At 34.9% G+C, this 72,089-nt stretch overlaps 2 protein-coding genes across 4 annotated transcripts; one reads left to right on the forward strand and one right to left on the reverse strand.

Annotated features, from left to right (window-relative positions):
* Window positions 1–22,787: 22,787 nt before the first annotated feature.
* Window positions 22,788–32,290, reverse strand: LOC139872285 (uncharacterized protein At4g18490-like). Of its 3 annotated transcripts, XR_011767000.1 has the most exons (16): window positions 32,165–32,280; window positions 31,845–31,971; window positions 31,493–31,681; window positions 30,453–31,400; window positions 29,902–30,198; window positions 29,711–29,812; window positions 29,484–29,618; window positions 29,075–29,269; window positions 28,824–28,998; window positions 28,330–28,388; window positions 28,203–28,245; window positions 27,994–28,131; window positions 27,766–27,878; window positions 27,367–27,456; window positions 27,210–27,263; window positions 22,788–22,984 (listed from the first exon to the last, which is right to left on the reverse strand). XR_011767000.1 is itself a non-coding variant. In XM_071860127.1 (15 exons), the coding sequence occupies exons 1-14, from the start codon at window positions 32,223–32,225 to the stop codon at window positions 27,414–27,416; spliced, it is 2,622 nt and encodes an 873-aa protein (XP_071716228.1). In that variant the 5' UTR covers window positions 32,226–32,290; the 3' UTR covers window positions 27,071–27,263; window positions 27,367–27,413. The 3 variants fall into 3 exon arrangements, 2 of the variants coding, with proteins under 2 accessions (XP_071716228.1, XP_071716227.1); XM_071860127.1 differs by lacking the exon at window positions 22,788–22,984 and having other exon boundaries at window positions 27,071–27,263; window positions 31,845–31,968; window positions 32,165–32,290; XM_071860126.1 differs by lacking the exon at window positions 22,788–22,984 and having other exon boundaries at window positions 27,071–27,263.
* LOC139870300 (protein NETWORKED 2A-like) lies at window positions 23,194–26,483 on the forward strand. The gene is made up of 2 exons (XM_071858131.1): window positions 23,194–23,287; window positions 23,392–26,483. The coding sequence occupies exons 1-2, from the start codon at window positions 23,194–23,196 to the stop codon at window positions 26,481–26,483; spliced, it is 3,186 nt and encodes a 1,061-aa protein (XP_071714232.1).
* Window positions 32,291–72,089: the final 39,799 nt, after the last annotated feature.

The following is a 72,089-nucleotide window of genomic DNA, read 5'->3' on the forward strand; positions in this document are numbered from 1 at the left end:
ATAGATAACGATCGAAAAAAAATATTAAAAAGGCCTGCTGCTCACAGATCACGAACGACGACCCATCTCACAATTTGATTTCAATTTCAAGGCTGTTTCATAATATAATTACAACATAAAAAGTGTTGTAAATCATTATTAAAAACCTTTTGAATCGTTGATTTTAACAGAAACACTACAAAATTTACGAATTTGTTGATGAACACAACCTTTGACTTTTATATCCCAAACTTTGACTTTCAAAATTAGAACTAGAAAATATGAATTGGAATTTGGGGTTTTGCAGATAGTTTTAGTAACAATTTCCTAACAGAACTACATTTCTAGATTTTTAAAATCGTTACGAAATAAAGTTTTGAAGAATTTGTGTCAAGAACAGGGACTTTCGACTTAGTTTTATATTTTCTGTTATTCAATTCTGAGAATTGTAGTAGTGTTATATATAATATGTTTGAGGAAGTGATATGGTAACATAATTGATCTAATTTGTTCGTATTTGCCCATTGAAACAGACCTGTTACCGATTGCAGACAGGATTTTAATTAGAAAATATAAAAAAATAAAAAGGTAGCTTAATGTCAACTGATTGGTACGATTTGCAAGTGATAATTAACAAATTGGAGATAACAAACAAAATTAAACACTGTTGGATTAAGATGTAAAGTTTAATTTGATTCCAATAACCGTACCTATGATTTTTTTTTTATATTAATAAATAATTATAATTATATTAGTAATAAATAAAATTCTAATAATAGAATTAATAATGATAATGTTAATATTATCAAATAATACTAAAAATGATATTGATAAATTTATTAATGATAATAATATTGAATTGTATTATTTTCTAATAACTATAATAATAATAATAATTTATAATAATAATTCTTAATGATACTGGTAATATCTAATAATAATAATAATAATAATAATAATAATAATAATAATAATAATAATTTTAATCTTAATAACTAAAATTATAATTTCACTATTAGTTATAATAATAATGTTATTAACAATGTTAACAATAATATTAATAATAATGGTACTATAACAAATCAGTGTATCAAATTTCATATAATATTATTAATAACACCGATATTAATGTATTAATATTTATGATGATTATGAGAGTAATAATATTAATATAACATCTATTCTTAATCTCGGACTTGAATGTAATATTATTTTATATAATGGTATTTACTGAATTATATATATATGTATATATTATTCATAGATTCATAATAACATATTTATATATATATTTACATATTTATAACTGTTCGTGAATCGTCAGGCATGGTCAAAAGGGTAACGGATTTCATGAATATAGATTTCAAGGTTCTCGAGACTCAATATTACAGATTTTTTTCTTATCGTTTCGGAAACATATAGAGATTAGGGTTTAAATTTGGTCGGAAACTTCCGGGTCGTTACAGTACCCACCCGTTAAAGAAATTTCGTCCCCGAAATTTGGTAGAGGTTGTCATAAATAACAATAGGAATGTTTTCATGACGAATATGAGGTAATAATAGAGTTTTATCATTATTGGAAGATATGGATAAAACGATTCGATCATGTGAAGCGCACGAGTGAAGCTATCACAAAAGAGTGAAATGAGTGAATATGGAATTGTTTTAACCGATAATGTGATTAGGATTGATTTCCAGAATTTAAGGGATTTAAAGAGAATCTTATGTAATAAGATTTGGTTCTTTAACGATTTAGGAAACAGGATCTCCTTTGATTTAATGCGGTAATCTGTTTCGATTTCTTTGTCGGATATTTCACTATAAATCCACCTCCTTCCTTTTCTTACTTCCTACATCTTCTATCCCCAATTCATACCTTATAGTATTCTTTAAAATGCTCCATCCCATTCTGATCTTTAATATACTCTTAATTTTCACATCTATCATTCTTCTTTTTCATTTACCTACCAGAAGAATCTATTTACTTCTACTATGCTCTTGTGTTTATAGTGTTTCTAGTTATCCCGTGTCTCTATATTTTTATCTGCATTGATGTACACAGTTTGTAATTTCTGGATGGTTGTTGGGTTTTCGATGTCCCTGCTTCTATCTTCTATAATCATTGTCATCCACAGTTAATGTTCTCTCCTAATTGCTGCAATTTTTACTACAATTTTTATTTCGGAGCTTCATTCTTTTTCTTTTCCTCCTCTTCAACTAAGCACCTTTTGTAATGGTCCGGAATTCGTAGATATGAGATTTGAAATGAACATAGCTAATGCTATTAGAAAGAAATTGTAATGACAAGATTTTGATTTGTCAAATTACCAGAATATCCTGGAAAAGATAGAACTATCAAGATGATATGTTCCTAATATGTTTGGAGGTTGAATAGAATGTAAGAGCCGTGTAACATGACACATGATGATGGTACTGTGAATCATCACATTCCATTAGAAACTCAACATGACTTACTGTAATATAATGACATTGATCAAGTTTCATTATATTATACTAATTCATGATTCAGTTCCCAACACTACTTCAAAACATTCATATTTTAAACTCGAAGGTTTCAGAATTTAGAAACTAACACAGTTTCTTTTATATTGTAGTACAGATAGAGCGGAGAGATAATTAATATCGGACGAGAGTATTTTGAAGATATCTTCAGAAGTATTGAAGATATTTTCAATGAAAGATACGATAATATCTTGAAATTTCTAATATCGGAGGATGATGATGAAGATTTACCCGTAAGGGTTTAGATTCAGAAGCAAGGTGTTCGCTAAAGATTTCATTAGATACAGAATCATATAGATTCTTTGAATATAGGGTTTGATCCTTGTATTTGTTCTTTGTTTCCTTCATGGTGTGCTCAATTCGATTTTCAGTACCAAATTTTCTATCGACCGTTCCTAGCACTTCCTTCTTTATTATCAACTTTTGACCATTAAGACCATCTACAACATGCTACCTCATCAGCATTTTCAAAGTTAACAGATCCGGATCATCGGTTATCAAACCAAGGTGGTTTTAGGAGAATTGTATTTTTAGATGATTAAACGCTGATGGTAGCAAGGTTAAACATAAAAGATTTTCCGGTAACGAAGGCGAAAAGACAACGTATATATTTCAAGGTTATAATAAGGTTAGTTCAACTGAAAAGTCGAAGTTGACTTGCTGGAGCTGTGACAAAATTTGGCTACTTTGAAAAGGAGTCATAAGGTGGTTTTTGCTAATAAATGATAAAGGATTCAACACAGGTACGTGTTAAACTATGAATTTGGGTTCGAGAGTTTTTCAGGTGCATAAATCTTTTCTTTCGTAAATGAAGTGCAGTTGGTTCAACTTCTCGGTTGAGGTGTTTTCAAGAATCATGAAAAATTTGAACATGGATTGAAATCGTCAAGATTCAAATGAGGTTTAAGATGAAATCAAGTGGCAAACTTGAAGAATTGTTTAGTTTCATATGTTATAATCAATATTTTAATTCATTTTAATTGTCCAAAGTTAGCAGTCCAATAATCCAATTGTCCAATAGTCCAATAAATTCATATATAATTATATAATATTCAAATTAATTAATACGTATCGTGACCCGTGTACCGGTCTCAGTATTGATCACAACTCAAACCATATATATATTTTGGAATCAACCTCAACCCTGTATAGCCAACTCCAACATTCACATATAGAGTGTCTATGGTTGTTCCGAAATATATATTTAGATGGGTCGATATGATAGGTCGAAACCTTGTATACGTGTCCCGTTATTTAAAGTGCGTAAAATAAATAACAGAAATTAAATGACGATAAATAAAATTGCGAGAATGTAAATTGCGATAAATAAAATGTAACAAGTTAGCTAGGAACAGTTAGCTAGGAACAGTTAGCGTGGAATCTTAACAAAATTCATCATAGTTAATTTGTTTGTTTCTAACACTTTTTATTTTGTCCAATGTTTTCTTCGTTATGCCACTTGTTGGATTCTGATAGGTCAAAATCCAATTATGAAATTTTAAATGGAAATGGTTGTTCTGTGGTGAATGGATACGTATATCGGTGGTTGTAAGTAGGATAGTAAATGACCGTTGAATCAGATTCGAAGAATGTACAGTGTAACTTATTAATGTGAAATCTAAATATTCCTCGGGTACTACCTACCCGTTAAAATATTTTTCATCATTAACAGTTTGTATGAAAGAATTTTTAGTTACAATCTTTATGAAAATATATTTGCATATATATTTTCTTCAGATGTAATTATGGATTTAATGAATCAATCGGATATTAAACTCATTTGATTTATTGCTAATACTAGATTACATAATCTCTAAAACATTAGAGATTACATAATCGTCATGTCGAACTTAGATAAATGAGGTAGAACGATATGTAAAGCGAAGATAATCGATGTAGAACGATACGTAGAACGAAGATCATACTCGAAGTACAGATAGTGATATTGAGGCGTGTGATGTTGATATCCGAGGTACAGATTGTGATATTGAGATTTACGACGTGATTGTGGTTGGGGTGTTAAGAGTATTGTCGGAGTTGATGATGATAATACAGATTATGCTTCTGGTGCTGCTGCTGGTGTTTGTAACCTCCGCGCCAGATTTCTCCAAAGCCATTACTCGAGCACGTAGTTCGTTAACTTCTTATATTATGTCGAGATGTTTGACGATTGAAACGAGCGGGTGAGTAAGATTCAAATATAGGATAATATATATTCGTGACGAGATACTCTAGAAATGGGAGGGTAAATGGTTTCTCGAACAGGTTCGCCGGTAAGTGCTTTCAGGTTCATTGCCAAGAGGAAATCGATGAATGGAATGGATCTTCGATGTGAAATGATTTTCGTAAATAGAATGATATTCTAAATCCATATTTATGGTACTAAAGATTTTGTAGACTATAGAGGAACCTATGGCATATATCAGGCAAGTCTACAGATGCGCTAAGATATGAATTATCAGATACGCTAAGATATAAATTTCATCTATACACTATCAATGCACTAAATGCAGTAGAACGTGTCTAGACTGGAGAATGATAGGCAGGCAATTTCCTAAGGATAATAAGCAGATGGTTTCCGACTAGAAATGATAAGCAAAACTTTTAACATGCAGACACGGTCAAAGTCCAGACTCACTAATGTATCCTAACAACTACCAGTTAGACACACTAATGCAAGGCCTGGTTCGCTAAGACCACCGCTCTGATACCAACTGAAAGGACCCGTCCTTATCCCCCTGGACGAAATCTTCAACATTTGGTTCCAATGCGATGATCGACTCCAAGTAATGTCCTTATCATGAGTAAATGCACAGCGGAAGACTTAACTCGTACCTGAGAATAACATGCTTTAAAACGTCAACATAAAGTTGGTGAGATATATAGGTTTGATGCTAGCAGCGTTATAACAATGGATCACAAGATTTAAAGTTTATACATAATACACTCCTCGTGTATAGAAAAGTCGTTGAGCACTTGGTAACCATACTTAACATTTAAATCACAGCAGCATATTCTTAAATAAACCCTACACCGTACCAAGTGTAGTAACGAAACGAAGTACTGTGCAACCGTTAAAAACTGGTCGTCCAGCCCGGTTGGGGTTGTCAGGCCCGATAGATCTATCAACAGGATTCGCGTTTACGCTCCTCACGTAAATATTAGCTACCAAGTATAAAGAGATATGCCATGGTACAACTCAACGTAGATTTTATTTTTGATCACTTATGTCCATAACGTAAATCATTTATAAAAACAGCGCATGTATTCTCAGCCCAAAAATATTTAAAGTTTAAAAGGGACTATATACTCACCATACTGTATTTTGTAGTAAAAATACATATAACATCATTGAACAATTGTAAGGTTGGCCTCGGATTCACGAACCTATAACAGTTGTATATTTATCAATACACATAATCGCAATCGAGCACGTTTATATATATTATTATTAATAAAATGCAGTTATATTATATGTTATTTGGTTAAATTTAATATATTTAATTTATATGTTTTATATACTAATTTTTATCTTTCTTTATAACAGGTTATGAATAAAATTTATACTAGGTTTTTTTTTTACATGATAAAAATATATTTATATATCAATTGATATCTTTTATAACTTAATTAGTATCTTTTAAAAAAATATTGATATGTATTACTAATATTATGGTAATGAAACTTTATATATGTAATATTTTTGATAATAATTGGTGATAATAATAATAATAATGATAATACTTATAATAATAATTATAATGATAATACTAATAATTATAATGTTAATACTAATATTATTAGTGATACTTTTAATAATAATAATAATAATAATAATACTAATAACAACTTTAGTAATAAATATAATAAAGATAATATTAATAATAATAGTCATAAAAATAAAGATAATAATAATAATAAACTTAATAATAGTAGCTACCTCCAATTGTAATTGCTTTTTAAAAAAATGCCATCTCCGGGACTCGAACCCGAGACCTCCCGGTTACATTCCAACACGCTTTACCCTCTACGCTGTTACATTTTTCTGTTTTTATATCCGAGTTAAAACTATATAATCCTGTAAACCATCTGTTCTTCTTCTTCACCCACTTCAAAACCGAAATCGAATGACCAGAGACCTTCTCTATAATATCTAATTTCTGAATTGGTTTTATTTTTGAAATTTAATTATGGTTAATCTGTTGTGGACACATGTTAATAGATAACGATCGAAAAAAAATATTAAAAAGGCCTGCTGCTCACAGTTCACGAACGACGACCCATCTCACAATTTGATTTCAATTTCAAGGCTGTTTCATAATATAATTACAACATAAAAAGTGTTGTAAATCATTATTAAAAACCTTTTGAATCGTTGATTTTAACAGAAACACTACAAAATTTACGAATTTGTTGATGAACACAACCTTTGACTTTTATATCCCAAACTTTGACTTTCAAAATTAGAACTAGAAAATATGAATTGGAATTTGGGGTTTTGCAGATAGTTTTAGTAACAATTTCCTAACAGAACTACATTTCTAGATTTTTAAAATTGTTACGAAATAAAGTTTTGAAGAATTTGTGTCAAGAACAAGGACTTTCGACTTAGTTTTATATTTTCTGTTATTCAATTCTGAGAATTGTAGTAGTGTTATATATAATATGTTTGAGGAAGTGATATGGTAACATAATTGATCTAATTTGTTCGTATTTGCCCATTGAAACAGACCTGTTACCGATTGCAGACAGGATTTTAATTAGAAAATATAAAAAAATAAAAAGGTAGCTTAATGTCAACTGATTGGTACGATTTGCAAGTGATAATTAACAAATTGGAGATAACAAACAAAATTAAACACTGTTGGATTAAGATGTAAAGTTTAATTTGATTCCAATAACCGTACCTATGATTTTTTTTTATATTAATAAATAATTATAATTATATTAGTAATAAATAAAATTCTAATAATAGAATTAATAATGATAATGTTAATATTATCAAATAATACTAAAAATGATATTGATAAATTTATTAATGATAATAATATTGAATTGTATTATTTTCTAATAACTATAATAATAATAATAATTTATAATAATAATTCTTAATGATACTGGTAATATCTAATAATAATAATAATAATAATAATAATAATAATAATTTTAATCTTAATAACTAAAATTATAATTTCACTATTAGTTATAATAATAATGTTATTAACAATGTTAACAATAATATTAATAATAATGGTACTATAACAAATCAGTGTATCAAATTTCATATAATATTATTAATAACACCGATATTAATGTATTAATATTTATGATGATTATGAGAGTAATAATATTAATATAACATCTATTCTTAATCTCGGACTTGAATGTAATATTATTTTATATAATGGTATTTACTGAATTATATATATATGTATATATTATTCATAGATTCATAATAACATATTTATATATATATTTACATATTTATAACTGTTCGTGAATCGTCAGGCATGGTCAAAAGGGTAACGGATTTCATGAATATAGATTTCAAGGTTCTCGAGACTCAATATTACAGATTTTTTTCTTATCGTTTCGGAAACATATAGAGATTAGGGTTTAAATTTGGTCGGAAACTTCCGGGTCGTTACATGTTCCACAAGACCAAGGATGGGAAGTAGTCCTAGTAAAACCAGAATGCATGACTTGTTTCTGGACGTATGAATTACGTGTCTTTATTGCCTTTGCTGAACGACTTGTGTACTAGCTAGAATTATCTTCACAACTATCTTGTATCAAAGTTATTGTGTGCTATATTTGATGCTTTATGTAAAATAAGCGGTATTGTAAGTTTGTAAAATATTGTATAAAAGTTTGAACGCGAAATATTATCATAATCAGTTTTTCATATAGAATTGTAGTAGTTGAATTGTATATTAGCTACTAAGTATGAACTTAACGGGTAGGTACTACCCGAATTTAAACTTATAAAACGCTAATATGAAGAAAAAGCTTTTATAAATGAGTTCATATTATGCTACGAAATACTATTAACTACTCTTAATATTCTGTATGATTAACTTGTTCCATTTGACTATTTTGAAGGAAATGGCACCGACTACTCGACACACCGTGAATATGAATGAAGAGGAATTCTGTACTTTTCTAGCTTCAAACATAGCCGCAGTACATGATGCACTACATACCAACAATAACCTTGGATCAAGCAGTACAGGAAATCGTGTAGGATGCACCTACAAAGAATTCACTGCCTGCAAACCTTTGGAATTTGATGGAACCGAAGGACCGATCGGATTGAAACGGTGGACCGAGAAGGTCAAATCGGTGTTTGTCATAAGTAAGTGTACTGAAGAGGACAAAGTGAAGTACGCTACGCATACCTTCACAGGTTCTGCGTTAACATGGTGGAATACCTATCTAGAGCAAGTGGGACAAGATGATGCGTACGCACTACCGTGGTCAGCATTCAAGCACTTGATGAACGAGAAGTACCGTCCCAGAACCGAGGTCAATAAGCTCAAGACAGAACTTAGAGGGTTACGAACCCAAGGATTTGATATTACCACGTACGAAAGACGATTCACAGAATTGTTCCTATTGTGTCCGGGAGCGTTCGAAGATGAGGAAAAGAAGATCGACGCGTTTGTGAAAGGATTACCGGAAAGAATCCAAGAAGATATAAGTTCACACGAGCCCGCCTCCATACAACAGGCATGTAGAATGGCTCACAAACTAGTGAACCAGATTGAGGAAAGAATTAAAGAACAGACGGCTGAAGAGGCCAATGTGAAGCAAGTCAAAAGAAAGTGGGAGGAAAACGGTGATAAGAATCACCAATACAACAACAACAACAATTACAATAATAATCGCAACAATTATCCCAACAATCTCAACATCAATCGCAACTACAACAAACGGCCCAACAACAACAACAACAACAACAACAACAGCAACTACAACAATCATCCCAACAACAATAACAACCGCAACAACAACAACAACCAGAAGCAGCTATGCCAAAGGTGTGAAAAGTATCACTCGGGGTTCTGCACCAAATTTTGCAATAAGTGTAAAAGAAATGGTCATAGCGCGGCGAAGTGTGAGGTCTACGGACCAGGGGTTAACAGAACGAAAGGAACAAATGGTGTCGGAACGAGTAATGGCGGAGTAAGTAGTGTCGGAGCAAGTTATGCCAATGTAGTTTGTTATAAATGTGGAAAACCGGGCCACATTATTAGAAATTGCCCGAACCAGGAGAACACGAATGGACAAGGCCGCGGAAGAGTTTTCAATATTAATGCGGCAGAGGCACAGGAAGACTCGGAGCTTGTTACGGGTACGTTTCTTATTGACAATAAATCTGCTTACGTTTTATTTGATTCAGGTGCGGATAGAAGCTATATGAGTAGAGATTTTTGTGCTAAATTAAGTTGTCCATTGACGCCGTTGGATAGTAAATTTTTACTCGAATTAGCAAACGGTAAATTAATTTCAGCAGATAATATATGCCGGAATCGAGAAATTACACTGGGTAGCGAAATATTTAAGACTAATTTGATACCAGTAGAGTTAGGGAGTTTTGATGTAATAGTTGGCATGGATTGGCTGAAGAAGGTGAAAGCAGAGATCGTATGTTATAAAAATGCAATTCGCATTGTACGAGAAGAAGGAGAACCCTTAATGGTGTACGGAGAAAAGGGCAACATGAAGCTACATCTTATTAGTAATTTGAAGGCACAAAAACTAATAAGAAAAGGTTGCTATGCTGTTCTAGCACACGTCGAGAAAGTACAAACTGAAGAAAAGAGCATCAATGATGTTCCCGTCGCAAAAGAATTTCCCGATGTATTTCCGAAAGAATTACCGGGACTACCTCCACATCGATCTGTTGAATTTCAAATAGATCTTGTACCAGGAGCTGCACCAATAGCTCGTGCTCCTTACAGACTCGCACCCAGCGAGATGAAAGAACTGCAAAGCCAACTGCAAGAACTATTAGAACGTGGTTTCATTCGACCAAGCACATCACCATGGGGAGCTCCTGTTTTGTTTGTCAAGAAGAAGGATGGTACATTTAGATTGTGTATTGACTACAGAGAGTTGAACAAACTTACCATCAAAAACCGTTATCCACTGCCGAGAATTGACGACTTATTTGATCAACTACAAGGCTCGTCGGTTTATTCGAAGATTGATTTACGTTCTGGATATCATCAAATGCGAGTAAAGGAGGATGATATTCCAAAAACTACTTTTAGGACGCGTTATGGTCATTACGAGTTTATGGTTATGCCGTTTGGATTGATAAACGCACCAGCTGTGTTCATGGACCTTATGAACCGAGTGTGTGGGCCATATCTTGACAAGTTTGTCATTGTTTTCATCAATGACATACTTATTTACTCAAAGAATGATCAAGAGCACGAAGAACATTTGAGAAAAGTGCTAGAAGTATTGAGGAAAGAAAAACTGTACGCTAAGTTTTCAAAGTGTGCATTTTGGTTGGAAGAAGTTCAATTCCTCGGTCACATAGTGAACAAAGAAGGTATCCAGGTGGACCCGGCAAAGATCGAAACCGTTGAAAAGTGGGAAACCCCAAAAACTCCGAAGCATATACGTCAATTTTTAGGATTGGCTGGTTACTACAGAAGATTCATCCAAGATTTCTCCAAAATAGCAAAACCCTTGACTGCATTAACGCATAAAGGGAAGAAATTTGAATGGAAGGATGAACAAGAAAAGGCGTTTCAATTATTGAAGAAAAAGCTAACTACGGCACCTATATTGTCATTGCCTGAAGGGAATGATGATTTTGTGATTTATTGTGACGCATCAAAGCAAGGTCTCGGTTGTGTATTACTGCAACGGACGAAGGTGATTGCTTATGCGTCTAGACAATTGAAGATTCACGAGCAAAATTATACGACGCATGATTTGGAATTAGGCGCGGTTGTTTTTGCATTAAAGACTTAGAGGCACTACTTATATGGGGTCAAAAGTATTATATATACCGACCACAAAAGTCTTCAACACATATTTAATCAGAAACAACTGAATATGAGGCAGCGTAGGTGGATTGAATTGTTGAATGATTACGACTTTGAGATTCGTTACCACCGGGGAAGGCAAATGTGGTAGCCGACGCCTTGAGCAGAAAGGACAGAGAACCCATTCGAGTAAAATCTATGAATATAATGATTCACACTAACCTTACTACTCAAATAAAGGAGGCGCAACAAGGAGTTTTAAAAGAGGAAAATTTAAAGGATGAAATACCCAAAAGATCGGAGAAGCATCTTAATATTTGGGAAGACGGAACCCGGTATAGGGCTGAAAGAATTTGGGTACCAAAATTTGGAGATATGAGAGAAATGGTACTTAGAGAAGCTCATAAAACCAGATACTCAATACATCCTGGAACGGGGAAGATGTACAAGGATCTCAAGAAACATTTTTGGTGGCCGGGTATGAAAATCGATGTTGCTAAATACGTAGGAGAATGTTTGACGTGTTCTAAGGTCAAAGCTGAGCATCAGAAACCATCAGGTCTACTTCAATAACCCGAAATCCCGGAATGGAAATGGGAAAATATTATCATGGATTTCATCACTAAATTGCCAAGGACTGCAAGTGGTTTTGATACTATTTGGGTAATAGTTGACCGTCTCACCAAATCAGCACACTTCCTGCCAATAAGAGAAGATGACAAGATGGAGAAGTTAGCACGACTGTATTTGAAGGAAGTCGTCTCCAGACATGGAATACCAATCTCTATTATCTCTGATAGGGATGGCAGATTTATTTCAAGATTCTGGCAGACATTACAGCAAGCATTAGGAACTCGTCTGGACATGAGTACTGCCTATCATCCACAAACTGATGGACAAAGCGAAAGGACGATACAAACACTTGAAGACATGCTACGAGCATGTGTTATTGATTTCGGAAACAGTTGGGATCGACATCTACCGTTAGCAGAATTTTCCTACAACAACAGCTACCATTCAAGCATTGAGATGGCGCCGTTTGAAGCACTTTATGGTAGAAAGTGCAGGTCTCCGATTTGTTGGAGTGAAGTAGGGGATAGACAAATTACGGGTCCGGAGATAATACAAGAAACTACCGAGAAAATCATCCAAATTCAACAAAGATTGAAAACCGCCCAGAGTCGACAAAAGAGCTACGCGGACAGTAAAAGAAAAGATATAGAGTTTGAAATTGGAGAAATGGTCATGCTTAAGGTTTCACCTTGGAAAGGCGTTGTTCGATTTGGTAAACGGGGGAAACTAAATCCAAGGTACATTGGACCATTCAAGATTATAGATCGTGTCGGACCAGTAGCTTACCAACTGGAGCTACCTCAACAACTCGCGGCTGTACATAACACTTTCCACGTCTCAAATTTGAAGAAATGTTTTTCTAAAGAAGATCTCACTATTTCATTGGACGAAATCCAAATCAATGAAAAACTTCAATTCATTGAAGAACCCGTCGAAATAATGGATCGTGAGGTTAAGAGACTTAAACAAAACAAGATACCGATTGTTAAGGTTCGATGGAATGCTCGTAGAGGACCTGAGTTCACCTGGGAGCGTGAAGATCAGATGAAGAAGAAATACCCGCATTTATTTCCAGAAGATACGTCAACACCTCCAACTGCTTAAAATTTCGGGACGAAATTTATTTAACGGATAGGTACTGTAGTGACCCGAACTTTTCCATGTTTATATATATATTAAATGAAATTGTTATTTACATGATTAAGTGTTTCCAACATGTTAAGCAATCAAACTTGTTAAGACTTGATTAATTGAAATAGGTTTCATATAGACAATTGACCACCCAAGTTGACCGGTGATTCACGAACGTTAAAACTTGTAAAAAATATACGATGACATATATATGGTTATATATATAGTTAACATGATTTTATTATAAGTATGTATCTCATTAGGTATTTTAACAATGAGTTATATACATAAAAATGAGACTATTAATTTAAGAAACTCGAAAACGATATATATAACGATTATCGTTATAACAACGTCTTACTAGGTACATATGAATCATATTAAGATATTGATACACTTGGTTAATTATGTTAAATGATAAGTTAATATATTATTAAGTGTATTAACAATGAAAAACATATGTAAAAATAAGACTACTAACTTAATGATTTCGAAACGAGACATATATGTAACGATTATCGTTGTAACGGCATTTAACTGTATATATATCATACTAGGATATATTATATATCATAATATCATGATAATATAACAATTTAACATCTCATTTGTTATAATAAACAATGGGTTAACAACATTCAACAAGATCGTTAACCTAAAGGTTTCAAAACAACATTTACATGTAACGACTAACGATGACTTAACGACTCAGTTAAAATGTATATACATGTAGTGTTTTAATATGTATTCATACACTTTTGAAAGACTTCAAGACACTTATCAAAATACTTCTACTTAACAAAAATGCTTACAATTACATCCTCGTTCAGTTTCATCAACAATTCTAATCGTATGCACCCGTATTCGTACTCGTACAATACACAGCTTTTAGATGTATGTACTATTGGTATATACACTCCAATGATCAGCTCTTAGCAGCCCATGTGAGTCACCTAACACATGTGGGAACCATCATTTGGCAACTAGCATGAAATATCTCATAAAATTACAAAAATATGAGTAATCATTCATGACTTATTTACATGAAAACAAAATTACATATCCTTTATATCTAATCCATACACCAACGACCAAAAACACCTACAAACACTTTCATTCTTCAATTTTCTTCATCTAATTGATCTCTCTCAAGTTCTATCTTCAAGTTCTAAGTGTTCTTCATAAATTCCAAAAGTTCTAGTTTCATAAAATCAAGAATACTTCCAAGATTGCAAGTTTACTTCCAAGTTTTCTAAATCCATTCCAAGTAATCATCCAAGATCAAGAAACCTTTGTTACTTACAGTAGGTTATCTTTCTAATACAAGGTAATAATCATATTCAAACTTTAATTCAATTTCTATAACTATAACAATCTTATTTCGAGTGAAAATCTTACTTGAAATTATTTTCGTGTCATGATTCTGCTTCAAGAAATTTCAAGCCATCCAAGGATCCTTTGAAGCTAGATCTATTTTTCTCATTTCCAGTAGGTTTATCCAAGGAACTTGAGGTAGTAATGATGTTCATAACATCATTCGATTCATACATATAAAGCTATCTTATTCGAAGGTTTAAACTTGTAATTACTAGAACATAGTTTAGTTAATTCTAAACTTGTTCGCAAATAAAAGTTAATCCTTCTAACTTGACTTTTAAAATCAACTAAACACATGTTCTATATCTATATGATATGCTAACTTAATGATTTAAAACCTGAAAACACGAAAAACACCGTAAAACCGGATTTACGCCGTCGTAGTAACACCGCGGGCTGTTTTGGGTTAGTTAATTAAAAACTATGATAAACTTTGATTTAAAAGTTGTTATTCTGGGAAAATGATTTTTATTATGAACATGAAACTATATCCAAAAATTATGGTTAAACTCAAAGTGGAAGTATGTTTTCTAAAATGGTCATCTAGACGTCGTTCTTTCGACTGAAATGACTACCTTTACAAAAAAGACTTGTAACTTATTTTTCCGACTATAAACCTATACTTTTTCTGTTTATATTCATAAAATAGAGTTCAATATGAAACCATAGCAATTTGATTCACTCAAAACGGATTTAAAATGAAGAAGTTATGGGTAAAACAAGATTGGATAATTTTTCTCATTTTAGCTACGTGAAAATTGGTAACAAATCTATTCCAACCATAACTTAATCAACTTGTATTGTATATTATGTAATCTTGAGATACCATAGATACGTATACAATGTTTTGACCTATCATGTCGGCACATCTATATATATTTCGGAACAACCATAGACACTCTATATGTGAATGTTGGAGTTAGCTATACAGGGTTGAGGTTGATTCCAAAATATATATAGTTTGAGTTGTGATCAATACTGAGATACGTATACACTGGGTCGTGGATTGATTCAAGATAATATTTATCGATTTATTTCTGTACATCTAACTGTGGACAACTAGTTGTAGGTTACTAACGAGGACAGCTGACTTAATAAACTTAAAACATCAAAATATATTAAAAGTGTTGTAAATATATTTTGAACATACTTTGATATATATGTATATATTGTTATAGGTTCGTGAATCAACCAGTGGCCAAGTCTTACTTCCCGACGAAGTAAAAATCTGTGAAAGTGAGTTATAGTCCCACTTTTAAAATCTAATATTTTTGGGATGAGAATACATGCAGGTTTTATAAATGATTTACAAAATAGACACAAGTATGTGAAACTACATTCTATGGTTGAATTATCGAAATTGAATATGCCCCTTTTTATTAAGTCTGGTAATCTAAGAATTAGGGAACAGACACCCTAATTGACGCGAATCCTAAAGATAGATCTATTGGGCCTAACAAACCCCATCCAAAGTACCGGATGCTTTAGTACTTCGAAATTTATATCATATCCGAAGGGTGTCCCAGAATGATGGGGATATTCTTATATATGCATCTTGTTAATGTTGGTTACCAGGTGTTCACCATATGAATGATTTTTATCTCTATGTATGGGATGTGTATTGAAATATGAAATCTTGTGGTCTATTGTTACGATTTGATATATATAGGTTAAACCTATAACTCACCAACATTTTTGTTGACGTTTAAAGCATGTTTATTCTCAGGTGAATACTAAGAGCTTCCGCTGTTGCATACTAAAAATAAGGACAAGATTTGAAGTCCATGTTTGTGTGATATTGTGTAAAAACTGCATTCAAGAAACTGATTTCGATGTAACATATTTGTATTGTAAATCATTATGTAATGGTCGTGTGTAAACAGGATATTTTAGATTATCATTATTTGATAATCTACGTAAAGCTTTTTAAACCTTTATTTATGAAATAAAGGTTATGGTTTGTTTTAAAAATTAATGCAGTCTTTGAAAAACGTCTCATATAGAGGTCAAAACCTCGCAACGAAATCAATTAATATGGAACGTTTTTAATCAATAAGAACGGGACATTTCACACTAATTCAATAATATCAAATAATAACAATAATAAAATAATACTATAAAATAAATAATGGGCTATGTTGTTACTTTTAATTGACTTTTTCTATTTGGGGCCCACATAAAGACCGTCCTTCAACTTCTTAATATGGACGAATTGATAAAAGTTCAAAAAAGACTAATAATGACGGAGCCATACCTATGTTGTCTTTTGAATTTTAAAAATGACAAAGGAAATGACGGAAGCGTTGGCATTGGTCTAACTGCTAACATCCATGACAAACCCGTCACTTGGTCTCACCTCTATTTTTTTATAATAAACTTTTATTTTATTAACTTATATATAACATTTAAAATCATACAAATAAACATTTTATTAATAAAAAAATATTACAAATTCTTAAAAAAAAAAAACATTACAATTTCATAAAAATAAAAAATAAAAACATTACAAAGTCCTAAAAAAATAAAAAAAAGATTATAAAGTCCTAAATAATAAAAATAAAACATTACAAAATCAAACTACTCCTCGTCTTCATCCTCGTCTTCGTCCCCGTCCGCGTATTCGTCTTCGTCTTCGTCTTCGTCCTCTTCTTTGTCTTCGTCCTCCTCTTCGTCTTGGTTAATTCCCGAAGTTCCTGCTTCGTTATTGTCGTTGACATGCTCGGGCATTGTGGAAGGCCCTGCTTGTGGGTTATATCTAATACGTGCATTAGGTGGTAAACTCCATATGTGTTCGATAAGCATGTCTCGGAGAAAACGATGAATGGTAGAATCTCGTAGTTCCTTGTCCATTCGCAAATGTGTATCGAACCTTTCTCGTATTGATAAAACACGACGAACTGGCTGATAATCCTCCTCTAACCCACAAAAAGCTCGATCATTATCTTCAGTTATCATGTTGTGTAAAATCACACACGTATACATAATGCATTGGATATTCTCGATATAGAATTGCCTCGCAGGACTTTTAATAATTGCAAAACGACCTTGAAGTACACCGAAAGCTCGTTCGATATCCTTTCTTGCTGCCTCTTGGTACCTTTTGAATTTGGATGTTTTTGGTTCAACCGTACTTTTGAACTATTTCACAAGTGTCGCCTAATCCGGATAAATTTCGTCCGTTAAATAATAGCCTTTTGTAAAATGTTTCTCATTCACCGTATAGTTACACGTTGGAGCTCTATCTTCAAGTAACTCTTTAAATAAATCGGATTGGTTTAACACATTCATATCATTATTTGAACCAACTGGTCCAAAGTAAGCGTGCCAAATCCACAAATCATACGAGGCGACCGCTTCTAACATTATCGTTGGGTAACCATGATCGCCTCGTGTGTATTGACTTTTTCAAGCGAATGGACAATTTTTCCAAGCCCAGTGCATACAATCTAGACTTCCGAGCATGCCCGGAAAACCATGTATTTGCTCATGATGTGTAATTAAACGTTGAACATCATGGGCATTCGGTTTTCTTAAATATTCGCTCGAATATAAATGTATCACACTTTTGAAAAATATTCTGAACACATATATGATGTGGTTTCACCAATATGCAAATACTCATCAAATGCATCGGAAGCAACACCGTATGCTAATTGTCGTATAGCATATGTGATTTTTTGATACACAGTAAACCCGAGTAAACCGGTTGCATCCCGTCTTTGATGAAAATATTTAAAGTATGAAGGAAGAGGTTCTTGAGAATAACTGAGTATACATGCGGATATACGGTTAAACGGTCGTCTGCTCATTCGAAATCGCCTTCAAAATTTATTTTCGGGGAACGTTGGTGTGTCGGAAAAGTAATCGTTCCACAATAGTGTAGTCCTTCCAGCCTGATCTCTATAAAAAAATCTTCTTGAATTTCTCGGAATAGGTTCTTGATTTTCTTCATCATCGGCATCTAAGAAATCAAGAAGTTCGAGTTGGTGTTCCGGATTATATGCACTAGCTACTTGTACGACATCTTCGAAATCGTAATCAAAATTATCAATATTATTCATTTAGTGATGTATGTTGTAATATGGAGTGTATTGTATATGGAGATATAAGTGTAGTGTTGATAATGCTCCAAATGAACATATATTTAGGCACAATATCTTTCCAATATGTAAAACTTTTAGTTGCAATTGTTCTATTTTTATGTAATATTCGTTTAAATAAATAAGTGCGAAGAGAAAAGAAGAAAACGACGATTTAAAGACGCAAATGACCAAAAAGCTCAAATGAACAAGATATAATTCAAGTGGTTCCATTTATTGATAAGAAACGTCTAAAAATGACAAGAGTACGAGCCGCGGAACGCAAAGTACACGATATCTACGCGTACGAAAGGACGTTCGAAAATCCGGAACCGAGACATGAACCGAGCATCAACGCGCGAGTCAACGGAGCTAAAATTACAAGTCAACTATGCACAAGAATATAATATAATATATATATAATTAATATAAATTATATTATATATATATATATATATATATATATATTTAAATAAAACGTCGGCAAACTAGAAAACAAAAGCATATGAGCTGGATCAGAGGGCCATGCGATCGCATGGCCAGAAGGTACAAAATCCATGCGATCGCATGGAGGTCAGAACCTGGCCAAGTGCTATAAAAGGCGACGTTTTCAGCGAATTATGTACACCATATTTCATTTCTTTCTTTCATTCTCTGTAAACATAATATATATATTTATATTATAATTTTAATTTAAGTTACTTTTTATAATAAAGTTATGGCTTAGTTGGGTTATTGTAAGAAATGTTTTACGGGTTTTAAAGTCGGAACTCTGTCCGTGTAACGCTACGCGATAAATAATCACTGTAAGCTATGTTCTTCCTTTTTAAATTAATGTCTCGTAACTAAGTTATTATTATGCTTATTTGAGCCGAAGTAATCGTGATGTTGGGCTAAATATTAAGACGGGGTTATTGGATTTTGTACCATAATTAAGGTTTGGACAAAAGACCGACACTTGTGAACATTGGGCTATTGACTATAAATAGGTAGGGGGTATTGTCTAATTGAACGATAACTCATTGGAACCTGTCGAACCTATCTTCAAATTAGTTAAACTAATAATTATTAAATTGATTACGAATGTCCTATTTAGTGACGTTTATACGACATCGTTTACAATCATTTAATTAATTATTCGAGTTGGGTAATTGATTATTCATTCTGATCAAGTGGGTAAATTAATATTCATATCTCATTAAAACAGGGGTGGATTACATACAAGGATAATTGGTGTAATTGTTAACAAAGTAATAAAACCTTGGATTACACGCAGTCGATAACCTGGTGTAATCATTAAACAAAGTATTAAAACCTTGTTACAGTTCGAATTCCTAATTAGTTGGAATATTTGACTTCGGGAATAAGGTTAATTTGACGAGCATTTTATAATTATGACCGATGGACTATTATGGACAAAAACCAAATAAGTATCAAATAATCCAAGACAAAGGACAATTAACCCAGGGTAATAAATTAAAATCAAAACGTCAAACATCATGATTACGGAAGTTTAAATATGCATAATACTTTTATTTCATATTTCATCGTACCTTTATTTACTTTCATTTTAATTACTGCAATTTACTTTATAGCAATTTAAAAAATCTATCATTTATATTATCGTCATTTATCTTTACGCTTTATTTAAAATCGATAAACCGGTCATTAAACGGTAAAAACCCCCTTTTATAATAATATTACTATATATAATTATATATATTTTATATAAATATAGTTGTTAAAAAATATAGCGTTAAACTCAGCTAGCTCCCTGTGAAACGAACCGGACTTACTAAAAACTACACTACTCTACGATTAGGTACACTGCCTATAAGTGTTGTAGCAAGGTTTAGGTATATCCCATCCGTAAATTAATAAAACTTGTGTAATATTTCGTAATAAAAATAATAGTATTTCGTATACACCGCTGCACACATCAAGTGTGTATTTGTTAAATGTTGAGTGTGTATATATAGGATTGAAAATAATAATAATAAAAAATAATCAAACATATCCGTTCGAAAATGTAACGGCTAGAATTCAATATTAAGTGGCCGTTTGGATAGTTTCGTCCGTGATCCATTTTGTCATGCATTGAAAATATGAACCACTGTCACTCAACGACGGACCATGGTTCATATGCTAATATCGGCGCCATCATTCACACTCTCGACGGCGGCCTCAACCACGAGTCGTTGAGAGTGGTCTGATGTGTTAAAATATAATTGAGTTAAGTATGAAAAGAGAGTAAAATAATATTTAAAAAAAAAAACAAGAAACGTGTGTTTCTTTTGATGTTGGAATCAAACGCACATCAAAGAAACCCTCACAGAAACGTCTTGATACAGATAAAAGTTGGGGTTTCTTTTTGCCACATAAGCTAAGTGTGGCTTTTCTTTGGACCGTTACAAATGGTCTAATGCCTAAACTACAAAGTACTCGGGTTTCCACAATAAATTATAAATTATAAATTATATATAATTTAACAAGATTAAATATTATATAATTAATTACTTAATGGTTTTAAAAATGTTACTCCGTATTATTACATTTTAACTTGTTTTCATTCATAAAATAAAGCTAAAAAATAAGTTTATTTTATTTTTCTTATTAATGTATAGAAATTGATAACTAATTTGAAATATTCAAAATAATTCATGAGACAATTAAATAAGGACAAAAGGAGTAACGGATATGAAGTATTTGTTTCACTTTTCTATAGTAAGATATAAATAGAAAAGAATTTTGTTGGTTAAAGAAAATAAGTGCACACAACAATACAATATTCGTCTTATCATAGTGAACTTTGTCAACTAAGGACATCATTTTTATGTTTAAAATTCAAAATGTCTTGGCAAAAGTTCTACATCGTAATTACTTATATCATTGACGATAAGAAAAATAGTTCTTTACTCATTCTAAAACGTTTTTTGAATTTTTTTTCCAGGATATATTGGGTACTCCGCAAAATAGTGTTTATGCAAAATTTCGGTTGCAAGTTCACGATCTCTATTAACGTAAATTCGACACCGTGGAACTCGTTCAGTAGAACTTTCACCCTCTTCAGCATCTCGTAAAAGATCCAACTCGTTTCGTCATCCGATTTTCAAATATCGAAAAGTTTAAACAAAGATTGTATATTGAAATTTGTTTATAAAAAGTATATTAATAATGAGAGAATATTGAAAGAAATGTGTGAAAAATGATATATGAAATGTGGTATTTATAATCTTTCACTTTTTTTTAGTTAGAGCTATATAGCCGTTTGAATGTTAACCATGTGCAACGTGTATCAATCTCATTCGCCAAAATCAACCTCACACCTTCATCTTCCCCGTGATGCTCCCATCGCGCCACCACTTTTTGCCACCCATCACGTCGCGATGTGACGCCATGGTGCGTGATGGTGGTGAAATCGACGCAATCACGCTTATTAACACAACGTGATTGCGTCGATTTCACCATCATCACGTCACCATGGCGCCTCAGCGCGGCGTGATGGGCTGCAAAATTTGTCGGCGCGATGAGTGCATCACGGGAAGGTGTGACGTGAGAGATGGATCAGCGAATCAGTGTTTGACACATCGCTGGATTGTACCTTGAAGAAGATAAGTACATCCTTTATTTTTTCTAATTAGTTTTTTTAATTTGAATATAGAATGATTTTTTAACTGCATGTGATTTTTTCTTCCGAGTTGTTGAAGATAAATGATGATGAAGATAACATTAGTTTGTTAATTTTTAACTTTAACCCCTGAATTATAAATAAGTTTATAAAAAGAATATTCTATTTTACTTACTACTAACCATAAGCATATGATTTATAAATGATAAATAAAAAAATTAGTATAAATGTATTAACTTTATACAACATTAATTTACATAATTAACTAAACAAAATAATAAAACAACTTAAGAAAAAATGAAAATGGTGGAACATATTCTCTATAACACAATCATCACTCCATACCATTACAAACTTCATCACACCATCACACTAACATCATCAGCATTATACCTCACAAAAACACCTCATTACACCCTCATTACACCCTCATTAAGCCATCACCATTAATAACAGTCTAACAAGCAAGATAAATAAAGTAATGTGCTCGTGAAAACACGCAATGCCAAATGGGAAATAAAATTTAAATGATTGTTTCCAATGTTCTTGTTCTTGAATGGTCCAAAATTTGGCATTATTCTCTCCATCTATACAACCTTAGATCAACCATTTCCTATTTCCTATTTCCTATCCTACTATAACGGTTTCTTTTAGCCTTCAAGAAACTTGTTGAATTTCCACATTTTGACCTAAAATTGTCAATTCCAACCGTAAAAAAAAATCAATTTTTTTCTCTTATGGAGTTTCAAATTAAATTTATTTATCAATTTTGAATGGAAGGTTCATAAGATCAAGGAATATATGCAAAGATCAAAACGTGTAACATAAAGATCATACCTTTCTGCCAAAAAGGAGAATTTGGGTACATTTTGTGACTTCAATATAAAAAAAAAGGATCATGTTGTCAAGAGCAACAAGAAATGCATATTCATGGTGGTGGGCTAGCCACATCAGGACTAAGCAATCAAAATGGCTAGACCAAAATCTCCAAGGTACATTTTATGTGATATAATTTTTTAATATGTTATCAATTAGCTCGTCTCGTAATATGTCAGAAAAGTTCACATGCTTTTTATGTTTTATGTTGGCTAAATAGATATGGAGGAAAAGGTGGAGTACATACTCAAAATTATCACTGAAGATGGAGACTCATTTAGGTCCCGGGCTGAACAATACTACAGAAAAAGACCTGAAATTGTAAACTTCGTAGAAGATACTTTTCGGGGATACCGAGCTTTAGCAGAAAGATATGATCATTTGTCCAAGGATCTTCAAAGCGCTAATCGAACCATCGCAATTGTATTCCCCGAAAGAGTACAAATGACATTTGATGAAGAAGACTACGAAGATTTCTCAACGAACTTTGATCAAAATGAGAACAAGCTCCCTACAAATTCGAATGTTCCTATGCCTTTGCCCCTACCACCGAAACCAAACACTCCAAAAATGGAAAATGTAGTTCAAGCCATGTTAAAGAAAAAGTCCAAAATGCCCACAAAAATGATGTCAAAAAACGGACTAATCAAAATAGGTGGTGCCGAAAATGCTCCTAAGGTTTCAGAAAGATCAGGATTGAGTAGAGATGAGGCACTTGAGGAGATTGATAAGCTTCAAAAGGTGATATTAGGGTTTCAAACGGATAAAGAATTCATAAAGATTTCATACGAAAATGCGATGTCCAAGTATTGGGAAATCGAGAACAACATTAATGACATACACACCAAAATAAGCAATTTGCACCAAGAGTTTGATGTTGGTACAATGATTGAGGACAAAGAAGCTCAAACCCTAATGTCATCTTCTGCATTAAAGATGTGCAATGAAACACTTGAAAAGTTAAAAGATAAACAAAAACTCGCCAAAAAAGAGGCGACTATGGAACACAACAAAGTTAATGAAAATAGGAAGAAATTTGAAGCCTTTATAGCTTCAAACAACAAGAATTCAGACATGAACTTTGATGAACCTATTGAACATGTCAAGGATAAAAAGGCAAAGATCGAAGAGAAAGAGTTGAAAGATTTCGAAGAATATACGGACAAGTCAGATGAGAATGCTCAGAGTCAACCTGTGACCAAGGTTGACCAAAAAGATGAAAAAGTTAAATATGGAAATGAAAGCATGAAAGAACAGAGTATTGTAAAAGTTGAACAAATCACAATTTCCGAAGTTGCTGAGAAGATTGAACAGCTTGTTGATAAGGTGATCAATTTGGAAACTGAAGGATTATCTCAAATTGCACTCATAATGCGGTTAAAATTTGAGAATAACGAGCTACATGAGGAACTTCAAACTTTAGAAGAAGAGAAAAATAACCTTATTGATGACTCAAACAATATGAGAATCAAGATCAAAAAGTTAGAAGAGAAACTCGAAAGAGTTCAAGTCCTCGATCACAAAGTTAAGGAACAAAATGAGCACATGGAAACGAGTTTTAATGAGGTGAGTGTTTCAATTGATAATTTGTCTAACGAGATCTTGACTGCAAAACCAGATGAAATCACTCAAGAAGATGATACAATTATAAAATCAGAAATCGAAGAAAGCAAAATTTTGCCCGAGTTAAAAGAACAAAATGGTTCTGAATCCTACGAGAATGATGATCATGAAAAGAAAGGAAACGAAAAAGATAAAGATGATGAACATCGAGACGTAACTGAAAAGGTGATTAACGAAATAGATGTCGAATGTGTAGGTAATGAAGAAGTTAAAGAGAATTTAAAATTAATATCCTCACAAGAAATAGAGGATAGAGAGAAAATGTTACTTGAAGAGTACTCGTCAACATTAAGAAACTACAAAGAAGTAAAAAAGAGGCTTAATGAAGTTGAAAAGATGAATCGTGCACGCTCTTTTAGACTTGCGGTGCAAATGAAAATGTTAAGAAACTCGAATGAAACAAAAGAAGGAGAAATTAGATCGTTAAATGAAAGGTTGAAACTTTTGGAGACGAATATAGGAAGAACCAGGGACTTCGAAACGATGAGACCTTCAGATGATGAAGTAATTGAAACTAGAAACGAATTTGAAGAATCTATTGATGTAATTGATGAAGAAACACCAAGAGAAAACGAATTTGATGCGACAGAAATTGAGATACAGAAAGCTCAAAATGCGATTGATGAAGGGACCCACAGAATAGAAGAACTTGTTGAAAATGCACATTTCGAACTAAAGAAAGCTCGAGGTTTGGTTGATGGAGGAAAAAATAAAAGGGAAGAACCTAATAAGAAAACTGAAATGGAACCAATGAAGTCTCAAGATTTAAATGAGTTTGATGAAATTGTAGAAAATGAAGTTAAAATGGATTTAAATTTGGTTGATGAGGAAACAAAAAGGAAGAATGAAGTTGATAAAATGATAGAGGATGAATTAAAGAAAGCAAAAGAATTGATGAATGAAGAAACGTGTAAAACGAAAGAACGCGCGGATGGTGTTAACGAAGAAAACAAAGAAGTTTTAGATATTGAAGATGAGATACGAACGGAGATTGATGATTTGCGAAAAGAAAACCTAGAGTTATGGTTAAGGTTTAGCACCTCATATCATCAAATCAATAGGTTTCAAGATTCATACAATGATTTACTACAAGAGATAAAATACGCGAAAGAAAATGGCGAAAATGGTAAGCATCGAAACCATCATTCTTCTTCTTCTTCTTCTACGCTTGCTTCAGATATCGGACCATTATATCGACACTTAAGGGACATGCAAACAGAAGTAATTATATGGTTAGAAAGAAGTGGAATACTAGAAGACGATTTACAAAACAGATTAACGTCGCTTTCTGATATGCAAAACGAACTAACGGACATAACTAACGAGGGTCGGACGGATGAAAAGATGCTGAATAACTATCAAGCTGCAACTTTTCAAGGAGAGGTTCTTAACATGAAGCAAGAAAATTTGAAGGTTTTAGATGAGTTACGAGTGGCGACCGAAAGGGTTAAAACACTGAACATTGATATAGACAAGACTTTATCAAAAGTTGATGAGGATTTAGGTAAGAAAAAGAAGTCGAATTCTAGCATAAAGGTTCCTTTTAGATCTTTTCTATTTGGGGCTAAGTTAAGAAGAAAACATAGGGCATCTTCATTGTTTACATGTATGAGTCCTTCATTGCAAAGAAGATATAGTAGTAATAGTAGTAATTCCAAAACATTACCAAAACCTAGTCAAGATAGTTGAGTATAACATTTCTCATGTTTTAGAAATTAAATAATGTATATGTGATCCTTTTTTTTTTTTTTTGTCAATTACGGCATAGATCATATAGTTAACGTGCATCATGGAACATACCTCAAGGTTTCTTCTTTTTCTATGATAAGATGTACATTTCAGAAGTTATGATAACTAGAGCAAGATATACAGGTATAAAAAAAATATAAATTTTAATTAAATTATGCAGAGCTATATAAAAATGAATTTAAACAAAAGGACGTAAGTGGTAGACAATGAAGATGACATTAAACGGTTGATAAAGGAGTTTCGGTCATTCCAGACACCGTTGACTAATTTGGGACCTAGAGAACCAACCAGAACTGAGTTTTCAATTGATGAGTTTTTGTGTTTGGATAAGAAATTTGTGCCGTATTCGGAGATGAAAGATGAAGTGGTTAGAGAGTTTTTTTCATGTGAAATATATTATTAGATGATAAGTTTTGAAATTTCTGATAAAATGGCATTTTATTTTACTAATGTACTTTCAAATACTCGAAGGATATTAAAAATGAAAAATGACTCGTCTCAAAACCATCCATGAAACATCAATCTCAATGCATTTATCAAAAGAAAGTCTAAAATGAAATGGAAAATTCAAAATAGTCTACCACAACATGCTTTTTCAACAGCGATGATACTTATTTAGCTAAATGGTTTACTATATCGTAAGAATAGACACGTAAATGCAAGTACCTGACATCTTCATAGCATTACGGATCTTCTATCAAAAGCAAGCAGACATTACGGCTGCATAATCACAAGTATTTATAAGTAATGAGGATGATACAGCTAAAGCAATCATCCTGAGTCATTAATCAGAATTGCAGAGTGGATGGGTTATAGAAAATACCTATTATGAAATGTTTAGTTCCAGCTAAGGCTTATTCACGTTTAAAGCTACTTGGATATCAGCATTGCAGCAAACTTCTGAATCATGCGGATGTAACAGATATTTAAGGATTTAAACAATCATACTTTGATAATAAGTATAATCTCAATATTCTAGACAATCAAATGGACTTACACACGAATTTGAAAAATGGATAAAAAAGAATCTATCTGTTAGGTATTATATTTACTGTATTAATAATATATAGTCTCTTAGTGAAATTAAATAGATTAGTTATTATTGAAAAATGAAACAAACACTGCTGGTGGGTCAACCCAGCCTATTAACCCATATTGACCCATTACCGGACCTAGTAATATCCGACAGAAAGAATGCATAAAAAGGTACAGCTAAAAGGATATTTTGTCTTGATGGATTGGATGGTTGAGCATCAGAAGACTATTGTTGTTGACAATAGCTCGACCTAGTACATCCTTTGCCTCCTCGTGTTTCTTTTTCAGCATGTTGCATACCTGTATTAAACGATATGTCTGCCATTAATTTATGTTCCAATGCAAGTGTCTAAAGTAGCAATTAACAGGATATAAATTCTTTAAAATGAACTACTTCAACATAATGCAGACTTACATCATCAAGTTCTTTTGAACATGCCTCAACCTTTTCAAAATTGCTGTCATTTTCTATTTCGGAAGAAATGTCCATTTCTGTTAAAGAAACAGCGAGCCTAGGAGACTTCTCAGTTACCACACTTGAGTGCTTACGGAGCTACAACCGAGAAACCAATAAGAGAAACAAATAAACTTCTTGGAAGTAAAAATTTGTTCTAGCAAAAATACCTGTTCCTCAACAGCTTTTTCCGATGACGAGGTGATATTGTGGCTGAGTTTCAATAGACAATACATATTAGACAAGATATGAGTAACATAAGATAAAGTGCCCTAAAAGGTACTAGAATGGTTGGACCTGTAGGGTGATGAAGCTACGCGTTTGAGTGGATTTAATTTTGGTGTTTCAGATGATCCCTGCATCATTAGTGAAGATAACAAAATTGTGATTAAATATTTGAATGTTATTTGAGGTGCTCTTAGTCTATAGCAACAGAAGAGAGACAAGGTTTGGGGGTGGGACTTGAAAAACTGATTGTGTAAGTTTGCAAATAGTAGCTTTGGTGCATCAGAGGTATCCTTTTAGGGGAGTATAGAGATGGCATGATGAACAGGTCAGGTGGGTTGGGTAATAAGTCAAAATTGTTTAGATTTACACTTGAATACGTTCAGTATGTCTAACTGTCTAAGCCATTCAAACCAACCATTTGACCCATTCCCTTTTAAGGGGCTTCTTTTGTTTTACCATTTTGACCCGTTACAGGTAAGCCATAACCCAAATTACAGAATTTAACAGTCTATAGATCGAAGCAACCATAGGAGAAAGGTAGGTATAAAAGAAGAAAAAAGAACCTCAAATGATTTACGCTTCAGAGTAGGAGTGAGTGGTGTTTGCTTATTCATGTCAACAGGAAGATTCTTCTTGGACATGTTTACTTGCAATTCCATAACTTGATCTTTGTTTCTCACGGATGTCAAACCCTTTGGTAACATAGAATTGAGTGGCTTTAAATTTTTCTCTGTAGCTCTACATAAAAAGATGGATTGTAATATTCAAAAACGTGGTTTACAAACAAACAGAAGTTTCAAATCTAACATCTAACCTAGAAACTTTTGGAGTATCAACTTCAGAGATCCTCATATCAGCTTGAGTAGGGGATGTCCTATTCTTTCCCACATCATTTTTACTCATGATATTGGTAGATTTTGTTCTTTTAACTTGTACCCCGGGATTTTGGCTATTATGTAAGAGAGCTTTGTTTGACTGTTCCATCGAACTGGATGGATGGACATCAGACCTGACGAAAATACACCAAAAAAGATAATGCGCAATATTTTTTTACCAGATTTGCCTCAATGATTTATAAGAGTGACATAAGATAATGTCTTATCCAAGAACCAATCTAATTAAGGAGTTTTGACTACTGAAAAAACTTTTACTTAACGCAGAGTACAACAATATGAAGTACAGAACATTTAAAGTAGCATTAAGATCCATAATAGACACAAAACCTGAGTGCAGAAATGCTTTCCGTGTTTTCGTCACCCATCGGCACGTGCTCTTTCTTTTTTGGGTCAATATCCTTTGCCACTGTGGTCGGTGTTGGTTCATTTCTGGTTTCTTGGTTATCAGCATTTAAGCATTCACTATAATCAACAATATCTGAAGCGACTTAATAAATTTGTTTTACTTGAGACCAATGTACTTTGATATTCTGTTAAAAGTACCAAAACCTCACCTCGTATTGGGAAGAGCTTTACAATGACCTGTCTCTGTGAGTTCGGTTTGGACCGGTATGTCTCTGCTCAGCATTTTGGGTAGTGACCTTGATTCTACACATCTGCAAACAATCTCCTCATGAAAGTCTAAAATGGTCTCTTCGTCTTCATAAGATTTATTCAAGTTATTTGCACTAAAAAAATGGCTCGCCTTTTTTCAATGGGAGTGTTTTTCAATAATGTGTCCATTCTTTTATTGCCAATGGAGATGACTTTTGTTGAAGAGATTGATGCCTGCTGAAATCCACGGTCGCTTCCAGTTTCGAAAGGAGGATTGCTCAATAACGTGTTCATCCTTTTGTTGCCAACAGAAATGAGTTTTGTCGAAATCACTTTTGATGACTGATGCGCTTCAAAATCACTCTCAGTTTGCTTCTTGAAATATTTTGACCGGACAGGGATATTCCTTTTTTCTTTCTCTAAGGCCACTTCATCGATTGTGCTTCGACTGCATAAGATCAGCGACATAGTTACAGATAAGCCAAGGGCTTTGCATCGGAACAAAAACATTTTAAGGTCAAGAAGATTCCCAAAATCTTATGGAGTAATTATAATCTGCACATACTCCAGTTCAAGTATCAAATTTATCATCAGATCTAAGTGTTATGATTTGCATAACACTGACAAGTGACAATCTAAAGTAAGTCCAATTATACCTTGAATCAGCTAAGATAAAGCACGAAATACAAGACATAGTCTCACCTGTCCCGTGCGTCCGTAAGAGGTTTAGAAATATGGTTTTCATTTCTCTTATCGTTCATTTCTGCAGGTGTCAGAATCTGTCTCCCAGATATCAAGGAACTTTCAACATGTGAAACAGCCTTATTTGTATCATCGATATCAATATGACCAACTGTTACATTATCATCCCTTTCCTCATACATTAGAACACCTTCACGTTGTGATTTCATATCGACTGATAAATTTTCCAACGATAAGCTGGAAGTAGGAGTCAATTCAGCCAAAGGTCTCACATTGTCATTTTGCTCATCCCTTGTGCTCAAGCTCATCATTCTATACCTAGTTCCAGATTCTTCTTCTTGCACATCTGAAACCATACTTTCAGCAGTAACATTATCAGTTAAAGAATTTTCATGCAAATCTTGCGAAGTTTTCTGAACATGAGGTTCTGGAGAAGATTTCATATCTGATGAGTGAGATTCTTGTATAGGTTCCTGAAGGTTACATGACATTAATTTCTCAGATGAAGTTTTTTTCTGTACACCTTGTTCTTTAGCATTATCAGGTTTTAGAGGACGTCTTTCATCTCCTACAGATTTCAGGTGGACATCCTCATTTCTGGAATCTGGATCTTTAATGTTTTCAATTTGAGTATCAATGTTCGAAACGGAAGCACCCTTTGTTGCTGAATGCTTTAATGATGTATCATCATCCTCAGATGCATCAACATGTTTAGACTCAGATGCTTTAACGCTTTCCATTTGAGTATTAACCTCTGAAATGGAAACAGCCCGTGATGCTGAACGCTTAACTGCTATATCATCATCATCAGGTGAATCATTGTGTTTAGCCGAAAGGTCTCCGGAGTCTCCACTTCCACTAGAGTTTGAAATTCCTTCCTTATCTTTAGATTTATTAAAGTTTTCATCATTCTTTGTCTTTTTCGGCCCAAAGTCTAAACCTGCAAACCTATAGAAACATAAACCAGGTGACTTAAACGGTAGACGGTTGACATATTATTATTTAATACAGAAAAAATCGAGTAGAATATAATAACTAACTCATCAAAATCAAATGAGAATGCAAAGCTATCACTTTTCGCCCGATTCCCCCCACCAGATAACTCTTCTTTAGATCGTTCCTTTGATGTTTCAGATTTCTTTGTAGGGGATGCTATATCAAGAGAGGGCATGTCCATCTTAAAAGACGGTAATTTGCCAAAATCGGCATCAATAGAGAAATCCATATCCCTGAAAAAAAGAGTTCACTAGATTTAATTACATAGAATTCTGAATTATCTCTTAATCAAATAGTAAATATGTCTTCCATCAACTTACAATGTCTGATTTCTCTCCAAATAAAATTCAAATCAAATATTCAAGTATATGAAAATCTGAGGTTTTACGAGCTTACAGTTTGTCAAACTTAAAAGCCTTTTTATTGCCACTTGTGGATGGTCCAAAGTCAAAATCCATTCCATCGTCTCCCATGGACATCGACTTCCAAGAGCCAAGAAAGTCTTTGTCGATGTCTAAATCTGCTATTGGACCAAGCATATTACAGAGTTCATTATTTACGCCAACAATTTGATGACAGTTACAGACATAAACTAAGCAATCAATGTGTAGACAAACTTACACAATTCTTATGTTTTCTATTTTAAACAGAAAACAGATAAATAACTAAATCCTCTCAAGAGTATTAACTAATTGAAGACTCCATTTGAATGTTACCTAGCAGTGAATCTTTCTCTTTTGGCTTGACAGGAGCTTCGGTCTTTTGTGATTCTGCCATCTGTATAGCTGATCGACAATGTGTTCATTAGTTCAACGTAAACCACTCAACAATGTATATCCAAAAAATCTCTTCATATCTCCTTTTCACAATCCAGAAAAAGTACATCGATATACATAATGCCAAAGTAATTCACAAACATATCACTGTAAGAGCTTATGATAAAACAACATGACAGATTTAGAAACTACTCAGTATTTAACTTCACTGATAGAGTAACCGATTGAAACACCTAGGGTCACAATTGATCAAACCGTAAGTATGATACCATATAAACAAGTCTAACTTGTTAAATTGAGCTAAAATTTTGCTTTCAAACACAGATAACAGTAATCTTCTTAAGTGAGCCCTAGATCTATTGTATAATTAACTTACTGTACATGATTAGTGATATTAACAGAAATGCAGATCCAAAATCTCCTCGCAATACAGAAAATATATACAGCTACATTATATTAATTCAACGTAACAGCTTATGATTACCGTAAACAACATTACAGATGTAGACACTATAAAGCAAAACAAACAGAATAACCTACTGAAACACCTGATATAACGCCATGATTATATGAATATGTCTAATTGACACAAATTGAGCTAAAATTGTGCATTTAAACACAGATACTGGCAAATCTTCTAATGCGAGCCCTAGATATTTTGTATAGTTTACAATTACATGAATCGGTGATGTTAGCATATACGTAAAACGCAATCAATCAGATTAGAGTAGCGATAGATATAACAATTCAAGGATATATAATCAAAACAATTTCGATTTATGTATTGAAGTTGATCGAGAAAGAACCTGAGTAAATGCGTCCCTGTTTTGCGATTGAGTGATTTGGCGGTAAAATGATTGATCTGCACGGTTTATATAGGTGTGAGAATATTATGTGATGGTTGAGGATTAGTTACAAAAGAAATTAATGAAATAATACTGTTTTGATTTATCTTTTACTCTAGTAACGTGACTGTAGAACCACGAGTTTGTTTAAACGAAATAGTTTAATAATATGTTTTAGGTATTATGTGAACGTAAATACTAAAGTCATTTAGTTTAATGACCCGTGAAACCACAGAGTCCGATTAAGAAACTCGTCAGCTGAACATTTCATTAAACACCTAAAATGCATATTAAACAATCCAAATCCAATGAGAAGAGATAATATTGGTTGTTATTTTATTTTAAAAGTGTAAATTAAAATATAAATTTAGAATTGATTTCTTTCTGCCTAACTTTTATACCTTCTCTACTAAATTCAAAATAGTTAATTAAAATAATTCGAAATTATAAAATTTTAATAATTAAAATAATTATTAATAAGATTTAATAATAATAATTAATTAATAAGATTTAATTTTAATTGAAAATTATTTAGATCAATGACACCACCCGCCATGCTTAGATTTTTTTCTTTTGTTTTTTGATTTTTTTTAACAAAAGAATTAGCCTAATAATGCCATTATCATTTTAGGATTTTAATAGAAACTATAGATTAAGTTTAATAAGATATGAACTTTACACACCACTTTTTGATTCATCTACACTTAATTTATTATTATTCTCTTAATTATAATTAGAATAATAATATAAGTTCAACTTTCTAAATTAATTTAGATATATAAGTGTAAATTTATGAGACAAAAATGTAGATAAATCAAAAGGTGGTGTGTATAGATCAACTCTCAAATTTAATAGTATTAATTAGTATAAGTATATTATTTTAATTTATTTATTTATTTTAACGGGAAAAATTAGTTATCATAAATTGTGTGATTGTTAGGTAAAATAGTTAAATTATATGTGTTTGAGATTATATATTTGAATGTTACTCGAGTAAATTGTTTTGTTTCTAAAGGTGTGTCATCAGCTCGCCTTCGAAGGTATCGATGACAGACCCTCGCCCGATTACCTTGCGATTCATTTGGTTTGTCAGTTATGACGAACTCGCAAGGATGTCGATTGTAACAGATTGAAACCCGGGCTAGTTGTAAGTGGACTATTTTGCCCTTAGGGTTTTATTATGTGTTTTATATGCTTTTAATTAATATTGTGTTTTATTATTATTTATTTATATGGTTAGATGCGCTTTGTGACCAGGGTCCCAGGGGTGGTTGGTTTATTTAATTTGGACCTCGTTAGGGTACTTTACCAGTTGTGTTAAGTTGTTAGATAACTGGTAATTACCCGTGTGTTGTGTAGTGGGGGAAAAAGGCAGCCTTAAGTGAGTATCTTAGAGGTAATACTTCCATTTTCACAAAAATCCCCAAATCCACCTCCCGTCCTTTACATCCCCACCTAACCAAACCCTAATTCCCCATTGTTGATCTTGAGCTCGAATTGGTCTTGAAATCACGTTCTTTACACTCTACTGATTCTTTTAAGGTATGAATCATGAGCTTTCATGATCAATTTAGTGTTAAAATGGTGTTTTTAAGTGTATTTGTTCAAAAGCTTGATTTTGTGTCAAAATCCATGAATTTGATGTTGTTATGGTCAAAACTTTGTGGGTTTATAGTCTATAACATGTAGTAATTGAGTTGTGTTAAGTTTTGGTGTCGAAAACGAGCTCTAGATCGAGTTTTGGTGAATTTAGCTTTAAGTCCGTAGGTTGTGTTCAGAATCTGCAGTCGGCCGACAGTCGACCGACTGGCGAGTGAACCGACCGATTGAGTTTGACTTTCGGCCGATTGTGGATGTACCAAATAAGTCGACCGATTGGGAAAGTCAGTCGACCGGTTGTGTCAACAGTCGACCGCCTGTCTACGTCATGTAACACCCTAATAATTATTGTATAGACGTGTAATTATAGTACATAAAGCGTGGGAATAATTCTGGATTTAAACAGAAGTCAGATTCTATTCAGGCCTAGGTGCGCTCAGCGCACACTTAAGGGTGCGCGTGGCGCACTCCTACTGTAGCCGGATTCTGCCTTTTTAATTAGATATTTGGAAGGGCATTGTGGTAATTTCACTTGGGGATGAGATAAGATCACAGATCAGTGGGTTGGGAGTCATAACTCCACTTTCAACCACCATTTTCTTTCTACTTTAATTCTAGTGAGAGAAACCCAAATTTGAGTGAGAGAAAGCTCAAGTAAAGGAAGAAGGAGCTAGTTTCGGGTCTTAGCTCGGGTTATAAGGTTGTTCATCTCCCCTCTAGCTACGTTTTGGTTGTGGTGGTAAGTTCTAATTTTGATTTCCTTAATTTAATTTGTTTAAGGGTTAGAACTTGGGTTAGTAATGAACATAAAACCTTTTGTTGGTGATTTTTGGGGGTTTTGGGTAAGATTGAGTCAAGAGGACTCAAGAATGACTAACCTAGGGTTTCAAAGTAATAATTGGTGTTATTGAGTCTAAAATGGTTAGTTATACACTAGCTCACTTGTGTTGCTAGTAAAATTGGTTCTAGGGTTTATGGTTGACTTGAAATGGGTCAAATGGGTGGGTTTGACCTAGCGGGACAAATTGAGTATGAAAACACCCTGGTTATGTGTTGATGGAAGTCTTAGAACCTTAGTCACTAGCTTTTAGTGATTAGTTGTGGGTCTCGACCTTTAATGTGCGATTCTAGTGCAAATGGGTCATAAATGCACTAGTGAGGTTAGTTGGTGGGTAGTCCAACTTATTATGTGAATTAATTGGGAATTAATTGTGTTAGGTGACTCGCTTTGAAGGTTGCAAGTTATTGTTGGAAATCTCGCCAAGTCGACAAGGTGAGTGGAATGATTATACATGTGTGTATATAATGTATTTACTTGTACGAGATTCGATGTGGGTTTAAGTTCGGGCGGTCGATACCACATCGGGTCAATATATGATATGGGTTTAAGTTCGGGCGTTCGATGCCATGTCATGTATGTGTGTGGGCGTGTAGGGTGGGTTTAAAGTTCGGGCGTTCGATACCACATTACACGTGACGGGTGGGTTTAAAGTTCGGGCGATCGATACCACTCCGGGGTTAGTGTTATAATTCGTTGTGCGCTAACGGGTGTTGGGAACACCGATGGGAAATTCGAAGTACCATTCCTTTGTACTATTAGTTAACCATGGTTATGTGTTTGTAGTGTGACACTTTATATTATTCGAGTTATATATGCTATTGTTTGTGCTAGCTTGTGGTCTTGGAGATTTAGCGTTATACCTTGCGTTGGTATGTCATTTAAATTGCTAGCATGTATAAGGTAATTGTGTATGTGATTGCAAGTAAGTAGGTTATATATGTATGTGTATAATTATTGCATTCACTAAGCGTTAGCTTACCCTCTCGTTGTTTACCTTTTTAGGATCCGGCTTGGATAAGGGCAAAGGTATTCGCTTGGATTAGTGGCTCTCGGGGGTTTTAGCTTTTTGGAAGTTCGACCAAGATTTGGGTAGTTTAACCCCAAACACCATGCTCTAGTGACGTTTGGCAATTAAACTTTTTGTGGTCGAAACTCGTATTTCGTACTTAATGGTATTTTGGGCATATGTGGGCCCCGCGATGTAAAACTCGTTTTATCATTGATTCGTGTTAGTTTTACTTATATTAATATGATGTGAAAAGCATTTCGTCTAAAAATGATGGGAAGTGTTAGATCTTTTTAAGAAAATGGAACAAGTTTGACAGCGGGCTGCCAGGCCCTGTGCGCGCCGCGCACAGGTAGGGCTGCGCGCCGCGCACCCTGCCTGGGCAGGCCTGCTTCAATATTTTTTTTTTTTTTGCAGTTTTGGTTGGTTAACGGGTTGGGATGTTACAAGTGGTATCAGAGCATGGTCTAAGGGATTTAGGTGACTTGAAATAGGCGCCTAGGCTTAGACTTTTGTGTTGTTGAATTATATGCGGGACTTGTAGGACTACGGGTCGGTGCGGGTTTTGATTAGTTCTTTGGTGCATAGGTGGACTAACTATGCTTATGTATGACATACTAATCATGTGTTATTGTTTTGAACATCGAGCAAGATGGTTGTGATACGTTTGAGCATGGCACGGCATGTGAGCGTAATAGTGAGTAGCGACCACTATTACGGTTGCAAGTCAAGTCAAGCAAGGATGTGCGACAAGTATCGAGCTAGATGTGGTGTGTGTGCGGTCATATGAATAGGTATATATGTGTATTAAATTGTTGGTGATGTCTAATCCATTTTTAATCTTTAGAATGAAGACGAGAAACGGAACGGAAACGAATGGCAATGGTGGTCCCTCTCATGTGGAGGGAGATGAGATGACTACCAAGATTGAGACCGCTTTAGAAAACTATGTTTCGATTTTCTCACGAAGGGTTAAACAAATTCTCGAAGAGTCGGTTTCGGAACAAATTGTCGATATGATTCAAGAACGAATGTCAAATGCTGTCAAAGATGAAGTTGAAAGGAGGTTTCCTAGACCTCAAAATGGGGGCGAGTTGGAGTTTAGCAATAAGAACTTCTTGGCGACTAAGCCTCCTCACTTTCACGGGGATCCCAACCCCAATAAAAGTGCGGCTTGGATCTCCGATGTTGAAGGTTGTTTTCGCACGACCGAGTGCCCACCCGAGAAGAAGACAAGGCTTGCTACTAGTTTGTTGAGGGGCCATGCTAAAGATTGGCTCGATGGTAAAATTGATATGGTAGGTGATGCGGCTTTTGTGCGGTTGTCTTGGGCGGAGTTCAAGAAGGAGTTTTTCCTCGAATATCGTACGCAAGCGGATCTTTCCAAATTACGCAACGAGTTAAGGAACATGCGTCAAGGGTCTTTGGACCTAAACACTCTCAAAACCAACTTTCTCGCCAAAGCTCGTTTTTGCCCCGAGTATGTGGGGAACGATCAATTGTTAATAGAAGACTATCATGCGACCCTTAGAGACGATTTGAAGGGTAAAATTAGTATTGGTCATATTGAGACTTTTGCAATGCTTTTGGCGGTGGCGAAGGGGTTTGAAGCGCAAGCTCCGAGTCCGGTTAGTTATGCGCCAAGTAAAAGAAAGTTTGAAGCTTCTAGTTTTTCGAACAAGAAGAGTAAGGGAGCAACCGAAAGTTTCGGTAGCGTGAAGAGGGGTGCTTCTAGTGGTCACATGGTCACATGTTTCCATTGTGGGCAAAAGGGTCACTACTCCTGTGATTGTCCAAAACCGCCTACTAATACAATCACGTGTTTTAATTGTCAAAAAGAAGGGCACCGGAAGTCGGAGTGCCCGATCTCCGAAATGATCAAGTTAAGAGAATAGAGAAGGCGGCGGGGTCGGCAAGGGGGCGTAATTATTTGATGACCAATGATGAAGCCAAACAATCCAATGAAGTTGTCTCAGGTACTTTCATGGTTAACTCTAATCCGGCATGGATTCTATTTGATAGCGGTGCAAATTTATCGTTTGTGTCTCCAAAATTTTTGCCTAAACTTAATAAACCGTTAGCTAAGTTAATTCGTCCGATAGAAGTCGAAATAGCGGATGGCAAGACGGTGCTAGTGGTTGATGTGTGTAAAAATTGTAATGTTGTGTTTGGTTCCGAGAACTTTAAAATTGATCTCATTCCGATGACATTAGGTGATTTTGATATCGTGGTTGGTATGGATTGGCCCGATTGTAATAGAGCCGATATTACATGCCATGATAAGTCCATTCGTGTGAAAGCCCCTAGTGGGGGAGAGTTAATTATTCATGGCGATAAGCGTAGAAGAATTGTGCCGATATGCACTTTTGCACGGGAACGTCGTTTCCTTTTTAGTGGTGGCATAGCTTTTCTTGCCCATGTTGTTAATACTCGTGATGAGCCACCACCCATTCGTGAAATTCCGGTGGTAAGTGAATTTGAAGACGTTTTTCCGAATGAGTTACCGGGTGTTCCGGCGGAAAGACAAGTTGAATTTCGCATTGAGTTGGTTCCGGGAGCTACTCCCATTGCTAAGACTCCTTATCGTTTAGCACCAACGGAAATGCAAGAATTGTTAAATCAAACCCAAGAGTTACTTGAGAAGGGTTTTATTTAACCGAGTGCTTCACCATGGGGTGCTCCGGTCTTGTTCGTGAAGAAGAAAGATTGTAGTATGCGTATGTGCATTGATTATCGGGAGTTGAATAAAGTGACGATCAAGAATCGTTATCCATTGCCTAGGATTGATGATTTGTTCGATCAACTCCAAGGTGCGACGTATTTCTCTAAAATTGACCTACGGTCCGGCTATCACCAAATGCGGGTCCGTGAGGAAGATATTGAGAAAACGGCTTTTCGAACGCGTTACGGGCATTTTGAGTTTGTGGTGATGCCTTTTGGTCTTACGAATGCACCGGCGGCATTCATGGATCTTATGAACCGAGTGTGCCAACCTATGTTGGACAAGTCGGTAATTGTGTTCATCGACGACATACTTGTCTATTCGAGGAGTATGAAGGAACATGAACATTATTTGCGTAGTGTGTTGAAGATGTTGCGGAAGGAGAAGTTGTATGCTAAGTTCTTAAAACGTGAATTTTGGCTAAGGGAGGTTCAATTCCTTGGCCATATTGTGAACAAGAATGGTATTCAAGTAGATCCGGGGAAGATAGAGACGGTGAAGAGTTGGGGACAACCGACTACGCCTACGGAAATCCGAAGTTTTCTCGGATTGGCCGGTTATTATTGTCTGTTTATCCAAGACTTTTCAAAGATTGCTTCTCCATTAACTAAGTTGACAAGGAAGAATACGAGATTCAATTGGGAGAACGAGTAAGAAATCGCTTTTCAATTGTTGAAAGAGAAATTGTGTCAAGCTCCGGTCTTAGTGTTGCCAGAAGGTGTAGATGATATGACGGTTTATTTTGATGCTTCTTTGAATGGGCTCGGGTGTGTTCTAATGAAACGAGGTAAAGTCATCGCTTACACCTCTCGCCAATTAAATGAACATGAAAATAGATACCCGACTCATGATCTCGAATTAGCGGCGGTGGTCCATGCTTTGAAAATTTGGCGCCATTACTTGTATGGTGTCAAGTGTACGATTTATTTGGATCACAAGAGTTTGAAACATCTTTTTGATCAACGGGATTTGAATTATCGTCAATGTAGATGGATGGATGTGGTGAAGGATTATGATTATGAGATACTTTATCATTCGGGCAAGGCGAATGTGGTCGCGGATGCGTTAAGCCGAAAGAGTCACCATCCGGCATTACGATTGGGATTGTTACGTATGATTATTACTAACGATTTTCTTGAAAAGCTTGGTGTGATTCAAATAGAGGCTTACATTCACAACAAGCATGTGGAACGAATTGTGGGGCAATCGGAATTCATTACTATGGGTTCGCGTGGTTTGTTGTCTTTTCAAGGAAGAGTGTGGGTGACTAAGATGGGTGATTACCGGCGGGTACTACTTGATGAAGCACATAAGTCAAAGTATTCCATTCATCCGGGCGCGACGAAAATGTATCTTGATTTGAGGAAAGATTATTGGTGGCCGGGCATGAAACGCGACTGTGATGAACCGAAAAATTTCGACTAATTTAAACCAATTCTCTTTATGATTTAATATTATGTAAATATACATATATGTATGTATATATATATATATATATATATATATATATATATTATAAGATGTACAAGTAAAAACGACTTTCCTACAGTAAAACATTAATTGCTACAGTAAAAATGACTTTACTACAGTAAAATACTATTTGCTACAGTGAAACCGTATTTTGCTACAGTAAAATACTATTTGATGTCGACGAACTAGCAAACAAAAACAGAAAAGGCGGCCATGCGATCGCATGGCAAAAACACTAAAAACTCATGCGATCGCATGAGCTACAGTAAATCGAAAAGTACTATAAAAGGTCAGTTTTGCTCGACGTTTTTTTTCATTCTTATTCTGTACTTAAAATTTATATTTATAATTTTAATTTTAAGTTTAATAATAATAAAGTATATTCGAGGGTATTTTTAATTCGGGTTTCAAACCGTTTTAAAATAAGGAAATATTGGGTATTGTTCGGGGTATTGTTCTTGAATCCAAGGCCAACCATACAGTCGTCTACCATCATTACGTCTACGCAATTTGCCTGCAATATTGAGTCTCAATATTGAACTGTGAGTTATAGTCTCCCTTTTTAAATACTTTAAATATTTTTGGGCTGAGAATACATGCAATTTATTTTAAACGCAATAAGACACAAGTACATACAAAATTTTACACTGAGTTAAACCGAAAATCCCTTAGCTTTGGTAACTAGTAGCTGCCAGTACATAGGATATGGACTGGTGGGCGCGAATAATTGTATATGGATCCATAGGGCTTGACATCCCCGTCCGAGCTAGAGCGCTAGCCTTTTAACGGACGTATGTTATTTGAGTTTAAGATACGTTGGTTTGCGTGTATTAAAACGAATGGGGTAATTATCACTATAGCGTTAAGTTTAGTTACCAGGGTGCTCTGTTACGTAGAATCTATTGATAAACTTTTGATGAAATCTTGTGGTCTATCTTTATATATGTTTATGACTCGAACAATTAAACCTATAACTCACCAACATTCGTGTTGACTTTTTAGCATGTTTTATTCTCAGGTCCTTAGAATGCTTCCGCTGTGATGTGCTTGTTGCCTGCATGGAGTCTCTCATGCTTTGTACAAAGTTTATTGCATTCAAAATAAAACTGCGTTGTGTAATAAATAATTGGACTGTGATGTCAACCTGTAAATTAAAGACTTATGTATTTCGGGGTTTTGCTTATACCTAAGCACTCGCCCACATGTTTATAACTTTCTATGTTTAGAAAGTCACTTATTTTAATGAATGCAATATTTTATCAAAACGTATCATATAGAGGTCAAAACCTCACTGTGGAATCAATGATTAATGTGCCGCGTCAATAGCGATTTTGACGGGTCGTTACAGCGACGTTGTTAAGTATGTAGAGCAATGCGTCACGTGTTTGCAAGTTAAAGCCGAACACCAAAAGCCGTATGGTAAGTTGCAACCGCTAGAAATTCCGATGTGGAAGTGGGAGCATATTACCATGGATTTTATTACCAAGTTGCCAAAAACGGCAAGAACCCAATTTGATACTATTTGGGTGATTGTTGATAGATTGACGAAAAATGCATTGTTTCTTCCTATTAAAGAAGCAATTACGTCGGAGGCACTTGCGAAAATGTTCATTAAGGAGGTGATATCGATACACGGCGTTCCCGCGTCTATCGTTTCGGATCGGGACACGCGTTTTACTTCTCGATTTTGGAAAAAGTTTCATGAGGACATGGGAACGAGGGTGAATATGAGTACGGCGTACCATCCTCAAACGGACGGTCAAACCGAACGTACGAATCAAACATTGGAGGATATGTTACGAGCGTGTATTATTGATTTCGGTGGTAGTTGGGATGAACATTTGCCTTTGGTGGAATTCTCGTACAATAATAGTTTTCACTCTAGTATTGGAATGCCACCATATGAGATGTTATATGGTAGAAGGTGTCGAACCCCGATTTGTTAGGGTGAAGTGGGTCAAAGGGAAGTCGGGAGCACTGACTTGGTATTGGAGACGAATAGTAAAATCGATATGATTCGGGCTCGTTTGAAAGCGGCGCAAGATAGACAAAAATTTTATGTCGATAAATGTAGGCGACTGATCGAGTTTCAAGAAGGTGACATGGTGATGCTTAAGGTTTCACCGTGGAAGGGTATTATTCGGTTTCAAAAACGGGGAAAGTTAGCTCCTCGGTTTATTGGACCATTTAAGATTTTGGCTCGTGTTGGTGAAGTTGCGTATCGTTTGGAATTACCCGAAGAGCTTGCGTCGATCCATAATACATTTCATGTTTTCCATCTCCGTAAGTGTCTTGCGGATGATTCGTCATGGGTGCCATTGGATGAGATTGAGCTAAACAACAAGTTAGAGTATGTTAAAGAGCCGATTGCTATACTTGATGAGAAGGTGAAAATGTTGCGTAACAAAGAGGTGAGGACTTATAAGGTCCAATGGCGTCGTAGTAAAGGTTCCGAGTTTACATGGGAACCCGAAGAATTTGTGTCGGTTTATCCTCCTGCTTATCATGCGGCTTGGATCGCGAGGACGCGCTCCGATTCAAGTGGGGGTGAGTTGTAACACCCTAATAATTATTGTACAGACGTGTAATTATAGTACATAAAGAGTGGGAATAATTCTGGATTTAAAGAGAAGTCAGATTCTGTTCAAGCCTAGGTGCGCTCAGCGCACACTTAAGGGTGCGCGTGGCGCACTCCTACTGTAGTCGGATTCTGCCTTTTTAATTAAATATTTTGGAAGGGCATTGTGGTAATTTCACTTGGGGACGAGATAAGATCACAGATCAGTGGGTTGGGAGTCATAACTCCACTTTCAACCACCATTTTCTTTCTACTTTAATTCTAGTGAGAGAAACCCAAATTTGAGTGAGAGAAAGCTCAAGTAAAGGAAGAAGGAGCTAGTTTTGGGTCTTAGCTCGGGTTATAAGTTTGTTTATCTCCCCTCTAGCTACGTTTTGGTTGTGGTGGTAAGTTCTAATTTTGATTTCCTTAATTTAATTTGTTTAAGGGTTAGAACTTGGGTTAGTAATGAACATAAAACCTTTTGTTGGTGATTTTTGGTGGTGTTGGGTAAGATTAAGTCAAGAGGACTCAAGAATGACTAACCTAGGGTTTCAAAGTAATAATTGGTGTTATTGAGTCTAAAATGGTTAGTTATACACTAGCTCACTTGTGTTGCTAGTAAAATTGGTTATAGGGTTTATGGTTGACTTGAAATGGGTCAAATGGGTGGGTTTGACCTAGCGGGATAAATTGAGTATGAAAACACCCTCGTTATGTGTTGATGGAAGTCTTAGAACCTTAGTCACTAGCTTTTAGTGATTAGTTGTGGGTCTCGACCTTTAATGTGCGATTCTAGTGCAAATTGGTCATTATTGCACTAGTGAGGTTAGTTGGTGGGTAGTCCAACTTATTATGTGAATTAATTGGGAATTAATTGTGTTAGGTGACTCGCTTTGAAGGTTGCAAGTTATTGTTGGAAATCTCGCCAAGTCGACAAGGTGAGTGGAATGATTATACATGTGTGTATATAATGTATTTACTTGTACGAGATTCGATGTGGGTTTAAGTTCGGGCGGTCGATACCACATCGGGTCAATATATGATATGGGTTTAAGTTCGGGCGTTCGATGCCATGTCATGTATGTGTGTGGGCGTGTAGGGTGGGTTTAAAGTTCGGGCGTTCGATACCACATTACACGTGACGGGTGGGTTTAAAGTTCAGGCGATCGACACCACTCCGGTGTTAGTGTTATAATTCGTTGTGCACTAACGGGTGTTGGGAACACCGATGGGAAATTCGAAGTACCATTCCTTTGTACTATTGGTTAACCATGGTTATGTGTTTGTAGTGTGGCACTTTATATTATTCGAGTTATATATGCTATTGTTTGTGCTAGCTTGTGGTCTTGGAGATTTTGCGTTATACCTTGCGTTGGTATGTCATTTAAATTGCTAGCATGTATGAGGTAATTGTGTATGTGATTGCAAGTAAGTAGGTTATATATGTATGTGTATAATTAGGATCCGGCTTGGATAAGGGCAAAGGTATTTGCTTGGATTTGTGGCTCTCGGGGGTTTTAGCTTTTTGGAAATTCGACCAAGATTTGGGTAGTTTAACCCCAAACACCATGCTCTAGTGACGTTTGGCAATTAAACTTTTTGTGGTCGAAACTCGTATTTCGTACTTAATGGTATTTTGGGCATATGTGGGCCCCGCGATGTAAAACTCATTTTATCATTGATTCATGTTAGTTTTACTTATACTAATATGATGTGAAAAGCATTTCGTCTAAAAATGATGGGAATTGTTAGATCTTTTTACAAAAATGGAACAAGTTGGACAGCGAGCTGCCAGGCCCTGTGCGCGCCGCGCACCCTGCCTGGGCAGACCTGCTTCAATTTTTTTTTTTTTTTTGCAGTTTTGGTTGGTTAACGGGTTGGGATGTTACACGTCAGTCGACCGATTGAGGAGACAGTCGACCGACTGTGTGTCCAGGGCAGAATGTTTTACCAAAGTGCCTTTTTCTAGCCGTTATGCTGCCCGTTTGTATTTTGGTGTTCAGGATGTAAATTTTGAAAGTGCATAAGTGTTAGGTGGACTTTTAGCGGCGCTTTTTGTGACTGATTTTCTGTACTGTGCTGTTTTGTGTTAACGGACAGAAACTAACTTGATTTGCCTTATGTTCAGGTGATAAGGATAAGGAAGCCGCTCAGTGATAGATTATCTGAGCTAGTTGCTGGTATTCGGTGAGTGGGTCTATCTACGGATAGAGTATAAGTAGCATAACATGCTACTGTGGTTAACTCCTTTACCATGCATAGTGTAGGGATTGCCATGTTAGAATAATATCATTTGCCTGATGTTGTATGTGAATTATGTGTACACTGTGTGAATGGCACCAGTCGGGCCTAGGGAGACTGGGGACTCGAGACCGTGCCTAGGAGAGGTTAGAGTCCGTATGAGGTCAACCATGCCAAGGGGAGGTTGGGTCCATAGGCTACTGATTGTGGAGTATAGTGTGAATGATGCATCCTCTGCATCTGGATAACTATACTGTGAATTGAGTAGCAAGGACTATCGGTAGACTCAGGCCCGATCAGCTGAGAGTCGTGTGCTCGTACATGCCGCCGATCCTCCTATTGTCTTATTGTATGCTAGTTGGTAGTTAGCAGGTATTGTTGATGTATATAGCTTGTGTGTGGCTTAAGCTATATCTGTTAGATAGATTCCATTCACTTAGCGGTGCGCTAATCCCCCACATGTTTTCCCCCTTGCAGGTTTAGGTACTGCTAGTCGGGATGGGTATTAATGCAGAAGGCATGTTTGACAACCCTACTCTGACGTGGACTTTTGTTTAAATAATGTTTTGTAATAACATAACACTGTTGTGTAAGCTTAAACTTAATTATACGGTTTAATGTAATGACGTGACTTATACTGTGTTTACTAATAAAGTCTTCCGCTGTGTTTAAAAAAAAAAAGTGGCCGGTGTTACAAGTTGGTATCAGAGCATGGTTTGGCAGCAAGTACGTGCGCGTATTTTGTTCCCAAACCCCGTGGCAAGTCAAACATGTCTGTGGGAGTGGGGGCTAAGTGAATATAGGATATATGTGTGATAGTTGTGATTGAACTAACTGATATCCACTAAGCTTTTGTGTGAGCTGTTTTTGTAGCACAGGTGATAATGCTAAAAACGAACATATATTTCATAGCATTATTCCTCAAGAAAGACAAGCTTTTAGTTGCAATTGTTCTATTTACAAGTGATATTCGTTTAAATAATAAAAGGTGAAGACAAAAGACAGATTCGACGAATTGAAGACGCAAACGACCAAAAAGCTCAAAAGTACAAAATACAATCAAAGAGGTTCCAATTATTGATAAGAAACGTCTCGAAATTACAAGAGTACAAGATTCAAAACGCAAAGTACAAGATATTAAATTGTACGCAAGGACGTTCGAAAATCCGGAACCGGGACCAGAGTCAACTCTCAACGCTCGACGCAACGGACTAAAAATTACGAGTCAACTATGCACATAAATATAATATAATATTTAAATAATTCTTATAATTATTTAAATATTATAATATATTAAAAATTCGTCGGCAAAGAAAGACTCCAAAGTTGGTGAGCTGGAAAATCAAACTCCGCGACTCGCGGAGTTTGAAGGCAAAAATTGCCGCGAGTCGCGGAGCCCCAAATTCTGAAACCACCTATAAAAGCAAACGCAGTTTGATCGCAAAAATATCAATATATATCCATCCATCTATCTATACGTAATATTTATATTTATAATTTATATTTTAATTTTAATTTTAATTTTAATCCTAATAATAAGGGTATGTTAGCGAATGTTGTAAGGGTGTAAGTCGAAATTCTGTCCGTGTAACGCTACGCTATTTTTAATCATTGTAAGTTATGTTCAACCTTTTTAATTTAATGTCTCGTAGCTAAGTTATTATTATGCTTATTTAATCCGAAGTAATCATGATGTTGGGCTAATTACTAAAATTGGGTAATTGGGCTTTGTACCATAATTGGGGTTTGGACAAAAGAACGACACTTGTGGAAATTAGACTATGGGCTATTAATGGGATTTATATTTGTTTAACTAAATGATAGTTTGTTAATTTTAATATAAAGATTTACAATTGGGCGTCCCTATAAATAACCATTTACACTCGATCGGACACGATGGGCGGGGTATTTATATGTACGAATAATCGTTCATTTAACCGAACACGGGAATGGATTAATAGCCACTAGAATTATTAAAACAGGGGTGAAATTATGTACAAGGACACTTGGCATAATTGTTAACGAAGTATTAAAACCTTGGGTTACACTCAGTCGACATCCTGGTGTAATTATTAAACAAAGTAATAAAACCTTGTTACAGTTTAAGTCCTCAATTAGTTGGAATATTTGACTTCAGGTATAAGGATAATTTGACGAGGACACTCGCACTTTATATTTATGACTGATGGACTGTTATGGACAAAAACCAGACGGACATATTAAATAATCCAGGACAAAGGACAATTAACCCATGGGCATAAAACTAAAATCAACACGTCAAACATCATGATTACGGAAGTTTAAATAAGCATAATTATTTTATTTCATATTTAATTTCCTTTATTTTATATTTTATTGCACTTCTAATTATCGCATTTTATTTTATTGTTATTGTATTTAATTGCATTTTTAATTATCGCACTTTTTAATTATCGCAAGTTTATTTTATCGCACTTTCATTTATCGTAATTTCATTATCGTTATTTACTTTACGCTTTAAATTAAGTCTTGTATTTATTTATTATTTTACATTTGGTTTTAACTGCGACTAAAGTTTTAAAATCGACAAATCGGTCATTAAACGGTAAAAATCCCCCTTTATAATAATAATATTACTTATATATATATATATATATATATATATATATATATATATATATATATATATTTGTATTTTTATAAAAGTAAACTAATATAGCGTTAAGCTTTGTTTAAAGATTTTCCCTGTGGAACGAACCGGACTTACTAAAAACTACACTACTGTACGATTAGGTACACTGCCTATAAGTGTTGTAGCAAGGTTTAAGTATATCCATTCTATAAATAAATAAATATCTTGTGTAAAATTGTATCGTATTTTATAGTATTTTCTTGTAAAATTTAATAGCTATTTTATATACACCTCGCATAACATCAAGTTATTTTTGGCACCGCTGCCGGGGACAATCAAACTTAAAAGCCGAAAGCGCAACGCTAAAAAAAAAAAAAAGATTTTTATTTTTAGTTTACTTTTATTAAAATTCACTTTTGTAAAAATACGTTTTTAATTATTCGAAAACATAAAAAGAAAACAAAAATATAAATATTTTTAAGAATTTGTTAAATATTTAAGTTTTGTAAAGTTTCTTTATTTTTATTTTATAAAAATATATGTTTTATTTAAATATTTTGTTTTTATTAAAACATAAAAAAAACGCGTCGAATTAAAAACTGTACCAGAGTTGAATTTAAGAACCCCGCGACTCGCGGAGTTTTCAGCTTCGAATACCGCAACTCGCGGAGCCTCCCTGACACACGTGACAGAAACCCTAATCAGCATTAAATACGGGGTAATTATTATTTATTTATTATTATTAACCCTAATTACTTATTTATTATTATAATTAGTTTTAAGTTTTTAAATTAAATTGTATTTTAGTTAAATTAGTTTAATTAAAATATAAAATTAATAGTTTAATAAAATAAATAATATAAAAATAATATTTTTATAAAAATTGTACTTTTTACAACTTTTTGTATATTTTTATATTTTGTCCCTTTTTAATTATTTTAGCGTAATATTTGTATTTTTCGCTCGTATTTAGTTTTAAGATATAGTTTTTGCCATAGTTATTTTTTTACTTCTAGATTTTTAGACTTTGCCGTAAAATTCCTTAAGTGCTTTTTCTTTAGACTAAGATTTAGGTGCTTTATAATTTTGCGACGCCTTTTTAAGTTTTAGTACCTTTTTAAGTTATTTCTATTTGGGATATAGTTTTGCTTGTAAGCTTTAATATTTTTAGACGCCTTTTACCTATGTATCAATTATCATTCCAATTAGTAATCTCAATTTGCTATTATAATTTTAAGTTAGTGATAGTAATAAGGTTGGGTTAGTCGAGTGTTTTTAAGTTCTATAAGTTACTCTTTTTCTTTCTTATTTTTATTTTTCGACCTTTTCCGACACACTCTTTTTCTTTCTTATTTCTCGCTATTCTAGTTTTAGGACATAGATTTTTATTCTACTTCTTATCTAAATTTCTTAAAATTACGAAAATTTATTTTAAGTGGTTAAATTGATAGACATCAAAATTTTCTGGTTCGTAGTAATAGTTGGATTTGTACGTGGACCGGGTTATTGGAGCCAAACAGTCCTCAATTATATTGAGACCAAACGAATCCTGCCCCTCTGCTGCATCTTTTGGCTATTCGAAACGTGGGCAAAATCAGAAAAGTCTATTAATTGGATAACTTATATAATTTTTCTTTCCTTTTAAAAACTAATAGGATATTCAGTGAATGCACCGAGCAAGACGTTCACCACCTTTTGTACGTTCACCACCTGTAACTAGATCAAGACATTTAGCAAATATTACCGCCGTTGATTTTTCTTTAGAATCGTCATCCAGTCGACCAAGTACTCCAGTTCAAATTTCCGATAATCCATTTTTTGAACCCGACCTCACAATTGAGAATCCGGAGAATATTCAGGGACGATTCATAGATCCTGAACCACTAAACTTTCCTCCGGAACCACCAATCTTTCAAACAGAGATTGTTGAGGAACGGACCATTAAATCAGAATCCTCTAGTGATTCCGATTCAACAAATTCAATTATGGAGAATCTGGAACCTTTAAGTATGGAAGACCGAATGAGAGCTAAACGCACTGGCCAAGGTCACGCAATTACTCATCCTGACATTAATGCGCCAGATTATGAAATCAAAGGACAAATTCTACACATGGTGACTAATCAATGCCAATTTAGTGGTGCGCCGAAGGAAGATCCAAATGAACATCTTCGTACCTTTAATAGGATCTGCACTCTATTTAAAATAAGAGAAGTTGAGGATGAACAGATATATCTCATGTTATTTCCCTGGACTTTAAAAGGAGAAGCCAAAGATTGGTTGGAATCGTTACCTGAAGGGGCGATTGATACATGGGACGTTTTAGTTGAAAAATTTCTTAAACAATTCTTTCCGGCATCTAAAGTTGTAAGACTTCAAGCAGAAATTGTTACGTTTACACAGAAACTGAATGAAACTCTATATGAGGCGTGGACAAGATTTGGAAAGTTATTAAGAGGATGTCCGCAATATGGTTTAGACACCTGTCAAATAGTACAAATATTCTACCAAGGATGCGACATCACTACAAGAAAAGACATCGATATAGCAGCTGGTGGTTCCATTATAAAGAAAACCGAAACTGATGCTTATAAAATTATTGATAACACTGCTTCCCACTCACATGAGTGGCACCAAGAAAAAGATATCGTTAGATCATCTAAAGCAGCTAGAGCCGATTCTAGCCATGACTTAGATTCCATTTCCGCAAAGATAGATGCTGTCGAGAGACTAATTGAAAAGATGACTAAGGATATTCACTCAATACGAATTAGTTGTGAGCAGTGTGGAGGACCACATTTGACAAAAGATTGTCTTAGTATTGAATTAACAATGGAACAAAGAGAGAATATTTCATACATAAACCAAAGGCCTGGAAATAATTATCAGAATAATTATCAACCGCCAAGACCTATTTACAATCAAAACCAGAATTATAATCGAAATATTCCATACAACAACCAACAAGGTCCTAGCAATCAACAAGTATCCAATAATACTTACAATCAGCAAAGACCTAATTTTCAAAACAAACCACCACAATAAACCGATGATAAAAAGCCGAATTTAGAAGATATGATGGCGAAGCTAGTTGAAACTCAAACGCAGTTTTTCACATCTCAAAAACAAACCAATGAACAAAATGCTCAAGCATTTAGAAATCAACAAGCTTCTATTCAAAACTTGGAACAAGAAGTAAGTAACCTAGCAAGATTAATAGGTGAAAGAAAACCAGGAAGTTTACCTAGTGATACAAATGCTAACCCCCGGAATGAAACAGCTAAAGCTATTACCACAAGAAGTGGTACAACACTTAAACCACCTGAAATACCTGTAACTTCTGATGAAGCTATTCCTATTCCACAAGAACCACAACCTGAACAAGATAAGGAAAAAGAACCGGTAGTTGAGAAGGTTAATGAAGATAACACAGTTAAGGCTAAACCTTATGTTAAACCATACCAACCACCACTTCCTTACCCGAGTAAAATGAAAAAAGAGAAACTTGAAGCCGAGCAATCCAAATTCTTGGATATGTTTAAACAGATAAATGTAAATCTTCCTTTCATTGATGTGATTTCAAGAATGCCTAGATATGCTAAATTCTTGAAAGATCTGATCACGAATAGAAAGAAAATGGAAGAACTCTCGGCTGTTACTATGAACGCTAATTGTTCAGCAGTGCTGTTGAATAAGATACCAGAAAAACTATCTGATCCAGGAAGTTTCACAATTCCATGTTTTCTGGGTAGTCTTAGTTCAATAGAAGCATTGGCAGACTTAGGTGCTAGTATAAATTTAATGTCGTATTCACTATACGCTAAACTAGACCTTGGAGAATTGAAACCAACAAGAATAAGCATACAACTAGCCGATCGATCAATAAAATATCCTAGAGGGATAATAGAGAACATGCTAGTTAAAGTTGGTACTTTAGTATTTCCAGTAGATTTTGTTGTTCTGGACATGGAAGAAGATTCTCAAGTTCCTCTCATATTAGGAAGACCATTCTTAAACACGGCTAAAGCAATGATAGACGTGTTCGGTAAGAAATTGACCCTAAGTATAGAGGACGAGAGTGTTACCTTTTCAGTTGATAGAGCAATGCAACAACCATAATCTGCAGATGATACATGTTATTATATTCAAACTATAGATGCACATGCAGAATTATTAGAAGAATTTTCAGAATTACAAGGAACATGAGAATGTTCTTTAGGAGAAGGTAATGAACCAATTGATGAAGCTGAAATGTTAGCTACACTTATAGCTAATGGATATGAACCAACAACAGAAGAAATTCAAATGCTAAAAGAAGAAGACAGATATCGATATAAATCATCAATAGAAGAACCTCCGAAATTAGAGTTAAAGCCACTTCCAAACCATTTGGAATACGCTTATTTACATGGTGAATCTGAATTACCTGTAATAATATCGTCTTCTCTTACTGAAAATGAGAAATCACAACTCATTTCTATGTTGAAAGCTCATAAACCAGCTATTGCATGAAAGATTCATGATATTAAAGGAATAAGTCCTTCGTATTGCACACATAAAATCCTTATGGAAGAAGGTCATAAAACGTATGTGCAACGCCAACGAAGACTAAATCCGAATATGCAAGATGTAGTTAAGAAAGAGATTATTAAACTGCTAGACGCAGGTCTAATTTATCCAATCTCTGATAGTCCATGGGTAAGCCCAGTTCAATGCGTGCCTAAGAAGGGTGGCATGACTGTCATTACAAATGAAAAAAATGAGCTTATTCCTACAAGGACTGTAACAGGATGGCGTGTATGTATTGATTATAGAAAATTAAATGACGCCACCAGAAAAGATCACTTTCCCTTACCTTTTATTGATCAAATGTTAGAAAGATTAGCCAGAAATAGTTATTATTGTTTTCTTGATGGATTTTCTGGATATTTTCAAATTCCAATAGCACCCGAAGATCAAGAGAAAACCACATTCACGTGCCCTTATGGTACTTTTGCTTACAAACGCATGCCATTTGGACTTTGCAACGCCCCTTCAACCTTTCAAAGGTGTATGATGGCGATTTTTCACGACATGATAGAAGAATGCATGGAAGTTTTCATGGATGACTTTTCAGTCTTCGGTGATACATTTGAAACATGTCTAGCTAATCTTGAACGAATGCTTATTAGATGCGAACAATCAAATCTAGTTCTTAATTGGGAGAAATGCCATTTTATGGTTAAAGAAGGCATCGTTCTTGGTCATAAAATTTCAAAAGAAGGAATTGAAGTGGATAGAGCTAAAGTAGATGTAATTGCTAAACTTCCACATCCCACCAATGTTAGAGGAGTTAGGAGTTTTCTAGGGCATGCCGGTTTTTACCGACGTTTCATAAAAGATTTTTCTAAAATTGCCACTCCTATGAATAAACTCCTAGAAAAGGATGCTCCATTCATCTTTTCAGATGAATGTATCAAATCTTTTAATATTCTTAAAGAGAAACTCACTAATGCGCCGATCATGATAACACCAAATTGGAATCTACCATTTGAACTAATGTGCGATGCAAGTGATTTTGCAATGGGAGCCGTTTTAGGACAAAGGATTGAAAAACGATTTCAACCTATATATTATGCTAGTAAGACGTTACAAGGAGCACAAACAAATTATACAACTACTGAAAAAGAACTCCTTGCTATTGTCGTTGCTTTTGACAAATTTCGATCATATCTCGTTCTAGCTAAAACGGTGGTCTATACCGACCATTATGCTCTTAGATACCTATTTTCGAAACAAGATGCTAAACCAAGATTAATCCGTCGGATCTTACTCTTACAAGAGTTCGATATTGAAATCCGAGATAAAAAAGGAGCAGAAAATCTCGCCGCTGATCATCTTTCTTGTCTTGAAAATCCTGAATTAGAAGTTCTAAATGAATCGACCATACAGGACAACTTTCCTGATGAATATCTATTGAAGATAGATTATAATGAAATCCCATGGTTTGCAGACTATGCAAACTACTTAGTTTGCGAATTCCTTGAAAAAGGATTATCGTACCAAAAACGAAAGAAATTCTTCAGTGATATAAAACACTATTTCTGGGAAGATCCACATCTATTTAAAAGTTGTCCAGATGGAATAATACGCCGATGTGTATTCGGAGATGAAGCTAGTAAAATTTTAAACCATTGTCACACAGGACCAACAGGAGGGCATTATGGGCCTCAATTAACAGCAAGAAAAGTTTATGAAGCTGGATTCTATTGGCCTATAATTTACAAAGACGCACACCTTCTTTGCAAATCCTGCGATGCATGTCAAAGGGCCGGAAAAATAAGTCAACGTGATGAAATGCCACAAAATGTCATACAAGTATGTGAAGTATTTGACATTTGGGGTATTGACTTTATGGGTCCATTTCCAAAATCTCATAATAATCTCTATATTCTCGTAGCCATTGATTATGTATCTAAATGGGCGGAAGCACAAGCTCTCCCAACTAACGATGCACGAGTTGTAGTCAACTTTTTAAAACGTCTTTTTGCAAGGTTTGGAACACCGAAAGCTTTAATAAGTGATCGGGGAACTCATTTCTGTAATAATCAACTTGAGAAAGTTCTTAAAAGATATGGAGTAACTCATAAAATCTCCACTGCTTATCATCCACAAACAAGTGGACAAGTTGAAAATACCAACCGAGCTTTAAAATGTATTCTAGAAAAAAACGTAGGATCAAATCCGAAGGAATGGTCCATTAAATTGGAGGATGCACTCTGGGCTTTTAGAACAGCCTACAAAACTCCAATTGGAACCACGCCTTTTAGACTCGTTTATGAAAAAGCATGTCATCTTCCAGTAGAAATTGAACACAAAGCATTTTGGGCTTTGAAGACATGTAATCTTGATTTACATGAAGCTGGACGTCTACGATTAAGTCAACTAAACGAATTAGAAGAATTAAGACATGAAGCATACGAAAATTCGTTAATCTATAAAGAAAGAACGAAGAAATGGCATGATAAAAGAATCAGAAGTTTAAAAGAATTTAAAGAAGGAGACGAAGTTCTTCTTTTCAATTCACGATTCAAGCTATTTCCTGAAAAATTGAAATCAAGATGGTCTGGACCATTCATAGTCAAAAGAGTTTTCCCATACGGAACGATAGAATTAATAAATTCAAATGGGATTGAATTTAAAGTTAATGGTCACAGAGTTAAACACTACATAGATAGTCCAATGGAAGTTGACAACGAAGTTAATCACAATTTCGATACCACAGCTAACTAAGTGTGGGGAGAATCAAGTCTTTAAAGGATAATATGTATTTCTGTTAGAGTTAGATTGTCTGTTTTTGTATAGTTCTCGAAAATGGAACCCGAATGGTCTTTCCCTAGCAGACCCTAAAGAACTAGTCTTCTCCCCCCATTCTGAGTTTTTATTTTTTTTTTTAGGTTTTTACGAAATGAAGACTGCCTGTGAACTAAACCATGGTCTAATGCTACACGCTTTGATCACTAAACGTAATAATGACACACTACAGAGTGAAATAGTATCAGTAATCAGAGAAAGATTGGACGGAGTAAGAAAAGAATCCAGATGCGAAGATAATAAGTTACAATTTGGTAAAGGAAAATCAAAATACGCAGCGAAAAGAAGAGCATGACACCTAGAAAGATGTCACAAATGCGGAAAATGGTCACATGGAGGTAAATGTTCAAATAATCAAACCTATTCAAATACCGAATTTGTTACTTTATGCAGAGATGGACCGTTCATATGTTTAGAAGAAAAAACACTGAATGCTCGAGGTTACGCCTATGTAGCCATGGAAAACCAATTAAACCGACTATCTTATGAATGGGATAGATCGTATAACTAAGAATACTATCTCACAGGTAAGTCTGTACAGTTTTTATTTTTATTTTTATTTTTAACCTTTTGATAATAAACGCTAATTTGTTCGCTATAAAGTATTAAATTGGTATTGAATAAAATTAGGTTTGGCGACTGAAATTATTGATATCATACAAAAATTTATTACATCACTGCGAAATTTAACGTTTATTCTTAAGGTATAAATATCTTTAATTAATCAACCCAAAATATTTCAAAAATTCGTCATGAGTTAAATTAGGTCTTGGAACCGAAATTACTTTACCGAAAAGAGGGGCGCGTATTTTTGATAATATTTGATTGATTAAAGTGGGATAAAAGCCAAAAAGATTTTTAATTTTATTTTTACCATGTTTTTAAAATTAATATATAAATCTTAAATTAATATTGTAAACTTTGTAAAAACAATATATTTAAAATTGTAAATATTTGAAAAATATAATATAAGTTTGGTGTGATTTTATAATATGAATTTTTAAATTAAGTTTGGTGTGAATTTTTAATTTTTAAAATAAGAATTTTTAATTTTATGCATTTCAAATTTTAAGTTTGGTGTGAATTTTTAATATTAATTTTGAATTTTATGTATTTTTATTTTAAGTTTGGTGTGAATTTAAAAACAAAAATTTACTTTATCTCATTAAGTTAAAAATATGATTTTTAAAATTCGTCGTAAGTTGAAGACTAGGTCGTTGAACCGAAATTGCTTTACCCGAGGGAGGCACGAGAACTTTTATTATCATTATTTTTAATCTTATTGAATTAAAGTATGCCAAAAACATTAAAAAACAAAAAAATCTAAGCTTTTAAAACAATCGCTTGAAAAAGACAAATTTTAAAATTTTGTCGAAGGACGGACTAGGACATCGATCCGAAACGACCTCGCCCTAAATAACAAGGGAAACAAAATTTTAAAATTAATTACTTAATTGTTTCATAAGTTAAGGTTTATTTAAAAAAAAAAGCACCGCAACTCGCGGAGTTTGCAATGGCAAAATGCCGCGACTCGCGAAGTTCCAAAAATACAGAAAAAAATAAAAGGGCCGAACAGATCAGTCTGCACACTACCACACCCATTTTTCTGCGAAAATACACGAAAAATAACTCCTAAAATCGAATTTTTTCGCCGAAAATCATCAAATCTTTTACTAAAATCATGTTAAGAAGGATGCTATCAAGGAATTACTCAAGAAAAACGGTAAATTTCTACACCTAAACACCATTTAATCCGAAAATTAGTGTTCTTGATCAATTTTATACCCAATTTGATTTTGATGCTTTTTAGTGTAATTATGCTTAAATTGCTTATGTATTATGCTTGTATAACCTAGATTGATGCTATTTAACATGATTAGGAGCCTTAAACTTCAAATTTTGAGTAATCTAGAGTTTGTGTTCTTGAGCAAATTTGGGGCTTTTTGATATAAACAGGTTATGGCTGATTTTTATTATGAATTGTTGCTAAATTAAGTAGTGTAACATGTTTAGGTAGTTAAATGATCCAAACTTTGAGCCTAAGCATGATTTTGAGAATTAAAGTGGACTTTTTCAAGTCTAAAATTCATGAACTTGATTTTTGAGAGATAATGCCATTTGAAACTTGTTTAATTGCTAGTAATGATTATTTTGACATGTTATTTGAGTTGAATGCTTATGAACTTGGCGAACATTTTCGTATATGCTTATTTAAAAAAGTGTAGATTTGATGAAAATATGAAAATGAGCTTAAGTTTGATATAAATTGATCATGTCATTGTAATTATTTTGATTGATGATTTTGCTGACACTAATGCATATTTGGATGCACAAAAATTGTGTTTGATGTGTTTTGCAGACTGAAAGGGGTGAATCTTCATCCCAAGCTCACAATGCTCCTGCTGAGAATGTGGAACAACAGGAGGTGGATAACTACTACAAACAAGATATACCTCATCCAGTCATGATATTTTCTGATATGCACTTGGAAGATTTGCATCCGAACCTGAGATTTGACAGACTTTGGATAGATTATCCAAAATACCAAAGGGGCTTGCATACTCTTCATTCTAAAGCTGTTGAAGTACCTAGGGTCATTGAATGGGGACCATTAGAAGCTGTAGAATTGGCCGGGCCAATTAGAGAATTACTTGCACAGAGGTATGGTAATTCTACTTTTAACGATTGGGTACGGTTATTCAACATGCGTAGACCTGTATATAAAGTATGGTGTGAAGAATTGTTGTGTATTATAGAATTAAATGATCGGGTAGATAGTTTAACCGATCGATCTTTTATTAGATTTTTGTTAGGAGGTTCGATGCGCCACATGTCTTTACTAGACATGGCTCAGGCTTTACGTATATATACGCCTGAGGAATTAGCATCTGCCGATTGTAGAGGGTTGATACTAAATGGTAGAAAGATAGACGAAAATTTTGATACGCATGGTGTATGGAGTCAAATGACTAGCCATCACCGATTTAAAGGGGGAAATTACTCTTATTTGGATATAGATAGAGCAGAGTTAAGAGTAATTCATAAGTTTTTAGCTAATTCGATTACACAAAGAGGTAAGAATAAGGAAAAGGTAAATGAACAGGATTTGTTTTACCATATGTGTATTCGAGACCCACAAAGCGCTGTAAGTATACCTTATTGTGTGGGTTATTATTTATCAGCTATGGTTAGGGGGATGAGACCGCATAGCATAATAGGAGGTGGTATATTTATTACTTTGATTGCTGAATATCTCGGTGTGGATATAAGTCGGGGGGGATTATTAGTTGAAGAACCAGAACCCCGCGATACAATAGGTTTAAATGTATACCATGGTGCGAAGGTTTTGAAGAGGCGAAATAACGCCGCAGTACAATACCATGGTAGACATCCACAGGTTGAGAGAAACCAACAGCCAGGTAATGTGGGAGGGGGAAATGAAATGACAGAAATGCAAAGGTTTATAGCTTCACAAGAGTATGAAAATGCTAGACATCGAGCATTTGAAGATTGGCAAGTTCATCAAAACCAAATCATAGCTTATTGCCAACAAATAGGTAGAAACTATATTCCTACTCCATCGCCCGTATTTCCTCCCTGGTCGATAGAGATCCAACCACCGTATCCTACGTATAACCCAGCCGAAGCATTTTATAACACCTATGGTTATGCATGGAACCCCTACTGGTATCAGTATCATCCCTAGTCTACTTAGTTTTATTTATTTTATAATTTGTAATGTTGATACATTTAATACTTATGTTAATATTGTAATAGTTTTTATAATTTTCTAACTTTTATTATTAGATTTTAATAATTTTTGAATGTGGGGTAATATACCAAACTTCAAAAATATGTATATATGTTTGCAGTTTATCTTATGTACACAACAGTGTAAAACAACGCATTTTCAAAGACTGACATTAAGTTCAGCAAAAGCAACTAATTTTGACGACAAGATGCAAAATATATGTGAAATAACAACAAGACGGAATGAACAAATGATGTGCACCATTTATCATTCAACATAAACACAAATATGTTTGGAAACTTTGGTAAAATTTAATCATTTCTACGCTAATCACCCTTAATAATTTAAATTGTTACTGATTTCTTGCAAATGAGGGCATTGCAAGATCTTAAGTGTGGGAAGGGGTTAAATTCTTTCGAATTTTAAAATTTTTACTTTATACACTTGGTTACCATTAGAAATACTAGTAAAGTCGTAGTTGTATTAGAATCTAGTGCTCTCTGATAATAAAGAACAGCCCTAGTCTTATATACTGACTACCCAATTCTAGTAAAATTTTTTAAAATTTTCAATTAAATGAACTCAAAATCATGTTTATACATATTTATGAACGATAAAACTAGGTTTTAACACCGAAATTATTGTTACCTCGGAAAGGACATAAATTGAGAAACAAACCAAAATGTTAAAATTCATTTAAAATGGAATAGAGGACAATAAAAAGGAAAATAAAAGCCAAGTGTGGGAAAATTTACCAAGATATTTTAAACATATGTCACATATTTCTGTAACAAATAATTGAAAATACTTTTGTTTTGAACGATAATTAACTGTTTTACCCGATTTACTGTAAGAAAGATGGATCTACACGATGAATCAATTCCATCATTAAAAGGAAGTAAAGTCTTCCGAAAAAGAAACGCGCTTCTTGATTTAGGTCAGGAAGTTGTCGTCTAGACCAGCTGTAGGTTGACGAAAAATCTAGAAAAGTCATCTCTAAAATCAGCAGGAAATCCACGGACCTCAGCATCAAACAGGGTCGCCAAGTGGTCAGACTTATCCTAACCATGAGAGGATCTGTCTCGTAAAATGGGGAGGGCGCCGTGCAAATTAGCTTGATAAGACTAATGAATCAGACCCCCAAAAAGGATAATCTCCTTAAAGATCAAAAATCAGCTTTTAAGACTGATATTACTCAATCCTTGAGATTGACCTTAAAGATTGAGAATTACAAACTCATGGAATTCAATGATATCTAAACTCGAACTTGAACGAGAAAATATTTTGATCAAATTACAAACCGATTTGTTTTCTGAAAACCTATTTTCAATGCGTTCATTACCATTGAACGTAAAATCCTAGGAATTCACCTGGAATTCATTAGGTCACCTGAACCAAATCGGGTGTCAACCGTAAGAACGGTGGTTGCATAGCATGGTCAAAGACAGGACCTTGTGCCAGACCAAAAAATCATAGGATGATCTTTACTATTGCTCCTACAAAGGATAGTAATAGCATCCGACACGTTTTTAGACCATAATCAAATGAATGTCATTAGACATTGCCTTAACAGTTGCTTGTTCATCGCTTTCCTTTACAACCGGACGGTAGTTTGCCGAAAGGTAATATACGGAGCAAGTATACTGGACGTGTTGCTTTCCTAATACAAGGTTAGCAAGTGGGTGACACAAAACCATAAGTTTTGAGCTAAAATTTTCAAATATGAAACCCACCAAACCCACAAAAATATTTTGCAAACACCGGTGAAGGGTTATTGCGGAAAACTTATCTAGGGTAAAAACTAGATTTAATTTTCAAAAGATCAAATGTTTTCATAAAGATCCAATTTCCTTAATGGATCTAAATTTTTATAGTCATGTGGGACTGTAAACCATATCGTTACTACCATTGTTTATACCGCCGTATAGAAATCACTAATGTACAAAGTGTGAAGAATAAAGAAGTGATTCTAGTATTTCAAGACTATATTGCTTGAGGACAAGCAACGCTCAAGTGTGGGAATATTTGATAATGCTAAAAACGAACATATATTTCATAGCATTATTCCTCAAGAAAGACAAGCTTTTAGTTGCAATTGTTCTATTTACAAGTGATATTCGTTTAAATAATAAAAGGTGAAGACAAAAGACAGATTCGACGAATTGAAGACGCAAACGACCAAAAAGCTCAAAAGTACAAAATACAATCAAAGAGGTTCCAATTATTGATAAGAAACGTCTCGAAATTACAAGAGTACAAGATTCAAAACGCAAAGTACAAGATATTAAATTGTGCGCAAGGACGTTCGAAAATCCAGAACAGGGACCAGAGTCAACTCTCAACGCTCGACGCAACGGACTAAAAATTACGAGTCAACTATGCACATAAATATAATATAATATTTAAATAATTCTTATAATTATTTAAATATTATAATATATTAAAAATTCGTCGGCAAAGAAAGACTCCAAATTTGGTGAGCTGGAAAATCAAACTCCGCGACTCGCGGAGTTTGAAGGCAAAAATTGCCGCGAGTCGCGGAGCCCCAAATTCTGAAACCACCTATAAAAGCAAACGCAGTTTGATCGCAAAAATATCAATATATATCCATCCATCTATCTATACGTAATATTTATATTTATAATTTATATTTATATTTTAATTTTAATTTTAATCCTAATAATAAGGGTATGTTAGCGAATGTTGTAAGGGTGTAAGTCAAAATTCTGTCCGTGTAACGCTACGCTATTTTTAATCATTGTAAGTTATGTTCAACCTTTTTAATTTAATGTCTCGTAGCTAAGTTATTATTATGCTTATTTAATCCGAAGTAATCATGATGTTGGGCTAATTACTAAAATTGGGTAATTGGGCTTTGTACCATAATTGGGGTTTGGACAAAAGAACGACACTTGTGGAAATTAGACTATGGGCTATTAATGGGATTTATATTTGTTTAACTAAATGATAGTTTGTTAATTTTAATATAAAGATTTACAATTGGGCGTCCCTATAAATAACCATTTACACTCGATCGGACACGATGGGCGGGGTATTTATATGTACGAATAATCGTTCATTTAACCGGACACTAGAATGGATTAATAGCCACTAGAATTATTAAAACATGGGTGAAATTATGTACAAGGACACTTGGCATAATTGTTAACAAAGTATTAAAACCTTGGGTTACACTCAGTCGACATCCTAGTGTAATTATTAAACAAAGTAATAAAACCTTGTTACAGTTTAAGTCCCCAATTAGTTGGAATATTTTACTTCGGGTATAAGGATAATTTGACGAGGACACTCGCACTTTATATTTATGACTGATGGACTGTTATGGACAAAAACCAGACGGACATATTAAATAATCCAGGACAAAGGACAATTAACCCATGGGCATAAAACTAAAATCAACACGTCAAACATCATGATTACGGAAGTTTAAATAAGCATAATTATTTTATTTCATATTTAATTTCCTTTATTTTATATTTAATTGCACTTCTAATTATCGCATTTTATTTTATTGTTATTGTATTTAATTGCATTTTTAATTATCGCACTTTTTAATTATCGCAAGTTTATTTTATCGCACTTTCATTTATCGCAATTTCATTATCGTTATTTACTTTACGCTTTAAATTAAGTCTTGTATTTATTTATTATTTTACATTTAGTTTTAACTGCGACTAAAGTTTTAAAATCGACAAATCGGTCATTAAACGGTAAAAATCCCCCTTTATAATAATAATATTACTTATATATATATTTGTATTTTTATAAAAGTAAACTAATATAGCGTTAAGCTTTGTTTAAAGATTTTCCCTGTGGAACGAACCGGACTTACTAAAAACTACACTACTGTACGATTAGGTACACTGCCTATAAGTGTTGTAGCAAGGTTTAAGTATATCCATTCTATAAATAAATAAATATCTTGTGTAAAATTGTATCGTATTTTATAGTATTTTCTTATAAAATTTAATAGCTATTTTATATACACCTCGCATAACATCAACAGGTATGGCTGATAGAAACGCAACCGGCCCATCCAACCCGGAACATTCAGAGCACCAGAAGAGGGTGTTGAGTCTGATGATGATCAGAATAGTTATATCCTTCAATTAGAAAGCAAGCTAAAAGAGGCTGAAGACAAAATTAATGAGCTTGAATTGGCAAGGCATTCTGGAAATAATGATACACCACCTGGATTCCCAACCGCGCTATCCCAAACGATACCTAATGTACACCAGAACCAGTTTCAGAATCAAATACCTAACCAATATTATATGCCACCACAAAACACTTTTACTTACCAAAATCCCATGATGATGAACCCGTACCAAATGCAAATGTTTTAACAACATTACATGCAACCACCCAAAAGGTGTACTTATAAGAAATTTCATGATTGCAAACCCTCCGAGTTCTCTGGAAGTACTGATCCGACTGTAACTCTCAATTGGTTGCGAGAAATTGAAAGGGTATTTGAAGCGTGTCAGTGTGAACCCGAGCTGAAAGTGACATATGCTAGTCGATTGTTGAAAGGTAGGGCTATGATTTGGTGGGATTCTTTGATATCCAGTATACCGAAAGAACAAGTGAGTATGATCACATGGGAGCAGTTTTATGGGAAGGTGTGTGAACAGTATTGTAATCCGTTTGATATGAACCGAATCAAGACTGAGTTTCTTGAAATGAAGATGACGCCTCAAATGACGATCGACGAGGTAGTAGAGAAGTTTATGGATAAACTGAGGTTTGTACAACAATGGGTGCCAGACGAAGCGTCTCGTATTCAACATTTTGTTAATATAATTCTGCCAGAGTACCAATCTTTCGTTAGAACAGCTACATCATTGTCTCAAGCTGTTGTGATGGCTAAGATGGTAGAAAGTGATGTTCAGGCCGCCAGAAACAGAATGTTTGGTAATGTGCTATAACAAGGTGGACAAGTATCTGGTCAATCAGGATTTAAATCCAAGAAGTCTAGTGGGTTTAAATTGAGGGGTAAAAATGGTCAGAGTAGTTCTGGATCTAGATCAGGTAAAGGGAATTGGTGTCACACGTGTCGATCTTCTCGAAGTGGTCAGTGTTCTGAGGCTACAAGAAGATGCTTAAAGTGTGGTGTTGTTGGGCATGAGTCTTCAACATGTCCGTATCCAAATAGTGTGTGTTGGAGTTGTCACAAACCAGAGCATCGTGCGGTTAGTTGTCCGTCGAAGAGTGGTAGTTCCGGGGCAGGGTCAGGGGCGCGTTCAGCATCAGCCGTAGGGTCAACTGCCTCGAGTGGGCAGAAGAGGAAGAACCCTCCGACAGCAGAGGCTAGAGCTTTTCAGATGTCAGTTGAGAATGCTGTGGCAACCGACGAAGTGATCACCGGTATGTTTCTAATCAACTCAATACCTGCTTGCGTATTGTTTGATTGTGGTGCCAATAGGTGTTTTATGTCCCTAGATTTCTGTGCTAAGTTGGATTTACCAGCTACTGTATTACCCGAGCAGGTTAGTGTAGAAGTAGCTGATGGTAAGACCACACCCGTCACAACGTATGTGACTGGGGTTTGTATAGAGATCGAAGGGAAGTCTTTCCCGGTGACTTGTTTAGTGTTACCTATTCCTAGCTTTGATGTAGTATTAGGAATGGATTGGCTGAACTCGCTTAAGGCTAATATTAAGTGTGATAGGAAAATGATTACCTTTCGTTCGATCGATGGAACCCGTGTTGTGGCCTGAGGGGAGCGGGGCGGGTATAATTTTCCGTTGATAACCATGATGAAAGCGAAAAAGTCGATGATAAAGGGTTTTGAATCATTTCTTGCATATCTGATTAATGCGAAGAAAGAAAAGAAAATAGTGGCCGATATTCCGGTAGTATCAGAATTTCCCGAAGTGTTCCCAGATGAGTTACCAGGTCTGCCGCCGGTAAGGGAAGTCGAATATAAGATTGAGTTGGTTCCTGGAACAACTCCTGTTGCAAAAGATCCTTACCGATTAGCGCCGTCTGAAATCCATGAAATGATGTCACATATTCAAGAGTTATTAGATCGTGAGTTTATCCGACCGAGTTCTTCACCGTGGGGTGCTCCGGTATTGTTTGTTAAAAAGAAATATGGGTCAATGCGTATGTGTATTGATTATCGTGAATTGAACAAAAGAACCATGAAGAATAAGTATCCGTTACCTCGAATAGACGATTTGTTCGATCAGTTACAGGGTGCCTAAGCTTGGAGAATTGAGGGATTTAATTATGATAGAAGCTCACAAATCCAGATTGACAGTACATCCGGGTAGTAATAAGATGTATCATGATTTGAAAACAGTGTATTGGTGGCCGACAATGAAAACAGATATCGCTCAATATGTCGAAAAGTGTCATATATGTGCTCAAGTGAAGGCAAAACATCAGAAACCATATGGTTCGTTACGTCAGTTACAGATTCCAGAGTGGAAATGGGAACATATAACGATGGATTCTGTGACTAAATTTCCTCGAACTCAGAAAAGACATGATATGATTTGGGAAATAGTGGATTGTCTAACTAAAAGTGCTCATTTTCTTACTACTCGTGAAACAGCTTCGTTAAGTGAGTTAGCTGAATTATACGTGAAAGAGATAGTTAGTCGACATGGTGTGCCGTTATCGATCGTTTCAGACAGAGATTCCAGATTTGTGTCGAATTTTTGGAATAGTCTTCAACAGAATTTGGGTACGCGTGTGAATTTAAGTATAGCTTATCATCCTCAGACAGACGGTCAGAGTGAAAGAACGATACAGACTTTGGAGGATATGTTAAGGGCTTGTGTGTTAGAATACGGTGGTTCGTGGGATACACATTTGCCGTTGGTCGAATTCGCGTATAATAATTCATATCATTCGAGTATAGGGATGCCGCCCTATGAAATGTTGTACGGTCGTCGTTGCAGAACTCCGACTTGTTGGTTAGAAGCTGGGGAGAAACAGTTTGCAGGTCCTGAAATTGTTCAAATGACAGCCGAAAAAGTTGCAATTGCGCGAGAAAAGTTGAAAGCCGCTAGAGACAGGCAGAAAATGTATGCTGACCCGCGTAGATGTCCGGTAACCTTTAATGTGGGTGAACGAGTGTATCTAAAAGTTTCGTCGTGGAAAGGGGTTATCAGATTTGGTAAACGTGGTAAGTTAGCACCAAGATTTATTGGTCCGTTTCCGATCAGTGAAGTGTTGAACGATCAGACTGTGGTATTAGATCTTCCACCAGAGTTAGTCGGCATTCATAATACATTCAACGTGTGATATCTTCGTAAGTGTAAAGTCGATGATGAAACGCAACTCCTTCCTTTAGAAGATTTAAGGGTCGATTTGAATAAGAAATTGGTGGAAGAGCCGGTCCGTGTAGTTGACCGAAAGGTGACTAAGTTTAGAAATAAAGAGATACCGATGGTGTTGATCGAGTGGAAATATAGTTTGGGTTCTAATCTTACGTGAGAAACGGAAGAGTTGATGAGAAACCGCTACCCTCATTTGTTTGACCAAGACCAGATTCCGAGGATGGAATCTCCTTAAGGGGGTGGATTTGTAACAGATTGAAACCCGAGCTAGTTGTAAGTGGACTATTTTGCCCTTAGGGTTTTATTATGTGTTTTATATGCTTTTAATTAATATTGTGCTTTATTATTATTTATCTATATGGTTAGATGCGCTTTGTGACCAGGGTCCCAGGGTTGGTTGGTTTATTTAATTTGGACCTCGTTAGGGTACTTTACCAGTTGTGTTAAGTTGTTAGATAACTGGTAAATACCCGTGTGTTGTGTAGTGGGGAAAAAGGCAGCCTTAAGTGAGTATCTTAGAGGTAATACTTCCATTTTCACAAAAATCCCCGAATCCACCTCCCGTCCTTTACATCCCCACCTAACCAAACCCTAATTCTCCATTGTTGATCTTGAGCTCGAATTGGTCTTGAAATCACGTTCTTTACACTCTACTGATTCTTTTAAGGTATGAATCATGAGCTTTCATGATCAATTTAGTGTTAAAATGGTGTTTTTAAGTGTATTTGTTCAAAAGCTTGATTTTGTGTCAAAATCCATGGATTTGATGTTGTTATGGTCAAAACTTTGTGGGTTTATAGTCTATAACATGTAGTAATTGAGTTGTGGTAAGTTTTGGTGTCGAAAACGAGCTCTAGATCAAGTTTTGGTGAATTTAGCTTGAAGTCCGTAGGTTGTGTTCAGAATCTGCAGATGATGAACACAGTCGGCCGACTGTCGGTTGACAATCGACCGACTGGCGAGTGAACCGACCGACTGAGTTTGACTTTCGGGCGATTGTGGATATACCAAATAAGTCGACCGATTGGGAAAGTCAGTCGACCGGTTGTGTCAACAGTCGACCGACTGTCTACGTTAGTCGACCGATTGAGGAGACAGTCGACCGACTGTGTGTCCAGGGCAGAATGTTTTACCAAAATGCCTTTTCTAGCCGTTATGCTGCCCGTTTGTATTTTGGTGTTCAGGATGTAAATTTTGAAAGTGCATAAGTGTAAGGTGGACTTTTAGCGGCGCTTTTTGTGACTGATTTTCTGTACTGTGCTGTTTTGTGTTAACGGACAGAAACTAACTTGATTTGTCTTATGTTCAGGTGATAAGGATAAGGAAGCCGCTCAGTGATAGATTATCTGAGCTAGTTGCTGGTATTCGGTGAGTGGGTCTATCTACGGATAGAGTTTAAGTAGCATAACATGCTACTGTGGTTGACTCCTTTACCATGCATAGTGTAGGGATTGCCATGTTAGAATAATATTGTTTGCCTGATGTTATATGTGAATTATGTGTACACTGTGTGAATGGCACCAGTAGGGCCTAGGGAGACTGGGGACTCGAGACCGTGCCTAGGAGAGGTTAGAGTCCGTATGAGGTCAACCGTGCCAAGGGGAGGTTGGGTCCATAGGCTACTGATTGTGGAGTATAGTGTGAATGATGCATCCTCTGCATCTGGATAACTATACTGTGAATTGAGTAGCAAGGACTATCGGTAGACTCAGGCCCGATCAGCTGAGAGTCATGTACTCGTACAAGCCGCCGATCCTCGTATTGTCTTATTGTATGCTAGTTGGTAGTTAGCAGGTATTGTTGATGTATATAGCTTGTGTGTGGCTTAAGCTATATCTGTTAGATAGATTCCATTCACTTAGCGGTGCGCTAATCCCCCACATGTTTTCCCCCTTGCAGGTTTAGGTACTGCTAGTCGGGATGGGTATTAATGCAGAAGACATGTTTGACAACCCTACTCTGACGTGGACTTTTGTTTAAATAATGTTTTGTAATAACGTAACACTGTTGTGTAAGCTTAAACTTAATTATACGGTTTAATGTAATGACGTGACTTATACTGTGTTTACTAATAAAGTCTTCCGCTGTGTTTAAAAAAAAATGGCCGGTGTTACATCGATACTGGTCATGGCCTTGGTCGCAAGGTCACCTTATGACCTTGCGACTCTTATGATTTTCAGTCATGAATAACTCGCAAGTCCGTAAATACCGGCCATGAGATATACCATTATCATGAACGAGTGGCAACGTCCCCTTGTAACCTTACGACTAGACCACAGACCCAAATAATTGATTGTATTGACACCTCACCTATTATTTGATTGTGTTGTGTTTTTTTACTTTTTCAGGCACTATTCGTGACTATTTTGACTATGAAGAACACGCTCTCAGATATAGGTTTGGTGAACTCCATTTTGTCTATGGATCAAAAGACAATTTTTAGACATACGTTAGATCTTAGATATCAAGGTAATGACTTGGGGCTTCATCATATGTTTCAGATGTTATGTGACAGATCAGCGAGACTTGATTGTCACCCGACGGAGCAAGATAATCTATGTTCCGCTTAACTCCTAGATTTGTCATTATCAGATTCAGATTCGTCCAATGAGTGGACATGGCATACCACATTTCCGGATACATTGAGGGGCAATAAATCACCTATTAGAGCTTTGTGTTTCCCTATCGTATAAACATTCTTTTGAGCGTCCTTTGATGTTCATGATGAACCACTGCCACTAGATTTTTATTTGTATAAGGTTTTGTAGAAAACATTGTATTTTATAACTTTAAATTGTTAGTTTATACGTAACATTTTGTTATTGTTAGTTTATAATATTAAATGTTGATTGGGGGGCCCGATTTACTAGACACGCGAGTTCGCAAGACCATCTTGCGAACTGGCCATACTATTATCACCAGCCATCGCATTGTCATCGCAAGTCGCAGGGGTTTTTTGCTACTGTACGAACCAAGATATGTCTGGTCATGACTGATATATCTCATGTAGCGACCTCAAATTTATTGGTCATGACCGATACCTCTAGTTTCGCAAGAGCACAAGGTGTCCTTGCGACTTGCGATGGCAATTAGGAAGATAACTTTTTTGAATGATGAATCATTATAGCATGTTCGGAACACGGGCGTTTTTAGCGGTAGGGATGAGTCGTGGCCCCTAATTAATTAAAATTTATAGCCTTTTGAGTTACGAGTGTTTGTGTTTATTAAATCAACTAAATTGGTCCGTATGAAAGAGATACAAACAAAATGGTGACAACTCGCTAAATCTGTAATATTAGTATATACATTTTCTCAATCTTGGAGATAAAATAAATTTCAAACTAAATAAGTTTCGAAAGTTTATAAGATCAATCTAGGCAGTACAATTAGAAAGGATATGCCGTTAAAAATATAGTAGGTCATGTAAATGTTCAATTTCTCCAATGAAAATTTACGGAAATATTTTTTTAAATTATATAATGTAGTGATGTTGACGACTCAATTCTAATAAACATGTATAAGCTCCATCTTGTATAAGTGTATACACCAACCAATAAAACCTTCTCTTATGCGGACCCAAAGGCCTGTTTGGATGATTTAAAACGAGAAATCAGTCAAAATGCTCTCATTTGACATTTGAGAAGGTGTTTAACAATATTCCCTTAGAATTGCAAAAAATGTCCTCTGACCACACGCCACGCATCATGTTCGGTGCTTGGTGCACGATGTTTGTTATCGAGGTTTTCATCAAGACAACCTAGTTTTTGGCGCACCACGCACGGTGCGTGGTGCTTGGTGCACCATAACTTTGAATAGTTGTATCTTTTGACTCGCAACTTCGATATAGTCATTGTTTTTTTTAATCGTGTATTTTTTTAAATTTATCCGTTGGAAAGCTTTTGAAGTGACAAAAATAATTTTGAGTTTAACTTGATATTGCGATTTACGAATTAACGTAGAAAATGCTCGATTTGCAGAATGTGACGTTTATATAAATTGGTTGAGGGGTATCGTGTACTTTTAGTCAAGATTGGTGATAAATTTAACGAATCACAAGTTAGAAACTTAGAATGTTCTATAACAAGTTATTAGTTGTCAAAGTATGTAAAAAGTCAAAATCAACGAAACGTTAAAATTGAAGGTCTTCAAGACCGAATTTCGAAAAAAAATTGGGACAAACCGCCTTCGGTAGGTGCTTGGTCCGTGTTGCATGATGCGTGTTGCACCCAAAATTAGGTTGTCTCGATGAAAATCTCAGTAAGACGCATTACGCACGGACTCGCAAGCATGGTGCGGTGGTCAAAGGATTTTTTGGAAATTACCTTTTTTTTTAGTGAATATAAACATTTTCTAAAATGTGGGCTTTTTGAACAATTTCCCTTAAAAAAAACATAGGGAAATTGTTCAAAATACACTTTTTTTTTAGGCTTCAAACAAAATACATTTTTTTTTTAAAATTGTCTTTTTACCCCATTCGGTAGACGGGATTCCGTCTACCACCTTTATCTGTCGTCTACTACCATTTTTACAAAGTAGTCGACGGTGAGATAAAGGTGGTAGACAGAATTCCCGTCTACTCGCAGGGTTAGTAGACAGCGAGAACAAAGCAGTAGACAGACATTTACAAAGTAGTCGACCGTCTACTGCCTTGTTGTTGATGTCTACTGCCTTGTTGTTGCTGTCTACTGCCTTGTTAGTGTCTACAAGGCAGTAGACAGCAACAATAAGGCAGTAGACAGCAACAACAAGGCAGTAGACGGTCGACTACTTTGTAAATTCTGTCTACCACCTTTATCTCACCGTCGACTACTTTGTAAAAATGGTAGTAGACGACAGATAAAGGTGGTACTGCCTTGTTGTTGCTGTCTACTGCCTTGTTGTTGCTGTCTACTGCCTTGTAGACACTAACAAGGCAGTAGACAGCAACAACAAGGCAGTAGACGGTCGACTACTTTGTAAATGTCTGTCTACTGCTTTGTTCTCGCTGTCTACTAACCCTGCCAGTAGACGGGAATTCGTCTACCACCTTTATCTCAACGTCGACTACTTTGTAAAAATGGTAGTAGACGACAGATAAAGATGGTAGACGGAATCCCGTCTACCGAATGGTGTAAAAAGACAATTTTTTTTAAAAAAGTGTATTTTGTTTGAAACCTAAAAAAAAAGTGTATTTTGATCAATTTCCCAAAAACATAATATAGAATAAAATTTGGGACCAACCATTAGCAACTGTTTTTTTTTTTTTTTTTTTTTTTTTTTTTTTCTGGGTGCCCTCTCACTGCAACTAGTGTTTAATACTCTTTACGAAGTAATTTAACCCAATTTATTTTGAAAGGCAAATGCACATGTCTACACTTTTATTTACACAAAAATGTATATATACATAATAAATAATAATGGACCTTTAGTTTTATCAAAGACATGTTCTAATTTTTTATTTTTTTTGACAAAATAACGATAACATTAGAAAGGATCCGAAGATCAACATATACAACTTATAGCAAAGATTCCAACAACGAGTCGTAAGCAACCTAAACAAATCAAATCATACGGT

Source organism: Rutidosis leptorrhynchoides, chromosome 10 (genome assembly GCF_046630445.1).
Source record: "Rutidosis leptorrhynchoides isolate AG116_Rl617_1_P2 chromosome 10, CSIRO_AGI_Rlap_v1, whole genome shotgun sequence".
Taxonomy (NCBI): domain Eukaryota; kingdom Viridiplantae; phylum Streptophyta; class Magnoliopsida; order Asterales; family Asteraceae; genus Rutidosis; species Rutidosis leptorrhynchoides.

Bases quoted from the DNA above. Each gene is read 5' to 3' on its own strand.
- LOC139870300 (XM_071858131.1), top strand. From the start codon at position 23,194: ATGTTGTCAAGAGCAACAAGAAATGCATATTCATGGTGGTGGGCTAGC. The intron at 23,288-23,391 runs GTACATTTTATG...TTGGCTAAATAG, and splicing joins GCTAGACCAAAATCTCCAAG to ATATGGAGGAAAAGGTGGAG.
- LOC139872285 (XM_071860126.1), bottom strand. From the start codon at position 32,225: ATGGCAGAATCACAAAAGACCGAAGCTCCTGTCAAGCCAAAAGAGAAA. The intron at 29,270-29,483 runs GTTTTGTGTCTA...TATTTTCGTCAG, and splicing joins GAAAGCATTTCTGCACTCAG to GTCTGATGTCCATCCATCCA. The intron at 28,246-28,329 runs GTCCAACCATTC...ATTGAAACTCAG, and splicing joins GTAGCTTCATCACCCTACAG to CCACAATATCACCTCGTCAT.